The sequence below is a fragment of the Solanum dulcamara genome, chromosome 7, assembly GCF_947179165.1.
Source record: "Solanum dulcamara chromosome 7, daSolDulc1.2, whole genome shotgun sequence".
NCBI classification, from domain to species: Eukaryota; Viridiplantae; Streptophyta; class Magnoliopsida; order Solanales; family Solanaceae; genus Solanum; species Solanum dulcamara.
This window is the reverse complement of record NC_077243.1, coordinates 17,730,996-17,803,084: the sequence shown is the minus strand read 5'-3', so window position 1 is coordinate 17,803,084 and position 72,089 is coordinate 17,730,996. Positions and strand designations below refer to the sequence as shown.

The 72,089-nt window shown below is 36.4% G+C and overlaps 3 protein-coding genes across 3 annotated transcripts; all 3 read left to right on the top strand.

Moving 5' to 3' along the window:
• Positions 1 to 1,642: 1,642 nt before the first annotated feature.
• LOC129894951 (uncharacterized) lies at positions 1,643 to 12,494 on the top strand. Its single transcript, XM_055970548.1, has 9 exons — positions 1,643 to 1,857; positions 3,787 to 3,881; positions 4,372 to 4,451; positions 5,577 to 5,618; positions 5,721 to 5,848; positions 10,546 to 10,726; positions 11,127 to 11,305; positions 11,524 to 11,751; positions 11,852 to 12,494. Exons 1-9 carry the CDS (start codon positions 1,685 to 1,687, stop codon positions 12,132 to 12,134), a joined length of 1,389 nt encoding a protein of 462 aa, XP_055826523.1. The 5' UTR covers positions 1,643 to 1,684; the 3' UTR covers positions 12,135 to 12,494.
• A 15,311-nt stretch (positions 12,495 to 27,805) lies between these two features.
• LOC129894573 (probable WRKY transcription factor 27) lies at positions 27,806 to 28,873 on the top strand. The gene is made up of 3 exons (XM_055970271.1): positions 27,806 to 27,883; positions 28,174 to 28,286; positions 28,441 to 28,873. The coding sequence occupies exons 1-3, from the start codon at positions 27,806 to 27,808 to the stop codon at positions 28,871 to 28,873; spliced, it is 624 nt and encodes a 207-aa protein (XP_055826246.1).
• An 8,979-nt stretch (positions 28,874 to 37,852) lies between these two features.
• Positions 37,853 to 38,553, top strand: LOC129894572 (probable WRKY transcription factor 27). The gene is made up of 2 exons (XM_055970270.1): positions 37,853 to 37,932; positions 38,091 to 38,553. The coding sequence occupies exons 1-2, from the start codon at positions 37,853 to 37,855 to the stop codon at positions 38,551 to 38,553; spliced, it is 543 nt and encodes a 180-aa protein (XP_055826245.1).
• The last annotated feature ends 33,536 nt before the right edge of the window (positions 38,554 to 72,089 follow it).

The window sequence follows — 72,089 nt, the reverse complement described above, 5'->3', positions numbered from 1 at the left end:
TAGACATTTCAACTAGGACTATTATTTGTTGAACATTTTTAACTATTCAAAACTTGTTCCTATTAGACATTTTTTGATAATCAGCAAAAATTATAAAGTGTATGTGATACACTCGCAATAATATGGTAAAATAACTATTTAGAAGCTGACATGTGGCACTTGGCCCCAAAAATTATAGAAAATAAATTTATATTAAAAAATAAAAATTATTTCAAATACATTTTCAATCTTTCTTTTATAAAAAAAATTGAAAATAACATTCTACCTAGCCCCACCATACCCCACCTCACTTTCTTCTTCATTTTTCCCCATTTAGTAACAATAATATATTTATTCGAAAAAAGATATTTTTAACCCATTTAGTAACAAAAAAGATATTTTTGGATCAAACTATTGACGGCAAGGGCATTTTTGGACCAAACTACAAACAGAGACATTTTTGTTCATTTCACATAGTTTAAGGACATTTTTGAACCTTTTCTCTTTATTTAGTAAAACTTCAATTTCTTCGGTGCACCGTGGAATCGTAACCCTTACACCGAATCGAAGAATCAAAGTTTTTGAAAAAAAAGAACTGACACCGACATGACGGATCCAAAATTTTCACTTAGGGTATTAGGAAAAATAACTAAAACTAAATATACAATGTATTATATATTCAAGGTGTTCAAATGTTAATATCTATACATGAACATAGAAAACTTAACCTAAATATACACTGTAATTTTTTGCCCAAAATATTCGGGTGAACACCTTGGCCCCTTACTGCATCCGCTCCTGGACACCGAATCAAAATATTGAAGAATCGACACAAAATCGAAATACCAACACCAAAAAATCAAATTAATTTGAATCGATTCGATTTTTTGATTTTTTGATATTTATGTCAACCGTAATTTTACAGCATATCCTCTCATTTTTTTGGGTGTATTGTCTCTTCCTAGAGTTAAAAGTCTAATTTGTCCTCCACCCTCCAGCAATTAAATTCTTTACTAAGAGCCCGTTTGGATGGGCTTTAAGTTGGTCAAAACCAACTTAAAGCCCCTTTTTAGCTTTTGGACGTGTTTGCCTAATGCTAACTTTAAGCCATAAAGTTCTTAAAGTCAGTCAAAAATGAAAAGTTAGAATTTCTAACTATTTTTTTTCTAAGTGCTTAAAGCCATTTTGTTTGATCATGAAAATTACTTTTATATCCCTTATATTTTAACTAAATTCCCAAACTACCCTTTTTATTCTTTTAACCCTAAAATTCAAACACTTATTTTTAACATAAGCACTTTTATCCAAACACTCAACTGCTTATTTATAAAAATAACTTTCAACACTTCAAAATTCTAAAAGCATTTCATACATAAAAGTTACTTTTTTAAGCCTATCCAAACAAGCTCTAAATCTCCTCCATACATAATCCACTTGTCCATGGCTTGTACTAATGATCCTGAACCAAAAAAATAAGAGAAAACTATTAAAAATACATTAATTTTTTTTTTTTAGTTTTATATCTAAATTATTAAAAATATTTTATATTTAAACTATCATTTATTAGTTTAAAAATACACCCAATAATTTACGTATAAAGCTCAAAAAAATAAATATAGTTCTTATGTGGTTTTGACAACCCTCATCCAATTCTTTTCCTTCATATTCTCTTCTCTTCAATTGTCCTGATACACACATCGTAAACATGCGTTCGGATTCCGGGTCGGGTTTTCCATCGTCGGTGAGAGTTTCTGGGCTCAACACCACCGGAAAAGGTGGACCAGCCTTTGTTGGTCAGGTTTTTAGCATGTGTGACCTTTCCGGGACCGGTCTTATGGCTGTATCGACCCACTTTGACATACCCTTTCTATCCAAAAGGTAATCTTTATAAATAGCTGTTTTTCCTATTACCTTTGAGCTTCTCTCGTATTAGCATGTCAGATTATGTTTGTAATTGATATTGAATACGGAAAATTTGTTATCTTTTTTGCTTCTGTTGCAATGTTTTAGCACCTGTAGGAACTGAGAGAACATCAGTATTAGGCGGAGTGATTAATTGTCTATATCCACGGGAGTACAAACAGTTGGAGCATGAATATGTTTAAATATAGACAGTTTATTAGTGTACTCTAGGATGGCCACATGAGAAACAGCTTAATAGCTTTTGAGAAAAAAAATGTATAGTACAAAAATTATAAATGTGATGTCTTGAATGCTAGCAATCAGAAAGAGGGGAAAGAAAGTGAAGAACATGTTCTAATTACTCTGGATTCAATAAACTAACTTCTAAGATATGGTGCACTCAATGGTGTGGCATAGTGGTCAGTGAAGTGGGTTGAGCACCATGAGGTTTCAGGTTTAGTTCCTAGCAGAGACAAAACACTAAGTGTTTTTTTTTCATTTGTTCTAGCCTTATTGACTTATCTGGTACTTGTTAGTGGGAGGTGACTGGTATCCCATGGAATTAGTCGAGGTGTGTCCAAGTTGGCCCAAACACCATGGTTATAAAAAATAAGAATGAAAACCTTTTAAGTTAAGGTCATAAAACATTGAAATAAGAATGAAGCTTTAGGAAGCTCTAATATGAGTTTAGCACTTCAAAGTTATCCTTTGGAAGTGTCAATAATTACTTTTCCCAGAAGAATTCACAAGGGTGTTCTGACTTCTTCAGTGGCTTGGAAGATTGCATAAAATAAGTCTCGACTTTTCTGTCTTTTTATTGAGGAAATGACTGAAGAATGGGGGCATTATCTCTTACAAGTCATTAAGACATCTAAGACTCCTAAAGGTTTAAGAAAGCTAGTCATATTTTGTGCTTAGAACAAAGTTTAGTTTGCTTGCTCGGTAAACTTGCAACTTCTCCTAGCATAATCAACTGTAGAGGAATGAATGGATCATCTTTCATAGCACTTAAAAGCGACAAAATTATTCCATTTAATAGAGGTCGTGAAGAAGGTAAGAACCAATCCTTACTTGATTAAAATAAAAGTTATGAGTAAGAATCAATACTGCTGAAAAGCTATTGTTGATTATGGGTAAAAACCGATTGGCTGAAAGGCCATTGTTGTTTGTTGCTTTACGCTCGAAAAACTCTATGCCATACCCCAACTAGCTTTTCCCCAAATAGGTTCCTAGTATCTGTTTATCAAGATTCACCATCAAGAGAGGAAAAATGTTTACCATCTTAATTCAAGACCTGTTTTGTGGACAACTATAGCAATGAAATACAACTTTGGTGAAATAAAAAATTATATGTAGTAGTTTTTCTTAAATCACATGTTAAATAGCCTTGTCACAAAAAATGTGAAACAGTTGTCTCTTTCACATCTGCAAGTATCTTGCATAAGAATATGAGTCTAGTGATGGATAGGGTCTTTAGTGTTATCTACAGACATTTCGTTGATAATATTGTATGGGAATTCCATTTGATCTGCTGCTGCATATTAAAAACCATTACTATTGTTGTTCTCGAATATGCTGTTTCCATGAAGCAAGAGGTGTCTTATCTTTGTTTTGGATCTTTCATTTTTTGGGTTGACTAAACTACTTGTGCTCAATATGATGACCTGGGCATGCAGCTGGAAATCATATCTTATTTGGTATGTGCTGAAGTTTTGATGGAATTGGTTGTCATTAACCAGTAAATTTCTTAGCTGGCCAGTTTATATATAATATTTGCACAAAGTATAGTGATGTTTCATATCACTATCTTATCTTCACTGTATCTTCTCATCCTAGTCTGTAGTTTGAAAAGATTGTATGTTGAGTGTTTTGTGTCACTCACAAGATTAATTTCGTGATATCCAGGACTCCAGAATGGCTGAAGAAAATGTTTGCAGCAGTTACTAAGAGCGAAAGGAATGGTCCAGTATTCCGTTTTTTTATGGATCTCGGTGATGCAGGTCTTATTTGAACCAGTTGGATATTTATTTCTGTTTTCTATATGGTGCAGCCAGTATCCCAGAAACATATTAATCTCATGGATGGATACACATTACTGTTTTTTTTTTTTTGATAAAGTAATAATAAGCCTGTAACTATATAATCAATGAGCTCTTTAGGTCCTTAGCTTACACCCTCCGTCTCTCTTCCCCCTCCTTTTCTTTTGTGGTTGTTGGTTACACTACAGGAAAATATCACTTTAAATCTTGGGTCATGTAATTCAAACTCTTTTTATCTTTTTTTATCCAACAAATCATGTAACTCAAACTCTTTTTTTTTCTTAAAAAAAAAAAGAGAAAAGAAAAACTGAACAAGTTCGTGCAACTGGAATCCTTTCGTTTATTTTTTCCCTCGAACTGAATAATTTCCTTTATGGAGAGTCCCTCATATCTTGTTTGATAGTGATTTGTCTGTTGAGATCTCTCACATGCTGACCTTTTGTTTTTCCAGTTTCTTATGTTAAAAAGCTGAATATTCCTAGTGGAGTGGTGGGTGCATGCCGTCTTGATTTAGCATATGAACATTTTAAGGTACATTCTTGGTCAAAATTGTGAATATGATGTGCATTTTGTTTTGAAATTGGATTATTGGAGCAGTTAATTTTGCGGAGCTTAATCACCCCTGTTTGTACTAAAAGGGTACTGATTGGTTAAATGGATAGTGCTTACTTGACTATCCTATCCTAATAGGAGTACTTCAATTTTTATATTTCTGATCATATTTCCATCAATATCTGATGGTGAATAATTTACAGTAAAGTCAAGCAAATGTCAAAACAAAGAAAGCAAATAATTATCACCACACTGCATTTAAATGGAAAAGGAAAGAAAAATCAAAAGAACAAAAACAAAGAGAAAGGAGTTTTTGGTTTCGAGGGGGAGAGGGGTGCATGTAGGAATTAAGGACGATGTAGTCTTTATGACAAGTTCATAGTTAGTTAAAAGAGGTTAAGATCCAACAACAATAACTTGTAGAAGAAACAAACTAATCTTGAACAACAAGGAGTTGAAGAGAAGCACTACACAATTTGTGTGGGAGATCTGAGATTAGAATCATGTTGAATCTAGTACTGCTTTATGGTCTAGTTTGAGACTGATTTAGTTTGAGTTTATCTACTTTGCGTTTAATCAAACTAATTGAATATTGTTTTAGGACATTTTCTTTTATGACAAGGGAAACCCGCAGCCGCTACCCTTTGGGTGCGCACAGGGTAAAACCTCCGCTCCTATGCAATAGCTTGCAAACCACACAGGAGAGGCAACCCGCACTAGGCAAGGCCGGTGCGACGAGCTTGACCCAGAAGGCAAACCCCTTGCTCTCACTGGCAAGGGGTTTCGAACTTGAGACCTCCAACATTGAAGTCCCAAGCCCAAACCACTGGGCCACTCCGAAGGGTGTTTAGGACATATTCATCTCTTCGTACTAATTTTTTTCCCCTCAAGACTTGCATGACAACTAATCAAACTTGCTAGTTCTGAATGGTCAAAGACAATTTTGAGGAAAGTGATACCTGCTAGAGTCTAAGGCTTTCCTTCCACCTGAAAACTATTGGTAGTACATGTACCGGGTTCTCACATTGCCTCATTTTACTGTAAACTTCATGATGTTATTATCTTCCATAAATAATTTTACCACGTTATTATTTTTTTGTGCAGGAAAAACCACACTTGTTCCAATTTGTTCCGAATGAGAAACAGGTTTGAAGCTGTTTTGAGATCTTGATTTGATTCTGGAAATCAACTGATAAAGCTACTTATTGATCAGCTTAAAATTTCTGCAAATATTTACTGAACATTCAGGTCAAGGAAGCCAACAAACTCCTTAAGGCTATGCAGCAGTCTGATGGAAGGAAAAAGGTGGACGGTGTTCCTGTTTTCAGTGCTCAGAACTTAGATATTGCGATAGCAACTACAGATGGTATTAAATGGTATATTTATCTTCTTATGCACGGTCACTTGTGTTTCTGGTTTGTGATATCTGGAGCTTCACTTATATTATCATACTAGCCTTGTTAACCAAAGGCCACTTTGGGTTGTTGATATATAACAGTATCTCAATAAGTCTATACTAGTCTATGACTACATGGTGCAAACATCTTTAGATTCATGGTCATGGTATGATGGTAAGATAACTGATTGGTCCCGTCATCCCTACAAATTTGTTGGCCAAATGAACCCATCAATCTTTTCAAAAAATAGAAAGAAATTGTCAACCAGATGAAATTTGTTGTGATTTTGACAATTGCGATTAGCAAGGAGATGAGAGTTATTTTGCTAATTTAATTCAGAACTGTAAAAGAATCTGCAACATTCAATCAAAACTGCAAAGAGGGTGATACCTTTGATTTTCGTATCTGGTTTGTGTATTAATCAACAAATGATTTAAAAATAAATTTTGAATAGCCTCCTAACTCTGACGGATTCGGCATTGTGCAATGTAAGATCAGATAGATGTTGATCCACTGCAAGGAGTGTTATCACTTACATGAGTGAGACCGAACCATAGATCTTAGGATCTACAATGGAACTTGACACCAATGAATAGAATGAAATATAAGTCAAGCATGTGTTAAGAGTCACACATCGGTGTGTTGTTTGCCTCCTTATACGGTCTTAGGCGATCCACCTCATGAGCTAGCTTTTAGAGGTGGTTTGGTTGGGAACAAGTTATCCCGGGATAAGCGATCTCGAGATAAGTTATTCCACCATGCATATGAGATAACTTATCACATCACTATGACTAAAATGGTGGGATAAATAATCCAAGAATTAGCTAATACCTCCGACCAAACGTGAGATAAAATAATCCTACATTTTTATACTTTTTACCTCACACCAAAGGACTCCTTAGGGTTGAGTTAGGTCCAAAATCCATCTTGTACATGACCAGTTAGCTAAACATATATAACCTAGTATAGTTAAAAGTCATCACTGGCCGTCTTTGTTGAAACTGGTAACATTTCTATTGAGATTAGTACTTAGGTAATACCCAAAAAACCATATTTTTTTTGATGACCCTGGTGTCCGGGCCAGCTCTCACACCTCGACTGATTCCACGGGATACCTGCCACTTCCCACCAACAACAAGTACCAGGTAACTCTGTCCACCAAGGCTAGGACATATGGGTAGAATCACCTAGTGTTTTTTTCGTCTCCGCTGAAGGGAAAAACTATATTTACAACAGAGGAAGGTATAAAAAAAAAATTCCAAAAAACTGATCCTAACTCTAGATGGACCCTAAAACATCTAGAACTGATTCAGTCTCATTAGAATAAACATTTGTACACCAAAAGTAGAACAACAAACATTTAAGTTAATCTCCTGCGCATTGCTGCTCCTGTTTTCAAAACATCTGTCGTTCTTCTCTCCCCATACAGTCCACCAAATGCAGGCAGGAACTAATCCTCCATCTGTCTCTGTTTCGAGCTCCAAGTCTAGCTTCTTCCCAACTGAAAAGAGTATCATCAATCTTACTCGTCATTATCCATGAGATGCCTCTGAGATTGAGGAAAATCTGGCACAGTTGGTCAGTGATTTTACAGTGTAGGAAGAGATGTCTAACTGTCTCAGCATCCTTTCCACCCAAAGGACATATGTGCACAGTGGAATTCCCCTCTTTGCCACATTGTCAAAAGTCGAAACAGCCTCATTAGCTAAAAGCCAGGCGAAGCATGCCACTTTGTGTGGCACTTTGGCTTTTCAAATATGCTTCCAAGGTCACTTTATAATCTAAGCTCCAGTTTGGTTTGAGAGATTGTATCCCTCTTTCACCTTATATATGCCTTTGCTATGCCCATTCCACCATAAGAAATCCTCTCTTCTCTGTAGTCCTTGAAAGTTTTCCAAAAACTTTTACAATTCAGTCACTCTTGGAATTTCTCAATTATTTAAATGTCTTCTGAGGACCAAATCCCAGCCTTGTTGTATCCACATTTCAGCAACTGTCTTGTGTTGATGTTGAGCCAAAGCAAAAGTGTCAGGAAATAAGCCTTGTAAACTATCAGAAGCCATCCATTTTGTCTAACCAAAAAAGAGCCTTGTTGTGTCCACATTTCATCACTGACCATTCTTCAATCTCAACTTTTGAGAAGTTGGATTAATATTCATATTGGATGTTGAAATTAGTTACTTGATTGAAATAATTATTCTAGTACTAAATTCACATGTTTGACACTTCTTAATTTTCATAAATTGAATGCTTCACTTCAAAGAAGCATGTGCTTTACTTCTTGCTTTTTGCTTCAAGATCTATGGACCTTGTCACTTTTTGTGCTTTTTGCTTTTTGAAACACTGATATAACCATTAATGGGAAAGCAACTTTATCATAAGATGAATAATGTTATTATTAATGGGTAAGTCTCCCGTATACCAGCAGTACACCGTTAAGTAGAAATTCTACAACCATTCAATGGGAAACTGATTGGCAGGAAGTTTAGTAACTAGGAGGTTTTAAAGTATATTTGGGTTTTCCACGTAATCAATCTGAGATGTGTTAATTATCACCGTAAGAAACTGTTAGGTGGGCTATTTCACCTATGGCCTTTTAGATTGATGCAATAGAGAAATACTCCACAGAATCTGCAAATGCAAATGTAGAAAAAGTTTGCTGGGGCTTTAAGTGCTAACACTTCAATGAAAAAAGGCACTAATGAAGAAAAATAAAAAAATATTGTGTAGGTAAAATTACTGCAAACACAAACAATTTGGTCAAAAGAATTGAAATATTCATAATTAATTGATTATATGGAGTAAAATCATTTGATTAGCTTTACAAAACCATTTTAAATTTCTCAATTTAGATGAAAACGCGTAGTTTGAATTTTTTGAGCTAGTTTTCTTCTACAAAAATTTTAATTTTAGTCCTAATCACTACCATTATATTTTTTTTCAGCTAGTTTTCTTCTACTAAAATTGTAATCAGTCCTAATCACTACCAGTCTCTTCATGATGTTTTTTAACAACTAATGTATTTTTAAACCAATATCTAGTGTCTTCTATTGCCCTCTTAAAGACAGTTGATGGGCAATGAGGTAACATGCCTTAGTATCTTAGCGCCTTGCTGCAGATACTACAACCTGGCTTTAATTGAGCTTCAGGGCTTAATAAGAGAGCCCTCAAATGAGCCGCTTTGACAACTCTGTTTTGAGATCTGTAATGAGCGGCCAATCATGCAATTTCTGGCCTAAAAGTGGAGACTCAAAACCCCATTTTGCTTTCTGAAAACTTCCAACATGATACTCTCTTTCTGTTTTCGTGGTTGCTTAAAATAATGGAGCCTGGTGGGTTTTGAGTAATCTTGCTGGTAGTTCATAACTTCATAGATGAGCTATAACCATTTTATTCCTAGTTGTTGCTATGATGTTCTATATTCATAGCGGAGGTTCACAAAGAAGTATTGCACTATTTATTAGTGAGTTGTACTATTGGATCTTTTTGAATGTATGAATTATTTAATATTTGTGTGGAAAGATGCGGAATCATATGGTGACATTGATTTGTGAACAAAAATGAACAGAATAAAGGTATGTAACTCTTTGTTGTACAAAACTAATACTAAAGTTTTCTTTTTAGAGACGGTAGTGTTTATTTTGGGAAAATTCTAAACATGAAAGGTAATTTATTAATATGTGACAGAGAAATCTTCAGTAAAAGGAAACCTAAATATTGGTCAGCTTTACGACCAAACACGATATATGCGTATTGTTCAGTTTTAAGGATCCATTCTCATTTTCAGGAGTCCTACTTCTGCAGAATGTAGATAAAAGCGCTGTAAGTTGCTTTGATTGAATGTTCCTAGTTAAAGATCATTTAATATGATTATATTCAGCAAAAGTTTGCATTACCTCTCTGCTTCCTTAATGAAAGGAGATCGAAGAAGATTTTGCTAACTAAAAACTTAATTTCATAGTTTGTAATTTGTTCATCATAAAATTCGTGAACAAGTCACTAAATGTGTTCATTTTGTTGGTGCTTTCCTTGTTCCTTCTGTGAAGAAAGGTTGGAAGACAAATGCTGGGTACACTAAAACAGGGGATCCGAATGTATAGCCTTTCGTGATCCAGTAGGAATGAATCAATGTTGAGCAACAGAGGATCATGAGTTATAACCCATATTAACATTGAACGATTAACCCTATAATGACTATAACCTCTTGTAACCGTGTTTATCTTAGCGGTTGTATAAAAATAGTGGACAGAATATCAGTTCGAATCACTCTTAAGGATGAGGTGATTGACTTATCTTTGGGTGCAAAGGCTCTCAGATTAACCATCTCCGCTTCATCAATTATTCTGTAAGTTGTCAGACTGATTGAAATGTGGATGAAACAGTTTTAAGAATAAGCACTTTTGAAGTATACGGCATAAGTTGTGGATGAAATTTAGACTGTCCAGTCCACTTATATTATTTTATTTTATTTGTTTTTCTATTTTTATTTTAATGGCTGAGTGTCCAGTTCACCTTTTGTCCCACCTTATCAACTAACTATTCTTAGAAACTAAATTGTTAAGAAGAGTCCTAAATAGTGATTTCCAATAAACTGGTTTCTTTGGCAGCTTCAATCTTTAGTTTTCTTTCTTTTTTTTCCTTGTTATCTTATATGAATTTGTTCATCTTCTTATCAGGTATACTCCTTACTTCTTTGACAAAAACATGTTAGATAACATTCTTGAAGAATCTGTCGACCAACATTTCCATTCACTGATTCAAACAAGACACATGCAACGCCGAAGGGATGTTTTTGATGACAACTTGGCTGCTGAAGTAATTGAAGAGATGGGAGATAGTATGTGGGAACCTCCTGAGGTACTAAATTGGTCAGAGATTGAAAATATGTGTAAGGAGCAATGCATGTAGTGATGAATTTTACTTTAAAAAGGAGGATTGTGATAAATTTTCTAAGGTGGTTTTCCCTTTTGGGTTGGGTTGGGGTTGGGTTGGAGAGAGATGGACAATAGAATCAGTTGAACTATTTACATGGATTTGAAGGTCAGGGAAAGCTCGCCAACCACAAATGTGGTCATCTTATGAATGGCTATAGCCTTGATCAAAGTGTACCTATCAGCAATTAGCCTTGTTTTTTTTTCTCTTTTTTCTCTTTTTCCTTTTTTTTTTTAAAATCTTCCATGGGTTTTAACAATTTGTTTATTTGTTGTGCTGTGGAAAATACAACATATCACTAACCCATCGGTTTAATGATTGCCAGGTGCAAGATGCACTCGATGAAGTGGGTCAACCAGCGATACCTTTGAGTGTAATATCAAAGGCTGCTGAAATTCAGCTTCTACATGCTGTCGATAAAGTTCTTCTAGGGAACAGGTGGTTACGGAAAGCAACAGGAATTCAACCCAAGTTTCCTTACATGGTTGACTCATTTGAAAAGAGGTAGCTTATCCATTTTCAAGAGTTTCTTTGTAGGAAGAAGTGATCTTTTCACTAGGTTCATCCCTTAAAATCTTTTAATACTGATGGTATTTCATCATGTCACAATGTCAGTGGCTAGATTCGGGTGTCTCAGAATTCTCCAAACTCTGAGCAAAGATTTGGATGGTAAAAACATTTGATTGCTATATCTCAATCCTCAAAATTGTTTGATTTTGCAGGAGTGCCGCCTCTTTCCAGAGAGCATGTAGGATTTCAGGGTTTGTTAATAATTCTCCGCTGGAGGCTAATAATAACCAACTACAGTGCATTGGCACCTCAGCAGTAGAGGGAGCTGATAATGTATGTAATAAGAAACGATTAGGGCTGGATATCCGGCTCCCTTTTGGGGGCTGGTTGAGTCCTGCATGGAGTCAAGGACAGAAGCAGCAGATAATACAAGATAAAAGGTTGATTCAGTTTATTTTTTCATGAAAATAACGTGGGCCATTTTAAGATTTATTCTGTTTGTGGAAAAGAATCTAAGATTTTTAGACTTAATATTGTCAGGGAATACAGAGAAGTTCATCCATCGCCTCTGCTTCCAAAGATTACTATGGTTGGTATCTCAATGGGCGAGGCTGGGCAGGTGAGCAAAGCCACTTTGAAGAAGACAATGGAGGATTTGACGAAAGAACTGGAATATACAGATGAGAAAAGCTCGTCTGGGAATAATGTTGATGAAATAACATTTGAGGAGAGGGATCCTTTATTTGTAGCTAACGTTGGTGACTATCATTCTAGTGCAGCAAAGGGAGGTTCAGCTCGATGGGTTCGAGGAGGAACCTTTTAAGCAACCACGGACCAGGCTTTGTTCCTTCACAATTAGCTGCTTACAATGCAATTCTAGGAGATAATTAAATGTAAATTAGTCTGCTGTTGCCTGGCTTATATATTGTAGGTAGTGAGATGGTTAGTTTCATCAGGTTTTAGCTGACTGGATGAGGCAAAATTTGGTTAGAATAGATCAATATCATAAGCAGTGGTTTTAAGGGAGGACGAGAATTAGGTACGGGATTGAGATTTTAATCTCAGCATCTGTTGTAGCATATAGATTATTGTAACAATGTATACTTTTGTTTTTAGCAGTTGTATCTTGTAAACTTACTGAGTTTCTTAATGATCCTACAAACCTCAAATATGTAAAGAATAATAGTGATACTTTGATCTACCATACAAATATGTATCTGATAGAGACACTATTCATAAGGAATATATTTTTGCATGCATGCAGTACCATATTAGTTTTCTTTTTTTAACTTCTTTAGAATCAGATGGAACCAAGTTCTGATTTTGTGAGGACATAGTCTGGTTTCATATTCCCAGTAAAGGTTGACTGAAATTGGCTGCTTTTTGCTTTCTTATAGATAGATTATCTCTACAGATGCAGCAAATCCTTAAAACATTTTTATTATCTGTATGTTCTTTTCTATTAGTCAAATCATGTGTCATAGCTTTAGCTTATTGACAACTTGGATGATTCTAAAATAGCATGTTACTCCATCAACATAGTTGTGACTCATTTCAAACTGCTAATTGGATTTTGTAGCTGTCATTTTCAGTACTGTATATACTTGAGAAGTTGGGATATTTGACAGAGTTCAAACCCCTAAAAAGTGATTCATTTGACAAACATGCATGAATTTGCACACTTGTTTGTAACAGTAAATTCAGAATACTCAAAAGAAAGCACCAAAAAGGGGCAAATAGTGTAGGCTAGTTTTGACTTAGCCTTACCACTTGGCCATGTCGCCAAAATGCTGCAAATAGAAAATAGATGAAAACTTTTCCCAATTACTGAACTGCTTTTATTGTATTTGCACTTTGTTCTTAATTTTTCCTAAAAGTCAAAGAAATCTTAATCCTTCTTCCCTTTTGATTGGGTCCGATTCATCCTTTCAATTTCCATCGAGTCTATTTCAAAATTCAACAACTATTAGGAGTCAACAACCTCGAAAGTCAAATATTAGGAGTTGGGTCCTTAAACCCAACATTTCATAAGTTCCCTTTTTATAGTTTCAATCATATTATTATATCGTTGATGCTAACTCTGTGTGTTTTAGTGTGTATGTATGAATTACAACTAAGCTTGTTATAGTATAGTGAAGTATTTTGCCCTTTACTCTTTTGATTCGTAGCTTTCCTGCGATTTTCAAAAATTTGTTCATATAGATCATTTATTTTCTAACAATTTTTAGAATCAGTCAGGAGCTTTGTTTTTCTTTGAATTGACAAATGTTTATCAGATTATCCGAACTCTTTCCAATCAATCTTGTTTGAGGCAAATGTAAGGAACGAAAGGGATAAAAAAAGGGGAGATTTATCAAAACAACAATATTTTGGCATTAAATAGGACTTTATAGCTATAGTTTGCTTGATTATGGATAATAGCAAAATATTAGGGAAGGGAGGAGAGAGGCGAGTGAGATCTGGGAGAGTGTATTTTTCGTTGATTTTGGAGAAAAAGAATACAAAAGCAAATTGATTTGTATCAAAATGAATATATATTAAGAGGAGAGAGGCGAACGAGATCGAAAGAGGGAGGAGAGATGATTGTATTTTGTATTATATTATGTATTTATTTTGTATCAATTGTATTCAAAATACAACAAATTGTATTTTGTATTTATTTCGCATTGTATTCTGTATTTATTTTGTATCATACGAATACAACTTTATTAATCCTCTCTTTGGTTGGATACAAATACATTTAATAGAGAGGATGAATGCATATTGTATTCGTGTGAATACAAATACAATTGATACCAAAAATACAAAACATAGTTTTTGAATACAATTGAAAAAAATACAAAACTCACCTATATTTATTGAATACAATTGAACATAATAAATTTGAACGTATTTCTTCTTATTGGCAGGAAAGAGAGAAAGAGGGTGAGAGAGGAAGAGAGAGAGGGAGGAGAGGCTAGGGAGAGAGGGGACAGAGAGAGCGAGTGCGAGAGAGAGGAGAGGGCAAGAGAGAGGGAGGAGAAGTAAGGGAGAGAAGAGAAGTGTTTGTTATAATAACAACATATTGTTCTTTTTGATAATATTGTAAAACTCTAGTTATTTTTCATAAATAAGTTGTTAATTTTGACTAGTTTGATAATTTTTCCTAAAAGAAATGCTAAAATGGGCTGTTGGTCCAAATTTTGTTTAAATCTAAATAGGATAAACTATCTTATTAGACATAAATCCATAATATATATATATATATATATATATATATATATATATATTTAATTCTACCTATAATTTCAAATAATTATGTATCTCATCACTAATTAAGAGTTTGTATCATATATTGAGAAAGATACACTTAAATACGTATATTTTTGCTACCAGACACTAAAATAGAGAGAGAGGCGAGCGAGATGGGGAGGGGGGCAAGTGGAATAGTCATGTTATCATGTATCTCAGATACATGCGAATTACACTAGATATACAGGAGAGTGACGAGCGAGATGGGAGGGAGGTGAACGAAATTTGTCTATGTATCCTAGATGCATGCGAATCCACTTGGATAAAATATATATAGAACAAATTACACCTAATTTTGATCCCATTTATCGCAAGAATATATGTATCTGAATGCACCAAATCTGGTGAAATTGGTAATAATGCAAATTAAAATATATCTAAATAATTAGTTCCTAAACTAGTGAAACTTCTGTAAGTTTCCTATCTAAATAATATGAGTAGAAAATCGGTCCTAGTAGTAGACCCATTTCAGATTTTCAATGCAGGCTCAAGTATGAGGTATACATTACCATATACTTGATGAATTTTATGTATATCACTTGATATATTTTATATACCTCATATATTTTCAACTACGAATTTGTTTTAACCACATTTTTTTACTTTATTATTATTATTTTACTACCTTTTTTTTAGCAAGTAAGTGAAATAAATAACTGTCACTTGTTTATTCAAAGCCAGATTTAAGGACTATTTTAGAATAAGCTCCAACACCTTTTCTTCCAAGTAAACAACATTCTTACCTAGAATCTTATTCATTTTTAGAGAGCAAACTAGAGTTTACACTTATAAATGGTTTTCTTATCCTTTCCCCCCTAAAAATTAGGTGGCCACTCAAAATATTTATATTTTCTAAACCAAAAATAACACAATTATTAAGTTGTAAACTATTTTGATCAGTTTGAAATATGGTGCGACAAATATTATGATAAGAAATATATCTTGAACCTAATTTAACCCTAAAAACTAATTAAAAATGAGAGAATGGTCTAACACGGTATTGGAAGCAAATCACTAAACCTTATTAGCACTAAATGACACATGATGTCAGTGACCCCATAATTAAGATTGCAAAAATTATTAATTAGATAAGCACATAATTTATTTTTCAGTAATCCTCACCTCAACACTCTCTGTCATTTTCACTTCAAATTGCTCTAGTCCTTTCTCACAACATGTAATAACAAGTTGGAAAAATTACATAAGTTAGCAAACATCTACTAATTTATTATTAAAAATAGCTATAGTTTAATTTAATTATCATTCGTTACTACTATTTCATTAGGATTGCTATTTTTAATCGGGCTCCACACATTCTATTTCTATCAAATCAAAATTGTCTCTCCTCTCTCCCCACAATTTATTTCTTCCCTTTTATACATTGGGTCAAAATCATCCCCCCTCCCTCCGACGACGACGTTTGGTTTAAAAATCATACTCTCCAACTTTTAATAATAATCATTTTTCCTTCTTTATCCCATAAAATATCTATTTTGCCCTTAATTTTCTATCTTCCATCACCTATTTATACAAATAAAAACAATAGGTAATATAATAGCTTTTAATTATATTTCAAAAATAATACAAAAATATTAATAAAAATAAAGGTATATCCTATAAAAAAAATTAAAAGATTATCTATTTGTATTGTAAGTAATTTTTTATTTAAAAAATGCTTCATTATTGACAAACAAAAATCGTTTATTTATTCAAACATTTAAGAATAAGAGAGAATTGAAACATGCATTTATATACATTAACATATTAAATGCATGTAATAATAAAATAATAACCATAAATAATAACATAAATTTTAATGACAAACTGATAAAAAAATTGTTCTACTTATAATTTTAATGTGCTTAAATAAAAATCTGTAAATACTTAGATTAAGAAAGATAAATAGTATACATTAGAGTTTTGATTATTATTAAAATATTCACTTTTTACTCTACTCATTTATTTCATTATAGAACGTCAATAATTTATATATTCAATTAGGATTGTTTTAATTTAGTTTTTTCAAATAGAAAAAATAATTTTGTTTTTAATAGAAAATTTGTTACCTAGAATAAAAAATAAAAAATAAAAAATCATGATTTAAAAAAAGTAAAAATAAAAAGACAAACATTGATAATACAAAGGGTAAAATAGACATTTTGAAAAATTAATTAGGATAAAGGGAAAAAAAGGATTATTGTTGAAGTTGGGAGGGGGAGGGGGGGCGGAGTTTGGTTTTTAAACCAAACTTTGGGGGGAAAATGATTTTGACCCTTTATACATTTAATCAATTCTCTCTCATCTCTCACACCCGCTCTAATTTTTCTCCTAATTTCACTTAATCATATCCTTTTTAAAAATTTCAAAGATTCCCCCTCCAAATCGTGTTTCCCTAATTTCATATAATCTAAATTGACCAATTGAATTTTTTAGATTTTTGTTTGTATATTTTGTAATTTTTATCTTCATTGAAAAAAAATCATTTACTTTCATTCAATTTTTAATTTTTCAGTTACATCAATAGGAACATACAAATTTATTCAAGTTCATGGTGAACAAACTCCATCAAAGAGAATTAGTCGAGGTATACAAATGTATGTCCAAAAAATAGAAATGGAGAAGATGAACAAAAAATTGATGGTTCAAAAAGAGTTGATGAGTTAAAAAAAAAAATCAAAGAAATTGCATCTAGCAGCAAAGAATGAAAAAGGAAGGATGCTAATGATGTTGAATCTGTGTCCAAGGACCAAGATGATGTTGAAGAAATGGAGGTGTTTGTATAATTTCGTGAGTTATATTGATATCAATAATTTTTACATTGTAATGTATACGGTTTTAGAAATTTGTATTTATATCAATGTTATTGTAGATTTTTTGTATTTGTATTAGTCCTATATATAATTGATTGTTTGTATATATGCATTAGTTGTATATATACAATAATTGTCTAGTATTTCTTAATTCTGTATCTTATAAGATTCTATTTGTTAATGATAATTGTATACATTTTGATTTGTATATTTATGTTTTTTTAAACTCATATTTATTTGCATATTTTATATTTATAATAACTTTTTTTGACATGTTTTTTAGGGAGTTAAATTTCATGTCAAAGAAACTCCCAAAAAAGATCCATTTTAGTAAGATGTTCTAAGGAAATATACTAAGCATGACTTGTGGGATATTTTTAGTTTTAAAATTTGATTCCATATGTATATGTATTTTAGAACTCCTTCTAACAACTTATACATTTTGTTATCATTTCCAATCGGATGATCCATTAATCCAACTAGTAGAGGATTATAAATGGATAGATTTTTTTGATTTCTATTGGAGATTATATGATTCAGAGTATCCTTTCCTATTTGATCCCTTTGAATTCCATATTCGAAGTTGCGATCGGATCTATTCATTAAAAAGAATCGATTCAATACATTTCTTATGTACCCACAAGTACTATATTGGATTTGAATCAGATTTCGGATCAATCTATATTGAGTGACTGCCTATTTGAGGGGCGGTCCGTTTTTGGCTATACATACATTTTCACAAATAAACTGTCCAAGACTAATTATTTTAGATGTCTCTGCACAATAATTGTGATGGAGAAAAGACCAATTCAAATTGAATGGATTTAAAATAATGTTACGGCATGGATCAGGATTAAAATTTTTTCCATTTTCATCCATTAAATAATATTTAAATTTAATCACTTGAAAAGTCTATTTTAAATTGTCAAGTTGCAAATATTTAGTTACTAAGATCTGATTATTAGTTATTAAATGGTAAGATGAATAAAAATTCTCAATTGGAAGACATGTTCCTAAAGGGCCCAGTGAATTCCTAATTGGAATTAGGGGATCCTTTTTAATTCATTCTTTTATCACACTGTGATATTTTACATCCTTGAATGACCCCATTCGAGAACAATTGGCTGCTGACAAAATTATCAACGATTGACATTCCTTATTTCTATTCAATAACGTATGAATAGTTCCAGTAGGAATTGAACCTACGAATTCGCCAATTATGAGTTGGGCGCTTTAACCATTCAGTCATGGATGCTTAGCGGGGATCCTCGTACATGGTGAATAACCAAATTCCAATTGAAATGAAATCTTTAGAATAAATCAATGCAATTTAGGAGGAATCAATGAGAGGACATCAATTCAAATCCTGGATTTTCGAATTGAGAGAGATATTGAGAGAGATCAAGAATTCTCACCATTTCTTAGATTCATGGACCCAATTCAATTCAGTGGGATCCTTCATTCACATTTTTTTCCACCAATGATAACTACTTGAGTTCTTTCTCCTTATCCTTCTTTATTTCCTGCTAATTTATCTGCTAATGTCTACTATTTTTACTTATCCAAAACGTCCACTGCTGCATCGCGTCAATCAAGAAATTAATTGTCATGTTTTTCTAGGAAGTTAAATTTCATGTCAAAAAACTCTCAAGAAAGAATCCATTTTGGTAAAAAATTTCTAAGGAAATATACTAAGCGTAATTTGTGGGATATTTTTCATTTCAAAATTGATTTTACCATGTCAATCAATGAATTAATTGCTAGATATATTTGTATAAATAATTACAAAAAACACAAAATATACGATTACTGATCTGGATAGCTAATGAAACTATAGTACGATTTGTAATTAGAGAAACATTAACTAAAGAGCATGATTATTTCTCTAGTGTTAACTATTTATAAAATTTCCACCAACAAATTTTGGCATAATTTGTGTTTAGTTCTTAGATTCTATTCTTTAATTAACTATCTTTTTAACTGCAAATAATATTAACTATTTTTTATGAGAAAATCCTCAGAGAAACGAAAAGCAAAAAATTAGTATCCTAAGATTTTAACAAAGTAAAAAATATTCATTATAATTCTATATTTAGCGACTGAAATATTAAAGAAAAAAACAATTCAAGCACAATACTTTTCAATCTGGGAAAAAATAAAAAAGCAATTCAAGGATAATTCTTGGTTCGCTTGCCTCTGCTATTAGTATAGGACTTCGATCTGTCATCTGTAATTGGAAAAAAGATAAAAAATTGTTTTGTACAGAATACAAAGTTCTCCTAAGATGTAATTCTAGAAGATGACGTACTAATGACGTAATTAGTGACTAAGACAGAATTAACGAAATATAACTTTGTAAATTTCAGTATTCTAGTTAGAGAAAATATGTAGGGGGTGATAATACAACATTTGAGTATTTTAATAACACACATATATATGGTAACTCTGTTACCTAGTAGTATGGTAACTCTTGTTACCTAGTAGTAGGCTTAGAGCCTGTTTGAATAAGCCTTTTTTAAGCTGGAAATTTCAGTTTTTTACTTTTAGTTTTTTTTAAGCTGTTTTGCCTTAAAATGAGTGTTCAAAAGCACTTTCTTCATTTACCCAAATATCATAAAAGAATTTAAAAGTTATTTTAACTTAAAAAGTACTTAAAATAAGCCTATCCAAACATGCTCTTAGACAGACGGAAAAAATTCACCTAATATTTTTGTTTGCTGCAATTTAAACCTGGGACTAAATGATTTTCTCCCACTTCGTTAAATCACTAGTTCACAACCCACACCCTTGAATGTTTTTAATAGTATATATTAATAAAACAAAATAAAACTCAGACATTATTTTTGTTTTACAAGCATGGAGATATAATTATAACTTCATACTTTGTTATAAAATACTACAGAATATATAGTACTGTATTATGTGCTTTAATAATTCTTGTTGCCAACAAATAGTATGTATACTTAAGACAATACAGTTAGCGTTGAACGAATGCACAAGTTGAAAAAAACTTTCTTATAGATCAAAAAAGGACTTGTTCATATAAAAGAGACTAGCACTTTTAACGATATTTGAACTGTAACGATCCTTTCGGTTGTTAAGGGCGAACTATTTGGAAAAGAAACTAGGTGACAAAACTTCTGGATTGGAGAATTGAAAATTTCATGTTAGGTTAGACTGAGACAAAATCTGAGCAAGGTGAAATCTAGGCCAATTCAGAAAAAGGATTAGGTGAAATGTTTAAGTAGAGTTTGTTTTCCTTGTTGCTAAGACGTTAAGGAGTCCGTATGATTTTTCAAAAGTGAATTCGGGTGAATAGAACTTTCGATATCGAACTTGGCGTGAAGGGGTTGGTTTGGAACGTCAAGGTTTGAAAGTGTGTCGCGAAATGGACACTTTTGGGAGGATTTTCAAATTTTTGTCCCGTGCAAGATGCTATAGCGGGTGACACGCTGCCATAGAGGTGGAATTAATTTCCTCTATAGAGGGAGATCATGCTATAGCGGGATTGGGCCGTTATGGGCCACGATAGCGGGGTAAGTCACAGTAAATGCAAAAATTTCCCAAAATCGTCCATTCTTACGTAGAAATCTTTTGGGAGTGAAGGGACAACCTAGGGTGATTTTCACCTATTTTCCATCAAAATCATTCATAAAGGTAAGTAAATTACTCTCCTAGCTTAGGATTTCGATTCCTAGGCCTTAGAATTAGTGGGGGTAACTTTAGGAGAGGGTTTAGCTTTACTTAATGGTGGAAAAATCCTGATTTGGGTGGATTAATCATGAGAGTGTCCTGGAATTTGAGATTAAGTTGCAATCCAGTAATATTTAGGCTAGTTAAGACTGATTTGGTGTTGTACTACTGTTCTAGACGAGGAGCAAGCTAAAGCTCGATAAAGGGGGTGAAAAACCACTTATTTCAGGTCTACTCTGGTCAAAATTCATCCCCACGGACTTAGGAGTTCATGTTTCAAAATTTCAGCAGTCGCTTAGCTTTTAGATAGGCTAGAATTAACTGAGAAGTTAGGTTTGTCTTTAACTGCGTAATATCTTATAAGTTGTAGGGAGATTGCACGCATAGACATTCGGGCACGAAATTTGGGTGATTAAAGGCGTTGTTAATTGTTGGGATGATATTAGACTTGATTAGATAATGTTGACCTTATGATGAGTGCTGGGTATTATCCTGGGGAAGGTGATTTGTGGATAATTGGATTATGAGTGGGGAAACAGTGTAGAAGGAATCTTTTAGAATAGGTGTGGTTGTTGATTCTAATTTATGTTTTACATGTTTGCCAACTGCTTTGTTAGTATTATGTTTATAATGTAGGGCCATGGAGATGGAAGGAGTATAAACTGAAATGATTATCTTGTTATCCATCGCATGCATTGAATATGTTTACTTAGGTGTATAAGTGTGATTTTATTCATTTTGATTGTGATTGTGATGTGTGATTGCTGGTTGGCTAGGGGTACCACGCCTGGTACATACTAATGGTTTTTTGCCAACTGCTTTGTTAGGTACCACGCCTGATACATAATATCTATATGGTTGGCTCGGGTACCACGCCAAGTTTACTAATGGCTATAAGTTTACTAACGGTTGGCTTGGATACCACGCCCGATACATGTGATTTCTCTGTATGTTGGTTCTGGTTTTGTAAGCGGATCAAGTTTATTTGTTGTGTTGTATTTATCACATGTTGATCCCTAAATGGCCAGATTTGAGTATTTAACTACTGGGATGGTTCTTATGTAAATCGAAATTGTATGTTAATGTAACAACCCCTAAAATGTTGTATGTCGGTATTTCAATTCTCGACGAAAATAATACAGCCTCTGTATTTTGGGCATAACTTTTCATAGGTTGGTCCAAATTAGGTAATTCAAATTTCTGGGTAATCACAACATCCTTACCTACAACTTTCATGAAGAACATAACTTCAAATTCGGAGAATAAGTAGGTCAAATAAATTAATCTTTGCAAGATATAGTGCTGTGACGGAATTGAGTGTTGATAGAAGAAAATTCATATCTCACTATAGGTTGCTCCAAATTGGTTGATTCTTGAACGATATGAAACTAGACTTCCATATCTACAATTCTTATGAAGACACCAAATCCTAATAAGGAATTTAGCTTATTGAAACGAAGCTTCGAAAACAAGTATTCTGTTAAAAAGAACTCATCTTACCTACCATGGAAACATCTAGATGCATTTGACATCATGCATGACATAAATTGTCCTCCATTTAACATCATCCATGACATCAATATATTCCATTAAATTTTCAGATTTTTCTTTATAATTATTTTATTTATTGTTAGGTCCCTCTTTCCCACCTATAAATACCCACCTTATTTCCTCATTTTATTCATCAAGCTTTCTTAAACATTTCTTCTCTCTATATACTTCTTCTCAAATATAGTTTTAGTTTTAGTAGTATAAAAATACTACTCCGGTGATTCTTATACTCCGGGTAGTACACAAAACGCTCCGGCGAGAAGAAAAGGCTAGGGATCCAAGAGTGTTCCAATTCGGAGTAAACCTTCGGATTTAAGGTATGTAAGGCTTTCATAGCATTAGATTGAGTTCGTCCATGCATCCAATATTTAAATTCATTATAATTGAGTTATAGTTGAGTTTTATCCAAATCTTGAATTCTAAATGAAATAATTCTTCTTCTATTGAGTTTGATATATTATGCATTAATATTATTATTATTCTTATCTCTCATATTATTGGAATTATTGTTCATGGCTACTTTCCCATGAATCCTAATTGATTTGATGTTCATGAATATTTTTACACATGTTTTGAGTAAAGATGTTGGCTTTTTATTATTTTCATTGATAAAAAGAGAGTTATATGAATTAATACTATATATGTATTTTATTGAGTTTTGAAAGAGCAAACGAGTTGAATTTGAATGAATTTGAGAAAATGATATTTTGAGTAAGATGTTTTGATGAGATGTAAATGATATTTTTGGAAGTATAATGATTGATGAACATGAAATGAGATGAGTTCGATGATTTAAATTAAAGTCCAATGAGACTAGATGATGAATTTAATATGAGCACATATTTTGGGAGTAGTATTGAGCACCGAGTTGGGTAAGAGTTTAATTGACTCAAACCCCAAAACTACGTAGCCAGCGTAGGATGGAGGCTATGCCTCTTAAGTCCCAAAAAGAGGACTTTGATGAGTGGATCCAAGATGGTGATGTCCTTTACCCTGGCAAGGTATTGGATGGATGTGGCAACGACATCGCTTCGTTGTATCATCGCTAGCTCATAAGTGATGGTTGTCGGTTAGAGAAACTCCCAACTGAGTAAGCATTGCTTATTACTATTATTTTTATTATTATATTTTAAACTTGCATTACATATTCATGTTGAAATGATGTTGAGTTCTGAGCTGAGTTTTATTGAGAGGAGTATCTTGATATCTGTCCTTACCTTCCTGCCATTTTACATACTCGTACATTCCACGTACTGATGTTATTCGACCTGCATCGTTTTATGATGCAGATACAAGTGTTAGAGATCCTCAACAGGCGCATCGTTGAAGATCATTTCTTTTCAGCTATTTGGTGAGTCCTTCTTGTATTCGAAGGCACTCCTTATCCTTTTATTATTGTTGAGTGTGATGTTTCTTTTGAGGTAGCCATGGACATGTCATTGGCACCATCTAAGAGTATTAGAGGCTTCATAGACAGAGTCTGATGATGTAATCTGAGTAGTTCTCCTTAGAAACTACTTCTTCTAATAATTATCTATTTTTCCTTTGATTATGACAAGCCCACATTAGTATTCTTAAGTCTTCCGCTCATGAATAAATAAGAAATGAGACCAAGTGGTTCTCTCAGAAGTCAGAAATGGTTTCTGAGTGCCGGCCACGCCTAGGGTACCCTCTCGGGGCGTGACAGTTAAATATTGTAGATGATGTCTTAGGGATTCTTGGTTGTTCGACTTACTTGAAAAGTGTGATGAATCGGGATTCCATGCAGCTCAGCTGGAAGAGGCTCCATTGTATCGGGGCCTAGTTTTTGATACTGTCCACGGATGTATAAAAATTGTTTTATCCATTCAGGGGTACGGCGGGGGCCCTGTCCCGCCATATGTTGTCATTTATATGTTTAGAGATCTGCAGACGTGTATATGTGGGTTGTGTATGTCAGTTTGATTCAGCTGGATCTAAATAATATATGATATATGATATATGTTATTATGTTATGGCAGCCTTGTCGGCTTGCGTGCCCTGTCATGTTGTGATACAAACAAAAAGGGATACATGTTTATGAAAATGTTATTGCCCAGTGGGGCTCTGTTACATAATATTATCTTATTTACGATTCAATATGACCGCAGCTAATAGATATGTGTACGGGGGGTCAAGGTCGGACCCCAGTCACGACCTACGGGGTTGGGTCGTGACAAATCAGGTATGGATGTTAGTTCTGAATTTGACTAGGAATTTTGCTTATTCCCTAACTTGCACTGCATTCGTCAATTTGGGTGATCTAGAAACTATTTAATAGAGGAATTTGAGTTAGTGTGATTAAGTAAGAATTTTGGTGGTGGTCCACTAAATTACTAAGGGCCAAGGGCCAGGGGCTAGGATTGTTGACAGTTGGTCACAAGAGAGGGAACATAATGGTTAATAGAGTTAGTTAAGGGATTTAAATTCAGGAATAAAATGAGTAAGGAAAATTCTGGTGTTGGTAGAATGAGTGATTTTGAGAAGTTTTTATGTAATAGAAGGGTTAGGCTATGATCGGATAGGAGGGTGGAATGACTTTGATGGTGGAGTTGACAATGGAATGAGGTTGGGTGACTTGGGATAGGGTGTACGAGTTTAGAGGCGGTGGTATCTGGTAGTACGGACTGTGGTGAAAAGGTCGGAGTTGCATAACCTCAAGTTGCATGTTATACGATATTATGTGGTGGATTCGGATTGGTCGATGTTGCTTACCAGTACATGTTTACTAATACTATTCTTGCTATGCCACTTGAGATAGTCTGATTGCAGGATTCAGTGATGTTTCATGGGTGAAGACGATAGTGATCTCCTACAGCTTCTACCCCTCTCTTCCTTATGGTGGGATTTGTGATCTGTTTTCATTTTTTTCTTATTCTTAGAAGCTTTTGTTACCTGTTTAGACTAGTTCCTTGGGAGAGTTTTTAGTTATTTTGTAAAAAGATTTTTTTGTGTGGAGTTACATAGTTGTTTACGGTTTTTTAAAGCACTTCTTACGTTATCTTTGATTCCCCGGTTGGTTGTTTTTATATTGGATGGTAAAGGTTCTCCTATCTAGGTAGCTAAAGTAGGTGGCCTGGTGATTTGAATCGTGACATGAATCTTCGATTTCTTAAATGTAGAGTGAAATTGTAACTATCCACTTAAAAATTTAATCTTTAGGATAAACTCATTCTTCAAAGTGATCGCTATGGTTGTTTACCAGAAAAATGATACTATGCGTTTAACAGTTGAATTTGTAAAAATAATATTAACGACAAGCGTATTATGATCGATCAAACTCCTTTTTTGTGGCTAAATTGGTAAAGCAAAAATAAATTAGAGAGTATGAACTGTACTAAGCATAAAGATAAGAATAAGAACAACCACCCTAGCTTTACAAGGTAGGTAAGGCTAGGTACACACTATCTTTTTTAAACCTTTAAGCTGAGTATATATGTTATTCTTGTTGCTGTAAATTATACGAAGAACAAGGATAAAAATAATGATAAATAAGAATGAGAGAAAGAAATAATCAGAAGATGGTGAATCTTTAATATTATCAAAGCTTTTCAATGATGTTTTATTTACAAGTAGATGAGATACTAGTTCTCTCACACACAGGTTTCCATAAGGGGAAAACACACTGATGATGCTAGTAAGGAAGGGTTATTCTGCCATCTGAAAAAAGGCTACCCTCATACTCAAGTAGTATCACATGCTTGAAGTCTGGCATTGGGTTTGAGGTTGACTGGCGTCAGATCAGAAATCCTAGCGAGGATGCAACGACTAAGTGAAGAGTTGTGACAGAAGGTGGAGGTCCCTAAAAGCGGTTTAGTCGATAGTCCTCGCAATGCTGAGACGTCTTTGGTCCTTGATACACTGGTGGCACCCACTCTAAGATGTTGTTGGACCAGTGTCGGAGACTTCATTAAGAAGATGCTTCCACGTGTCAAATTTCAACTGATCCTCGTATCAAAATCGAATTTCACCTCATACAATGTCAATATTTTTTTAATCTGTATTCTTTTTTTATTAGCACAATCTAGTCTATCTAAGGTTGAAACAATCACTAATGTTTGTATTAGCTAGGATAGATTGTCTACATCGCACATCTTAGACTAAAATCATTTCCCTAATTATGTGAGAACACAATGTTTTATGTATTGAGTTGTTTTTTAATCTAATCAATGTATACATTTGTACATATCCCTTCTCGAATATTTGAGTGAACACAAAATATTTTATACATTGAAACTTTCTTTTAATAAAATTTGTGTAGGCTTTTGTATTCAATAAGCTTTCAAGTGTTGCGTCACGTTGGAAAGTGCATGCGTGTAGTTTCCCTTTTCAATACATTACATTTAAAGTTCTAAAGCACCTATAGCATATGTTGTTGCTTCATCAGAAATACTAACATTTTTATGTGATGCGGTCATGTTGCATCAATAGCTTTCGTAATTTTTTTTATTGATTATAACTATTGGCCACACTTTGACATTCTTACAAAGTCAAAAAACATAAAATTATTGAAATTGCAATTTTTTTTTTAGGGGACCTCTGTTTCACTATTTAAGATCTTTTAAAAAAAAGTTTAAATCTGAGATCATTTTTATTAAAAGGGTACATGAGATTACTATAGATTATCTTTTATATGATAAATCACATTCACCATGAAATGGAAAAGAACATTTAATGTGCACTAAATGTTAATTGAATGTGGATAATGCGGGAGCGGGTAGATACCTCTCTAGTTCCTCTATATAATAAGCAAATACGGTTCACTTTTCTTCATCTCAGCCTTTGATATCTAATTCCAATTCACTAATATTTTTCCTCAATTATTTCCTCTATAAGCTAGCCCCTCTTTGAATCTTTTTTCTCACTTCCTTTTTCTAAAAACACCGTTAGTTTTTTTAATAAGCACATTTTTAAATTTTTAAAGGTTTTTAGCCCCTATCTCATTTTTTTCTGCAGTTAACTAAATATAATTATATATTGATCTAAAATGGGGGATAATAATTGGGATATAAGCGTTGTGATAAGAAATTATAATATTAGTGGAACGAACAATGTTGTAGATCATAACTTTGGCTCGGAGACTTTTGAAAATGATAATTGAAATACTTTTGACAGACTTTTAACTGCTGACATGACTAATTTTGATGGCTTATCTGAAATTTTCTCTATAGATTTTTCAGTTGCTCACCAGAAAAAATCAGATGATCAGGTCATAATCATGGACCAAAATAATAATCAAGAGTTGTACTTACATCCCATTGAACCAACTCAATTTAGCCAACAAATCTTTCTTCCTCCATCACCAACAACGATAACGTGTGTGCCAACAACAACTACAACACCACAAAAATTGATTGATCTACAACAACATTATCCTAATTTCACTTTGCCCATGGAGACTCCTCTGATCGAATCTTGTAAAAGGTAACTAGTCCCTCTATTACATTTTATGTGCGTGTCTTTAGAGTTTTGATTTTAGTACTTCTAATTTGAAATCAGAAAAAAACAACCGATAAGGGTTATTTTGAAGTATTGCAAGAGGAACTCACAGATGATAAATGGAAATGGCGCAAGTACGGTGAGAAGTCAATCAAAGGTTTTTCCTTTCCGAGGTTTGCTCTCTTCATTTTTTTATCATGTCATAGAAAAGTTTCGTTCAATTCTCAATTTCCATGACAAAAAGTATTAAATATTATTAATAGTAGGTGTAGACACATGTAATATTTGACCAATACTAATTATTATTTTGTGTATGTGACATAGCAGAAACTACTATAAATGTAGTACATCAAAATTATGCGAAGCAAAGAAAATTATTGAGAAAAGTCCAAAGAATGGGAACTATTTCTTGGTGTCCTATTCTGGTGAACACAACTATGATCCACCCACAAATAGTAAATCTCTCGCTTTCTGCAACTGTAGTTCCAAACACAAACTTCCAAAAGGCATAAATATTGTTCCCAAAGCATTAAACTTGAATGCATCATCATCCTCGTCCAAGCGTGCTATGCATTCCAGAGTTGAAGCCTCTTCAATTAGCCCACCTAAATCTACACTTGATATCGACAGCAATAATAAAATGATTGTTGTGGCCGTGCAGAACAACAACAATGGTGAAGAGGAGGAAAACGTGAATAAAAATATTCTCATAAAATTTGAAGAACTCCAAGGAGTTACTGCTTCCACCTTATGGGGATGAAAAGGACAAGAGGAATTGATCTTTTTTCCCCTCTCCACCAACTCTACTATGTGCAACTTTTGTCCTCTAGTCATGTTTCTGTTTTAGTTATTATAAGTGGGGTCAGACAAGAATTTTAGATTTGTAATTTGTTGTGTTGAATCATGTACATCATAGAAAATGGTGCTTTTCTAGATTGCTAGATATAAATCTTTTTCAGCTTCATTATTTTTTGTTGTTCTTCAACGTGGGAATCTGGTCCCTCTTGTAAGTTGTTTTATTTTCTCAAATAGTTCTTTCTTTAAGAAAAATCATCGGTCTTAGTTTATACATGAAATTATACAAAGTATTAGAATATTGCAGCTTCGTTTTAGAATATATATATCATTCTTGTGTAGATGAAATCAAGAGAATATTTTTTAGGACATCATAATTTTTCTAAAAACGAACAAGAGAAGAAAAAAAGAAGAATCTGAAAATGAATCACGTCGGAAAGATGGATATATTCATATAAATATCATGATTGAAACCATTAATGCCTTCAAAAGAGAGGAATAGAGGAAAAGGTCCCACGCGGTTAAGAAGCTGAAAGAGAAGCTACTGGGCAATCTAGCCAAGGGTTATAGATGAGTTTTGTTTATGCATGCATTAACAAAGTTTTAAGGATTTTTCACACTTAAAACCAATTATATGTTCCTATGGTTTATAAATATCTCAACCACCATTTTGATTATCTTATTCCTAATTTTTCTTTCAAAAAAGTTCCCCCTCCCAATATCTGCGTCTTCTTGCAGCGGATTCGTGAAAAGAGCTAAGATTTGCTGCGATTTTCTAATTCCATGCCACGGTACAGGATATGATCATATCTATCTTTGAGCAAGAAACATGTGTCAAATATATAATTATAAGTATAGGGATTAACGGAATCCTTTTGGTCTTCAATTAATGTTGCTTAAGAGTAACATTAAATGCAATCTCTATGTATAAACTGTTACAAATTTTAATTATTGCATAATTAGTGAAGCAATACACTATTTCAATACTGAACATTGTATTACTCTATTTTACTTGTCATATTTATTTCTTTAATTAAAAGGGTAATTTGACTAAATTATCTTTATATATCTTAATTTAATACTATTTTCTTTTGCACTGTATTAATCTCTAGAGCTATTAATTATTCGAAATGTTGACTTCACTTATCAAAATTGTTTGCAGTCGAGAGGTTTCCTAATGTATGTATGTATGTAAGAAAGGAGGTTTCAGTGCTTAATTAGCTTTGCACTGCAACAAACTAGGGTTCAGTTAATTCTTCTATGTTTTTCTCATTAAATTGATCATACTTGAAAGCTCATTTATGTATTCTCCATGTGTTCTTGAAGAAGAAGAAGCAAAAAGAGTATATTTGATTCAAAACTCCAATAGAAAAGTGTTAAAAATTATTTGGGTGGTTTTGCAAAACCGGAGTTAAGAAATAATGGCGTAGATGAGCCTTTTCTCAAACGGCAATGGCATAGATGAGCCAAACTTTTAACGGATGACATAAACGAGCCTTTTCTCAAAGTTCGATGGCATATTTGCGCTTTTTCTCTTACTTTTATATTCATTCCGGGCCTCGTTTAAGAATTTTAAAGAAATTGCATTAGGTAGTAAGAACTAAAAAGGATTACCCCCAGACTTATTTTTTGTATCATTTTTCTCCTTCATTAATTATCTGATAAAGAAAAAAGTTATAACATGTCATAGGCATACACACGCCTATAGTACTAGAACAAAAAAAGGAAGAGCTTTTCATTTGATTTTTTCAGAGTACCCAAATGGACTGGAACCTCATCGTCTCTCAAGTCTCAACAACAATGCACAAAGTCAAGAATTCTAAGTCATTCAACATCTCTTTAACCTAATCAAGGTTTCCCCAAAAGGAATAAAGTCAAATTTAAGCATTATTTATAGAACATATAATTAAAACAAAAGAGAAAAATACATGCTCCTCAAGTATATAGATGCAAAAAATATTTTCATCGATCAAAAAGATTGAAAAATTCATGCTCCATTAAAGTATATACTACAAAGATAATAAAGTGAAAATTCAACCATCCTTAAGGGGGTTGAGACTATATATAGAGACGATGAGGTCCGATTGATTATTTATTGTTGGTGAAATTACAATATTACAAATTACAATTGAAAAATAAAATGAAGAAAATAAATTCACTTCTTGGCTGAGGCGCGGATATCTCGCTTTCTTTAAAGAGATTCAAGCCCACTGCAACAAATCTTTTCACTGATCCAGCAGTAGTCCTCTTGACTTGTCCCCTCTGGGATACAACAGTCTTATCACAAAATGTAACTCAACAAACTCTGGACAAGAGTTGAGTTTAAAGCTCCACAAAAAAAGAGCACCTCACTTCAACTAATAAGAACTCTCTTTTTTGACAAACTTAATGCACTCAATGTTTTCTTCCATTTCAAAACAAAGAAGACCTCTCTATTTATAGGAGAGGAAAGCATTCAAAAGATGAAAAAATAATGGAATGCCATCATTAATATTTAGTGCACAATTATCATTTAGTACACCACTTATTAGTGATAATTAGGTTAAAAGAAATTATCATTTAGTGCACCACTTACTAGTGATAATTATTTTAAAAGAAATTATCATTTAGTGCACCACTACATAATGGATTGAGTAATATATGCACTAATGCAAAATAGAATAAAGATGACATTAGATGCCATCAATGAACTATTGCTAAAATTGCAATTTAATAAAATATTAAAATGCCACACTAACATTTATTTGTAATTTATTTCTCAGTCGTTGTCCAGTACCCACATAGGACTCAACCAAATCTAAATTCGCGCATTGTAGAACCCATTTTAGGTGGCGGTGCTACCAACAAGATTAATTTCATTCCTAGGGATTCAAACCTAAAATCTCTAATTAAGGTTAGAGAAATCCCAACCATCCTACGACAACCCAGATTGGTTGGTCCGATTAATTTGGGTTTGAAAGAATCAAATGAAAAAGACATTGAGACCCCTTTTGTTTGGTTTAGGATAAGTGCATGTATAGATAATTTCATGTAATTTAGATGTGCAATTGAAAATTTCACAATAATTTAAGTGGATTTTTATGTATTATCCCAAACTAAAAACATATTGAAATTAATATGCAAATTAAGGTCGCAAAAGGTTTATGACGAGTTCGCAAGGCCTTTAATTTACAAGCTGTTATTTATCTGACATTCTTTCATACTGTAGTAACAGTTAGACAAGGAATAATATGGAGTTTGATTTATTGTCAATATCCATACAACTTACAAATTCATAATTTCTCTTTATTAATTATTCTAAACGTTGAACTTCACTAATCAAAATCATTTGTAGTCGAGAGGTTACATTTTAGGTTCTATTAACATTCTACAAGTTTAAACGAAGAAAACAAAACATTGATATGGTTGTCGGCTATAGATAGCAAGGATACTTTGCTTTACACGCATGAATCCCTGATTAAATTCGTTAGAAAGGTCATAATTGTTGGAGAATTTGCAGTTAGAAAAGTTGGGGTGAGGGGGAATACATTATATACTAAATAACTTGTTCGCGCTTCGCACAACTATGAATAACTTGTTTTAGCCTTGTGATCAATAGGAGATGTTTATACGTTGATTGAATACATTATATACTAAATACGTTGATTATTAGTGGTGTTTCCTGATAAATCTTCATAGCATCTTCTCCAAGTTAATATGATCAATTTAGTTGTCTGATGGAGTTCTCTATACCTGTATTCAAAATATGCTACCGATGAACTATGAATTCTTTATTGTAAAATGGACTTCTCCTGAATAATTTTTTTAATTATTATTATTATCATTACATTTACATGGTTGTGTTACTTGATGATAAAAAGACTTATCAATCCATCTAAAAACAACCATTAATCAGATCGAGGGCCCTTGCATTAACTAACATAGAAGTCATCTGAATTACTTTCGCCTGAAAATTGGCATCCGCTACTTATCCAGGAAGAAATACCTCTTAGCGGTTGACGGTATTTGCTGAAGAGTATGTCACATCTTAGCTTGGTCTTAATTAGTTGCATATTTTGTCAAACCAGCAACTACATTAACATATCTTAACTTGGTTGACTTTCCTAAAGCAATATTGGATATCCCACATTGAAATGGCCTAGCATCTGGGAAGTACTTTGAAAGACCGCTCTCATTTGCGAGTTAGAAGTAGGTTGGTCTCTTAGCATGTTGACAATCACCGTTGAGTCCTCCAGTATTAAGATCACATGCCCATTTTGGATGCACCACTCTACTATGAAGTTTGATGCTGTTGTCTTTAACACTTGCAGCTTTTTTCCATCTGCTTTATGGCATTGAGTCAGTTTTTCAATTCACATGGAGATACATTACGTCTACAATGAAAAAAAACAAACTCAAATGCTATGTAAAGCCTTATAACCATTTTAAATCTACAGCTCATTTTCTCCGACTTCGACACTAATAACAGCAAAACTTTGACAAATGTCCTATCTCAATATATGAAGAACAAATAAGATAAGGAAATTGAGACAATTATGTTAGAAGGTTGAACATACATTCTCCCCTCATTATTAAGAACACACATATTTGGCTAGTAAATAGAGTTGTAACAACAATATAGTCAATTTTGTATGTAAAAATCTACAAGTTTAAGGTAAGATTTTCTATTGAAATCATTTGAGCTAGCTATACAATTCAACAATAAGAGGTAGCTATTTTCTAGTAATTTTAATTGCTGAGGTAAAAGCTGATATTGAAGAAGGAAAATAAGGAATTTAAAGTAAAATCATTGAATATCAGATGATAACAATGTGTTTATATTAGTGTGCCCCATTCAAGGAAGCCAAACAAATGCTCTTTGTAAAGTCGTTTATGACCTTCTTAAACAGAGGTTAAAAGACATTGAAAACACAAGTTGAGAACTCAACTGATATCATTCAACTTCTGTTAAAGAAAAGAACTTCTGGCTATATTTCCAAAGTCCACAGGGAAAAATAGCTCAAGAAAGCAGAAATCCTTTTGAGTTCTCCCATTGAGGCTTCAACATGAATCATGACATAAAAAAATTAGTTTTTGTGAAAACAAATTGTATGCAATCTGTGATGACATTAAAAAGGAAAGATAAGAAAATAGTTTATCAGATTTAGTGATCTGATAAAGTATAAGAAAATACTTTTGTGTTCTCCTTACCATCAATAGCAGAGGAAGATTTTATATTCTAACCAAATTGGGTATTGATTAACAGGAATGACACTATGCACATTTGGTATATCTTATATCTCGTAACTTCCATTATTGTTAGTTGCATTAATGGAAAAGTATTTTTTTATTTGCGAGGGAAAAAAACTAAAGAAGAAGGTGAGGAATCAATTTTTAAAAAATAGTAGCAGTTCAAAATCTTTGAAGTGTCACTCAAGTTCACCACTTAATTATATTTGAAACATAGATATACTTGAAAAGAGAATGAAACAATCGATTTAACAAAGGCCATAATATAATTCTGGAAGAATAATGTATTACAATGAACAAATATATCCAAAAAAAGGTGGTACAGATTAACTCTGCAAGAATTATAGACTTGTATCTTTTTAGTAAAAACAACCATTTGGTTAAGTGTGCAACAAATCTAACATGTTTCAAGTATACGGTGAAGGATCCGTTTTGAACATTTCATGATCGCAAAATAATTATTTAGTAGTATTTTTATTTCAAAGTTGATTTAGCTTAATCGCCTGTAAGTCAGTTTCCCTTTGTTTTGGTGAAGTCGCGGGAAAGATTTTCGTCTGCATCACAAAGTTGATTGCAACTCTTTTTCTTTCCACCTGCACTTATTCTAATACGATGAAGATAATTCTATTAGGACATCAAAAGTGATACTTGTATATCTATATCACGAGCCAACAGATAAGTTGTGATAAGGATAGAGGAATTTACATCGAAACTCGCTCATGATTATGTCCCTAATGTTCCGATTCATATATCATGAGTACCTAAGACTATGAGATTTACGATTTCGTGTTATGACTGTTGACCAATCACTCTTATGCCTAGTATTCACGAAAGAAGTGCTCTGAGTGATCGCTTATGTCTTGTATAGAACACAGAGTGTGGCTTCCATTCCTCCTTGTCAATTTTAGCAGAGAGTTGTTTAATACCCTTGAGTTTTCATCACGTTTAACCAAGATTTTAACGATGTATTCATGAACTTTCTTTTGATGTCAAGAACTTTTGGTGGCATGGGGCACTGAAAACACTCTGATTTGAAGTTGGGTAATCATCAACCGAAAGTATCATAATTTTGTCAGTATAGACACATGAAAAAAAAATCAAAATTACTAATTTTGTAAAGTCTGCATAAAAGCAAAACACGGAAAACTCTATGTTTTACTCATAAAATCAGCAAACCAAGAAACTACTTGAACGGGATGAGTTTTTATATAATGACCTTAGGAACTAAATAAATGGGAAGGGTACTACTATAATGTTTTGAAATGAATTTGTACTACTATTTTGGTTTAGCATAAATGAGAGAAAATACACACACAGAGATTAAATTTAAGTCTTGTAGGATTAAAAGAGTGAACTTTAGCAATGATAAGGAGAAAAAGATATCAACACATGTACTTACGTTTTTTCATTTCTTTTTCTTCCGTCGTTTCTCAATTGGTGAAAAAATAGAACAAATTTATAATTTACTGCATTTCTTCAGAGTGTCATCCAAATGCAGAAAGATAGGAATAATAAAAGATATATAGAAAATAAAGAAAAGGTCTAAATCTTGTAGATGGGTTCATAAATTTATGAATATTAGGGCTCTAGCCTCATTTTATTTGGAAAGTGAAGAAAGTTCAAATGGGGAAAGATACACGTACGTTTTATTTAATTTTATTCCAGATCGACAATTTAGTATCTTACATGAGACACTTAAGAGAAAAGCACAATAAAATGTGTGAGTATCAGTGTGATATTTATATGAATCATGAATTAAAAGAGGTATCATGTAAGCATTCTTTCTCCCTTGTTTATAGAGATATAAATAGCTGAAGGTAACTTTCATCTTTCACTTGTTGGGCAATCTTTTCTTCAACTAAGTTGTAAGGTGTCAATTTTTCATCACTTTTTCCTAAATGAATTTTACTATAAAAGTTAAGTGATGAATAATACTTGCATCTTCATAATATTAATTGTAGTATTAGTTCGTTCTCTCCTCTCCTACTTATGATTTTTTTTCATTCTTTGATTTCATTTATCTAATTTCAAGCAAACCTTAAATGACTAACATAATAATAATGTTTCATACTTATGAAAGATACAAACTCTGGAAATAAACTGAAACTTTTAATTGAAGGAAGAAAAAATACTTATACTAAAGAAAAGAACAAATCTATGCTTGAAGTAATTTATTACATCAAATCAAATCAACAATTTTAAAGATTTCCTCCTATTTAGTTTTATATTTCATCCGCACTGCAACTAAAATAAACTCAAAACACCATTATAAGAATTAATAATTTAACTATATGCTTGGAATGGAGAATTTTCAATTTATACTCGATCACCTAGCGATATCCTATTAGTGATTATTTGATCTTCTAAAATATTATTTTTCCGAACTCAATTGAATGAAACTATCCAACAGAAAAACTCTCGAGCATTGTGCAAAATTACAGAGGTAGCTTATGACTGTGAATGAAATTATTCTTTGATGTATTCTTCCAAGCTCCACCCTAAGATAGAGGAGCAGTCGTGGGATTGAAAAGGTAGGAAAGCTTTATTTGAGGAAAGGCGTAATGTTTGTGTAGGAAAAACCACAATAAAGAGGCAACCGACCGTGGTCAGAGGATGCGACTGTTAGTTTATGTTTTTTCCTGCAAAACGCCTTATAAGTGGAAAATTAGAAGGAGAAATTATCAATTATCAATTTTGACCCAAGAGAGTGCCACATCACCGAATTGAGGATCTTCTTTTATATATATATATATATATATATGATATATGATATATAAGATTTTCTAATGTGAAAACATTATATATTTTCTAATGTGAAAGGTGTAAAATACATTATTCAAGAAAAATGTGAAGGCTACTTCGAACAAGGATATAGCTTGTGAAAATATTTGAAACATGAGATTATTTTTTGTCTTCTTCCCATGTACATGCCAATCCTACTCATCCTATAACAGAAAAAAAATGATGTGCATTAAATGCTAAGTTAATGTGGATGTGGGGATGGGTAGGTACCCCTTTGAGCTTCTCTATATAATAAACAAATTTTGTTTAGTTTTCTTCATCCCAGCAATTTACTACCCACTCAAACATCTTTTTTACTCAGTTAGTTCTTTTATTTTTATATAATGATAACGATTGGGATATTGGCGCGATTGTAAGAAGCTGTAACATTCATAAACCAAATAATGTTGTAGCTCCAAGTTTAGGCATGTAGTCAATGAATTTTGTAAATGATGATTGGAATTTTGACAAACTTTCAGATGTTGATATGACTAAATTTTATTGGTTTCCTGAAATTTTCCCTATGAACTTTCCAGTTGAGATCACCAACCCCACAACCTCGATTCCTATAATCATTGATCAGGTAATCATGGACCAAAACAATAACCAACAGTTATTAGAACCCTTTCAGTCAGTCCCGTTTAACCAACAAATATTTCTTCCTTCTCCTCTTCCACCTATAATTACAACGCTAGTGTATGAGCCAGCAACAATTGCGGCACCGCAAAAATGGATTGATCTGCAGCAACAATCCATGATATCGGATAACATTCATCCTACATTCACCTTACCCATGATCACTCCTCTGATCCAAACTCATACAAAATAAGTACTTCCTCCGTTTTATTTTATATGTTTGTGTTCACATTTTTAAGTTTAGTATTTTTAATTTGAAATCAGGAAAAATCAGCCAATAAAAACTACCTATGAACTGATGGGAGAGGAACTCACAAATGATTCATGGACGTGGAACAAGAATGGTGAGAAGCGAATCAAAAGTTCTCAATTTTTGAGGTTTGCTCTTTTCACTATTTTTTCATGTTATAAAAAGTTTTAAGTTATCAAATTTTGTGACAAAAAAATAAAAGTTACATTAAAAATTGTATAGAGACACATAATTTTTTTGGATCCATCCTGATTATTATTTTGTGTGTATATATGTGACATAACAGGGACTACTATAAGTGTGCTACATTAAAAGACTGCAAAGCAAAGAAACAAATTGAGAAAAGCCCAAGGGGTGAAAACCTTTTCTTAGTGACCTATTATGGTGAACACAATCATCCTCCACCCATTAACCGTAGGTCTCACGCTGGTTGGAATGGAAGTGCGAAACACAATCTTCCGAAAGGCATAAATATTGTGCCCAAAGCATTAAGTTTGAATTCATCAACGTCGTCGTCGTTCAAACGCTCTAAACGTTCCAAGGTTGTTGCTTCTCCAATCGGCCCAACTATGCCTATGATTGAAATTGAGAGCGCATCCCCAAACAAAGACAAAATGGTGGTTATGGCGACGGAGAACAAAGGTGATGACAGAGAGGAGAAAAACGTTGTTTTGATTCCTGACAAATTCGTGAGTGAAGATATTCTCGTGGGCTTTGAAGAACTCAATGGAGTTACTACTTCCACCTAATGGGAATGAAAATGACAGAGAATTTTTTCCTCTCTCCATCAACTTTATCTATATGCAGCTCTTGTCTTAAATAGTTCTCTCTTTCAGAAAAATCATTTGACTCCGTTTATACATTGGAATTCAAGATTAAATTTGGCATTTATTTTCAATTATCCTTAACATTAAAGTAGTAGTAGTTCATTTTTATACTACTCAAATTGAAAAAAAATATCCAATGAATAGGTGTAACTTTGTCATTATACCTTATATTTATTATTTGGAAACAAAAATTATATTTTCAGGTCTCTTGAATAAAAATAAAGATCTCTTACATATAAAAATCTCTAGTACAAAAACATAAAACTAAAAATATGTTTGTAAAAGACTACAAAATCAAATATCCTGTTAAAATGGAATGAAGGGAGTGTTTTTTTTTATTATATATATATAGCTTTCCGACGTTATTTTCATGCTAAATATTTTTGAATTATTATGGCAACTCTTAATGAAAATTTTGAATCCATCACTAGTATTAACTAAACAAATTCTTTAACAGTAAAGGGCTGAAGTTCATATAAATGAATTTATAGATGAGTTTTTTTATGTTATGCATGCATTCACCGTGTTAAGAGAATTTTCACACTTAAAAACCAATTATATATTCTTGTGGATTAATATTAATTTGGAAGATAGAATAAGTAATTTGTCATAGTAATCTGTTAAATTATATTTGATGGTATGGATTTTTATTCTTTATATGATCAATGGTTTATAAATATCTTAGCTATCATTTTTATTTACTTATTCCTAATTTAGAATTTTGCTAAAGGACAATTTTATAGTCAACTATCTTTGAGCGGAAAACATGTGTCAAATATATAACTCTAAATATTAGAATTAACAAAATCCTTGTGTCTAATATTGAATGCAATCTCTCTATATATATACATGTATAAACCGTTACAAATTTTGATAATTTGCATAATTAATGAAGTAATATTTTATTTTAATATTGAGCATTGTATTACTCCCTTCTGTCCATTTTACGTGTTATATTTTTTTCCATATTCTTTAAGATAACATTAATTAAAGGGTAATTTGATTAAATTATTCTTATATACTTTCTGGCCTTAATTTAATACTACTCTCTTTTGCATCATATTAGTCTTTCTTTACATTTATTGAGTAAGGTTAAAGATGAAAATAATTAATTAATTTTATATTACTTTCTACAATTACTTACAAAGATAAGAATATCTAAAGATATATGTGTTCTTAAAATAGGTAATTTCTACATCACAATTCATGTATCATTATACATTGTACATTTTAGACTAAAATCATTTCCCTAATTATGTGAGAACACAGTGTTTTATGTATTGAGTTGTTTTTTAATCTAATCTATGTATACATTTGTACACTCCCTTCTCGAATATTTGAGTGAACACATAATGTTTTATACACTGAAACTTTCTTTTAATATAATTTGTGTAGGCTTTTGTATTCAATAAGCTTTCAAGTGTTGCGTCAAGTTGGAAAGTGCATACGTGTAGTTTCCCTTTTCAATACATTACAACATTTAAAGTTCTAAAGCAGCTATAACATATGTTGTTGCTTCATCAGAAATACTAACATTTTTATGTGATGTGGTCATGTTGCATCAATAGCTTTCGTAATTTTTTTTTATTGATTATAACTATTGGCCTCACTTTGACATTCTTACAAAGTCAAGAAACATAAAATTATTGAAATTGTAAATTTTCTTTTTTTAGGGGTCCTCTGTTTCACTATTTAAGAATTTTTTTTAAAAAGTTTAAATCTTAGATAATTTTTATTAAAAGGGTACATGAGATTACTATAGATTATCTTTTATCTTCTCTTTTATATGGTAAATTACACTCACCCTGAAATGGAAAAGAACATTTAATGTGCACTAAATGTTAATTGAATGTGGATAATGCGGGGGCGGGTAGATACCTCTCTAGTTCCTCTATATAATAAGCAAATACGGTTCGCTTTTCTTCATCTCAGCCTTTGATATCTAATTCCAATTTACTAATATTTTTCCTCAATTATTTCCTCTATAAGCCAGCCCCTCTTTGAATCTTTTTTCTCACTCCCTTCTTCTAAAAACACCATTAGTTTTTTTAATAAGCACATTTTTAAATTTTTAAAGGTTTTTAGCCCCTACCTCATTTTTTTCTGCAGTTAACTAAATATAATTATATATAGATCTAAAATGGGGGATAATAATTGGGATATAAGCGGTGTGATAAGAAATTATAATATTAGTGGAACGAACAATGTTGTTGTAACACCCCTCAAAAATTTTCCCCTAAAAAAATAAATCAAACCCTTCTTGTATACAGGTAGGGTCGAACTCGAGTATTGAGGAGCGTATGCATGAGTCAAAATGAGTCTTTGAGAATTTGAGCAGCGTTAGAGGTGAGGTGGGGTCATGAAGGGCCCCTAGGATCAAATTAAATCCAAAAGATTCGTCGTGGCTAAGTTTGGGTAGGAGTTCGCATAAGGGGTCGACTTCTAACGACCCTATCTTTTGAAAGATGACAATCTGGGTGGCCCATTACCCATCAAATCAAAGGTCGTTGAGTCTTCTTTCCAACTCCACCAAGAATGAAACTTTTGGAGTTCGGAGTCGAAAGGTATGAGATCCTAAGATGAACTACCACAACAGAGATTTTCAAGCCTGGGTTGCAATTGCTGGAAAACTGGGCTTGGCGCCGCAGTGGCGCGATGCGCCGCAGTGGCGCGATGCGCCACTATCGCGCCGGAAACATGCCTCAGTAGTTTAGGCTCTGGCGCGGCGCACCACTAAAAGTTGTGCAGGGTTTTTCAGGCCAAATTCAGAACTCAGAACAATGGCCTTGGCGCTGTAAGGGCACATCGCGCCACTATCGCGCCAGAAACATGCCTCAGTAGTTTGGTCTCTGGCGCGGTGCGCTACTACGAGGTATGCAGGTTTTAGGCGTATTCAGCCTTGCGCTGCAATGGCGCGACGCGCCACTATCGCGCCAGGTGCATTTTTAGCCTATTTTCAGAACTTTTGAGGAGGGGCAATTTGGGAACTTACCCAAATTATATATGTATTGCCTTTGGTCTTTTGGGAACACATTTCTCAGCCTCACTCTCTCTCTAAAAAGCCCTAGGAGCTTCTCTCTCTCTCTCTCTCTTCTTCTTCTTCCCCATTTCCAACAAAAAAGAGTCCAAGAGCTTGAAGATTTGAGTCCTCCATTGAAGACCCAACCACAAGGTTTTCTTCAAGTCTTCACTAAGGTATGTAAGGCTATCCAAAACATGGATTGAGTCCACCCATGTGCCCTATTCTTGTTTTGAGGTTAGATGTTCATGAAAAAAGATAGAGTTTCTTGGTATGGTCTAAGTTTAAATGAGTTTTGTCCCATATTTATTTGATTCTATATGTATTGATGTTGTCGAGTTAAGAAGTTCCCTAAATGAGACTTTATGTGAGTACGAGTTGATGAAAATGAGTTGTTAAATATGTTCTATTGATCTTCTTGACTATGTAGATTTTGATAAAGGATGCTATTTTTTTAAAAATGTTACTTATTATAAAAATGTAAATTTAAAGTCTTGAAATTGTGATGAGTCTCAAAGATTTCTCATATGGATGGAGGAAATGATTGATTATATCTAGATGTTGCTATATATGTGCATTTAAATTTCTTTTGAAGATATAATTGAGATTAATCGGATAGTATGATTTGAAGAGATTTGATTGTGATAGAGTTGATGAGTTGACAAGGTTATAATGAGACTTGTCGATGCGATTTGATTGAGTTGATTGGATGGAGTTTTATGAGCATTGAGTCTTGGGAGGAGTATCGAGCACCGAATTGGGCAAGAGTATAGTCCATACTCGAACCCAATAACTGCATCGCCAAACGTAGGGGGGATGGAACCGTTAAAGTCGGATGCTTCCCCGAGAGATTTGTCCTGACATTATAGGACCTGGTTGGATTGGATCCATGATTTGTTGATTCGTTCATACCCTGGCAAAGTATGAACGAACGCGACAACAACGTCGGTTTGTTGTACTTTCACTGGCTCATAAGTGATGGTTGTCGGTTAAGAAAAACTCCCAAATAGGTCTTGATAGTACTCTGAGTCAGATTGAGTTGAATTGTATGTGATTGGTCCCGTCTAAATCATATTCTTGTTTAGACTTAGGACATTTGATTGAGTTGTTATTCCTCTTGAGTTGAGCTCCCGAGTTGATAAATTCTTCCTTGATGTTCGTTGTATTCGGCCATTTTACATACTCGTACATTCCACGTACTGATGCCATTTGGCCTGCATCATTTTATGATGCAAAGACAAGTACTAGAGATCATCAACCGGCGCTCCGTTGAAGATCCACATACACTTCCAGCTAGTTGGTGAGTCCTCCTAGTTCCCGGAGGATATTGAGCCTTCTTATACAGTTTTATTGTCATTTCTTTTATTTTGATTGTTGGTAGCCATGGACTTGTCATTGGCACCTCTTAGACTTTGATAGAGGCTTCATAGACTGGAGTGTGGGGAGGTCGAACTGTTATTTTGAGGAGTCTTATTTTATTGTCTTGTTGGGTTGTAAATGTTTGGCCTTCGGCCCCCATATATGAATAGTATTTCTTTAATTGAGTTTTCTGCTAAGAGAATGTGATTGATTGAATGTGTGACTGGACTAGGTAGTTCGCTCGGAGGTCAGAAATGGCCTTCGAGTGCCGGCCACGCCTAGGGTACCCTCCCGGGGCATGACAATTGTAGCTCCTAACTTTGGCTTGGAGACTTTTGAAAATGATAATTGGAATACTTTTGACAGACTTTTAACTGCTGACATGACTAATTTTGATGGCTTATCTAAAATTTTCTCTATAGATTTTTCAGTTGCTCACCTGAAAAAATCAGATGACCAAGTCATAATCATGGACCAAAATAATAATCAAGAGTTGTACTTACATTCCATTGAACCAACTCAATTTAGCCAACAAATCTTTCTTCCTCCATCAATTACAACAATAACGTGTGTGCCAACAACAACTACAACATCACAAGAATTGATTGATCTACAACTGTCATGCCCAGGAGGGTACCCTAGGCGTAGCCGGCACTTGAAGGCTATTTCTGACCTTCGAGCGAACCACCTGGTCTAGTCACACGTTCATTCCATCACATTCTCTTAGCGGAAAACTCAATTAAGGATATACTGTTCATAAATTAGGGCCAAAGGCCAAACAATCATCAACTCGACAAGAAATTTTAAAAAGGGCTACTCAAAAGAACAATTCAACATTTCTACACTCTGGTCTATGAAGCCTCTATCTACAACCTAGAAGGTACCCATGACAAACCCATCGCTACCAACAATCAAGACAAAGTAAATGATATCAAAACTATACAAAAAGGGCTTAATATCCTCTGGAAACTAGAAGGACTCACCGCTAGCTGGGAGTGGGTGTGGGTCTTCAACGGAGCGCCGGTTGATGATCTCTAGTACTTGTCTCTGCATCATGAAACGATGCAGGCCAAATAGCGTCAGTACGTGGAATATATTGGTATGTAAAATGGCCGAATGAAATGATATAAAAGAAACATCAGACCCACTCAGAACTCAACTCAAGAGAAATAACAACTCAATCAAGTGTCCTAGATCTAAACAAGAATACGGTTTAGACGGGACCAATCACATACCATTCAACTCAATCCGACTCAGAGTACTATCAAGACTTATGTGGGAGTTTCTCTTATCCGACAACCATCACTTATGAGCCAGTGATAGTACAATAAGCCGATGTTGTTGCCGCGTCCGTTCATGCTTTGCCAGGGCATGAACGAGTCAACCAATCATGGATCCAATCCAACCAAGTCCTATAATGTCAGGACAAACATTTTGGGGAAACATCCGACTTTCATTGTAACACCCCTCAAGATTTTTCCCTAAGATTCGGACCCTTCTTATATTTGGGTAGGGTCGAACTCGAGTATTGTGGAGCATTTGTAGGAGTTAAGGTGAGTCCTTGAGAAATTGAGAAGTGCTAGAGGTGATGTGGGGTCATGAAGGACCCCTAAGACCAAGCTAAGTCCAAATGATTCATCGTGGCTAAGTTTTAGGATGAGTTCATATGAGGGGTCGACTTCTAATGATCTTATCTTTTGAAAGACGACAATATGGGTGGCCCATGACCCATCAAATTAAAGGTCGTCGAGTCTTCTTTCCAACGCCACCAAGAATGTAATTTTTGGAGTTCAGAGTCAAAAGATATGACAATCCTAAGATGAACTAGCACAGTAGAGATTTTCAGGCCTGGGTTGCAATTGCTGGAAAACTGGGCTTAGCGCCGCAGTGGTGCGATGCGCCACTATCGCGCCAGAAACATGCCTCAGTAGTTTGGGCTCTGGCGCAGCACGCCACTAAAAGGTGTGCAGGGTTTTTCAAGCCAATTTCGATAACCTAGAAAATATTAGCCTTGGCGCTGTAAGGGCGCGACGCGCCACTATCGCGCCAGAAACATACCTCAGTAGTTTGGTCCTTGGCGCGGCGTGCCACTACGAGATATGCAAGTTTTAGGCATAATCAGCCTGGCGCTGCAAGGGCACGACGCGCCACTATCGCGCCAGGAGCATTTTTGCCTATTTTTCAGAACTTTTGAGAAGGGTTAATTTGGGAATTCCCCCAAATTATATATGTATCAGCCTTAGCTCATTTTGGGATCATTTTTCAATCCCTCACTCTCTCTCTAAAAAGCCCTAAGAGTTCCTCTCTCTCTCTCTCTTCTTCTTCTTCTCCATTTCCAACAAAAAGAGTTCCAAGAGCTTCAAGGTTTGAGTTCTCCATTGAAGACCCAACCACAAGGTTTTCTTCAAGTCTTCACTAAGGTATGTAAGGCTATCCAAAACATGGGTTGAGTCTACCCATGTGCCCTACTCTTGCTTTGAGGTTAGATGTTCATGGAAATGGAGTTTCTTGGTATGGTTTATGTTTGAATGAGTTTTGTGCCCTATTTAATTAATGCTATATGTGTTGATGTTGTTGAGCTAAGAAGTTCCTAAAACTTTCATGTTAGTAGGAGTTGATGGAGATGACTTGTTGTTATGTTTTGTTGATCTCTTTAACCATGTGATTATATTGCATAGAGTTGAATTATTGAGCTAAAGCCATAGAGTTATGATGAGTCTTGAGGAGATGTCATAAATGCTTATCTAAATGAGGCTTGATTGAGTTAATTGGAGGATAGAATTGATGAGTGGACGAGGTCCTAAATGGAACTTACCATTATGACTTAATTAAGTTGAAATGAGAATAGAGCTGATGAGTTGGCAATGTCCCACATGAAACTAGCCGTGAGGGCTTGTTGGAGATGATTGGAGGGAGTCTTATGAGCATAGAGTCATGGGAAGAGTATCGAGCACCGAGGCGGGCGAGAGTATAGTCCATACTCGAACCCCAGGAACTACGCCGCCAACGTAGGTAGGGATGGAACCGTTAAAGTCGGATGCTTTCCATGGGATCGACCCATTAAAGTCGGATGTTTCCTATTTATATGTCTTGAAATGATAGGACTTGACTAATCGATGGTATCCATGATTAGGGAGGCGTTCATACCCTGGCAAGGTATGGACAGACGTGGCAACAACATCTGATTATTGTACTATCACCGGCTCATAGGTGATGGTTGTCGGATAAGAGAAACTCCTATTTAGGTCTTGATAGTGCTCCAAGTCAGTTGAGTTGAGTGGCTTATGAGTTATTCCCATCTAAACTATTCTTGTTAGACTTAGGACACTTGAGTGAGTTGTCATGTATGTATGAGTCGAGACCCTGAGTTGATGTTGATGTTTCCTTGATATTTGTTTCATTCGACCATTTTACATACTCGTACATTCTATGTACTGACGCCATTTGGCCTGCATCATTTCATGATGCAGAGACAGGTACCAGAGATCATCAATCAGCACTTCGTTGAAGATCCACATACACTCCCGGCTAGTTGGTGAGTCCTCCTAGCTTCCGGAGGATGTTGAGCTTCCTTGTATGGTTTTGTTGTTGTTGTTTCCTTCATCTTGATTGTTGGTAGCCATAGGCTTGTCATTGGCACCTCCCAGACTTTGATAGAGGCTTCATAGACTAGAGTGTGGAGAGTTTGGACTGTTATTTTGGGGAGTTCTATTATATTTATTTTGTTGAGTTAAACATATTTGGCCTTCGGCCCCTATATTGTAAATAGCATGTTATAATTGAGCCTTCCGTTGAGCATATATGACTGAATGATGGAGTGATTGAGCTAGGTGGTTCGCTTGATGGTCAGAAATGGCTTTTAAGTGCCGGTCATGTCTAGGGTACCCTCCCGAGGCGTGACAAACATGGTATCAGAGCCTAGAGTTCAAGTGTTCTAGGGAGTCTATGAAGCCATGTCTAGTAGAGTCTTGCTTATGAGTATGTTGTGCACCACACTTATAAGTAGGAGGCTATTGGACATTAGGAATTGTTTCCCCTCTTTCATACTCTGAATTCGTGCGATGGAGTTAAACTCTATGAAACTTCCCTTCTAATTTGTGCGTTTATACATTACAGATAATGCCTCCTAAACGCACGGCTAGCCAGAGAAACATTGACAACTCCGAGATGCCTCAATCAGAGGTATGCCCAGCAAGGGCTAGAGGCCGACCTACGAGGTATGCGGAGGCAACCCAAGTGCCTGCTACTCCGCCTGCACCCACATCAGAGGTAGAATTTTGAGGGGCGATTGCAATGCTCACGCAATTAGTGGCTGCCCAAAATGGTAACCAGAGTTCGCCGACTCTTAGCTCTAGTCCCCAAGATCCATCTGCTGCCACTAGAATTAAAGACTTTCTGAGGATGAATTCGCCTGCATTCACGGGTTCTAAGGTTGATGAAGACCCCCAAAACTTTATTGATGAGATGTGGAAAATTCTGAAAGCCATGCATGCTACAGAAATTGAAGGGTTTGAGTTGGTATCTTATCAACTCAAGGATGTGGCCAACATCTGGTATAACCAATGGGAGCAAGGTAGGGGTGAGGATGCTGAACCTGCTAGGTGGGATGAATTTGAGGGAGCCTTTCTTGACCACTTCTTTCCCCGAGAACTGAGGGAAGCAAAAGTGGAGGAGTTTGTAAATCTGAAACAAGAGGGTATGATAGTTAAGGAGTATGGCCTGAAGTTTATCTAGCTGTCCAGGTATGCTCCAGAAATGATCCCAGATATGAGGTCAAAGATGAGGAAGTTCGTCTCCGGATTAGGGAGGCATGTGAAGAAGGAATGCAAAGCATCATTGTTGATCTCGGATATGGATATTTCCAGATTAATGGTGTATGCTCAATAGGTAGAGGAGGAGAAAATAAAAGACAGAGAAGAGCACCTGAGCAAGAAGTTAAAATCAGCGCGCCATGAGAGTGAACAGAGGCAGAGCAAGGGCCACAGGTCCTTCTTCCAGAAGAGGCCTTCCAACTATGCCTCATCCACTACCAGTGCACCTATGCCGTAGAACAGGTATGATCGACATGGACAGAGTCGCCAAAATCTTAGACCCCAGGGTTCACAATCCCATGCCAGTGTAAGTTAAGGCTCGAGAGGGAAGCCACCATGTGGCAAGTGTAGTAGGATCCACTTGGGAGAATGCAGAGCGGGAAGGGTTGGTTGTTATAAATGCGGCCAAATGAACCATTTTTAGAGGGAGTGTCCAACAGGGGAAATAGAGTCCAGCATTTTGCCACCGCACCGCCGGCTAGAGGTAATTATATGGGTACTACTTCAGGCACCAGCGGAGGTACAAACTGTTTATATGCCATGGGTAGTCACCAAGATCAAGAGAACTCTCCAAATGTCGTGATGGGTATGATTCGAGTCTCTTTATTGCTATGTTTTAATGGATCCGGGTGCCACACTATCTTTTATGACTCCTTACGTGGCTAGTAAATTTGATAAAATTCCCGAATGTCTTCTTAAGCCTTTCAGTGTAGCTACTCCTGTCGGTGATTCTATCTTAGCTGAAAGAGTCTATAGAGATTGCACTGTGTCAATTCATCACAAGGATACCTTGGCTGACTTGGTTGAGTTAGACATGGTGGATTTCGATGTGATCCTTGGTATGGACTGGCTTTATGTCTGTTACGCCTCTATTGATTGTAGGACTCGGATTGTCAAGTTCAAATTCCCAAATGAGGCAGTCATGGAGTGGAAAGGGAGTCCTGTCATGCCTAAGGGTAGGTTTATTTCTTACCTTAGGGCCAGGAAGATAATCTTAAAAGGGTGTATCTATCACATTGTACGAGTGAAAGATAGAAATGTTGAGTCTCCATCCCTTGAGTTGGTTCCAATTGTCAATGAGTTTCCCAATGTTTTTCCCGAGGATCTGCTTGGAGTCCCTCTTGATAGGGAGATCGACTTCGGAATTGATGTTCTTCTTGATACCCAACCTATCTCAATCCCTCCATATAGAATAGCTCCGGTCGAGTTGAAGGAGTTGAAAGAACAGTTAAAGGACTTATTAGATAAGGGATTCATTAGGCCGAGTGTCTCACCATGGGGTGCTCCGGTCCTATTTGTGCAAAAGAAAGATGGGTCCCTTAGAATGTGTATTAACTACAGGCAGCTGAATAAGGTCACCGTTAAGAACAAATACCCTCTCCCCAGAATAGATGATTTATTTGATCAACTTCAGGGTGCCACTTGTTTTTCAAAGATAGACTTAAGATCCGGCTACCATCAGTTGAAGGTGAGGGAATGTGATATTCCGAAAACTGCTTTTCGGACTCGTTATGGCCACTTTGAATTTTTGGTCATGTCCTTTGGGTTGACTAACACCCCCGCAACTTTTATGGATCTCATGAACCGGGTGTTTAAACCATATCTTGATATGTTTGTGATTGTATTCATAGATGATATTCTGGTCTACTCCAAGAATGAAGAGGAGCACGCTTATCATCTTAGAGTCGTTTTACAAAGTTTGAGAGACCAAGTATTATATGCAAAGTTCTGTAAATGTGAATTTTGGCTTGCATCAGTGGCCTTCTTAGGCCACATTGTGTCTGGAGATGGTATTCAGGTTGACGCTCAGAAGATTGAGGGGGTGAAGAATTGTCCCAGACCCACATCCCCGATAAAGATAATGAGCTGCTTGGGTTTAGCTGGCTATTATCGAAGGTTTGTAGAAGAATTCTCATCCATATCATCACCATTGACTAAGCTGACCCAAAAGAAGGCTAAGTTCTAATGGTCCGATGCTTGCGAGGGGAGTTTCCAGAAACTGAAGGCCAAGCTAACCACTGCTCCTGTCCTGACCTTGCCCGATGGAACAGAGGGCTTTGTGGTCTACTGTGATGCATCCAGAATTGATTTGGGTTACGTGTTAATGCAGAGGGGGAAGGTGATAGCCTATGCTTTAAGGCAACTTAAGGTTTATAAGCGAAACTACCCAACTCATGACCTCGAACTGGAAGCCGTGGTGTTTGCACTTAAAATTTGGTGCCACTACTTATACGGAGTGCATGTTGATGTGTTCACCGATCACAAAAGCTTACAATACGTCTTTAGCTAGAAGGAACTCAACCTGAGACAAAGGAGATGGCTCGAGCTACTCAAGGACTATGATATGAGCATCCTCTACCATCCAGGTAAAGCTAATGTTGTTGCTGATACTCTTACTAGGTTGTCTATGGGTAGCACTACCCATGTAGAAGAGGGAAGGAGGGAATTGGCAAAGGAGGTACACAGATTAGCCCGATTAGGAGTCCGTCTGGAAGAGAACAATGAAGACGGAGTTACCGTTCAGGATGGGTCTACATCCTTACTTATAGCAGAGGTAAAGGAGAAACAAGATCAGGATCCCATCCTCCTCCGGTTGAAGGAAGTTGTTCACAAACAAGGGGTGATGGTTTTCACCAAAGGGGGAGATGGTGTGCTGAGGTACCAAAGTAGATTGTGTGTACCTGATGTCGGTGATGTTCGAGAAAGGATTATGGCCGAAACGCATAGTTCCAGATACTCTATTCATCCAGGCTCCACAAAAATGTACCATGACTTGAGGGAAATCTATTGGTGGAGTGGGATGAAGAGGGATATTGTAGAATTTGTTTCCAAATGCCCGAATTGCCAACAGGTGAAGGTGGAACATCAAAGGCCATGTGGTTTAGCCCAAAACATAGAAATTCCAAAATGGAAGTGGGAGATGATCAACATAGACTTTATTATAGGCTTGCCGAAGTCCCGAAAGCAACTTGATTCCATTTAGGTGATTGTGGATAGAATGACGAAATCAGCTCACTTCTTGGCGGTTAAGACTACTAACACCGCAGAAAATTATGCAAAGTTGTATATACAGGAGATCGTCAGATTGCATGGGGTCCCTTTGTCTATCATATCAGACAGAGGAGCCCAATTCACTTCCCAATTTTGGAAATCCTTTTAGAAGGGATTAGGTTCGAAGGTGAACTTGAGTACAACCTTCCACCCCTAGATGGATGGCCAAGCAGAGCGCACCATCCAGAGAAGATATGTTGAGGGCATGTGTGCTTGACTTCAAGGGAAATTAGGATAACCACTTACCTCTCATAGAGTTTGCGTACAATAATAGCTATCATGCAAGCATTCAAATGGCTCCTTATGAAGCTTTGTATGGGAGGAGGTGTAGATCTCCCATTGGGTGGTTTGAAGTTGGTGAAGCCGAGTTGATTGGACCCGATTTTATTCATCAAGCCATGGAGAAGGTGTGAGTTATTTGAGAGAGGCTAAAGACAGCCCAAAGCCGCCAAAAATATTACACCGACGTGAGGAGGAGAGACTTAGAGTTTGAGGTGGGTGATTGGGTGTACTTAAGTGTGTCACCCATGAAAGGTGTCATGAGGTTTGGAAAGAAGGGGAAGCTTAGTCCTCGATATATTGGTCCTTACCAGATCCTGAGGCGGATTGGGAGTGTTGCCTATGAGTTGGAGTTACCCTCAGAGCTAGCCTCTATTCATTCGGTATTCCACGTTTCAATGTTAAAAAAGTGCTTTTGCGATCCCTCGTTGGTCGTCCCCACTGATAGCATTGGAGTTAAGGATAACTTATCCTATAAAGAGGTTCTGGTCCAAATTCTTGATCGCCAAATCTATAAATTGAGGAACAAAGAGGTCGCCTCAGTCAAGGTCCTTTGGAGAAACCAATTTGTTGAGGAAGCTATATGGAAAGCGGAGGAAGCCATGAAATCTAAATATCCACATCTATTCGTGCCTACCGATGAGAATGTTGAAGGTAATGCCCATTTCCTTGACTTGAATTCATTTGTGCCTTTTGAGTCTTGATTGATAATTGTTTAAGAATTTGATTGTTTAAATGACTAAATTCTTGATTGTGATTTGCGCCCCGAGTCCGTTATTGGTTACTCGTCATTTGAGGACGAATGATCCCAAGGGGGAGATAATGTAACACCCCTCAAGATTTTTTCCTAAGATTCTGACCCTTCTTGTATTCAGGTAGGGTCGAACTCGAGTATTATGGAGCATTTGCAGGAGTTAAGGTGAGTCCTTGAGAAATTGAGAAGTGCTAGAGGTGATGTGGGGTCACGAAGGACCCCTAGGACCAAGCTAAGTCCAAAAGATTCGTCGTGGCTAAGTTTTAGGATGAGTTCATATGAGGGGTCGACTTCTAATGATCCTATCCTTTGAAAGACAATAATCTGGGTGGCCCACAACCCATCAAATTAAAGGTCATCGAGTCTTCTTTCCAATTCCACTAAGGATGTAATTTTTAGAGTTCGGAGTCAAAAGATATGACGATCCTAAGATGAACTAGCACAGTAGAGATTTTTAGGCCTGAGTTGCAATTGCTGGAAAACTGGGCTTGGCGCCATAGTGGCGCGACGCGCCACTATCACGCCAGAAATATGCCTTAGTAGTTTGGGCTCTGGCGCGGCGCACCACTAAAAGGTGTGCAGGGTTTTTCAAGCCAATTTCCATAACCTAAAAAATATTGGCCTTGGCTCTGTAAGGGCGCGACGCACCACTATCGCGCCAGAAACATGCCTCAGTAGTTTGGTCCTTGGCGTGGTGTGCCACTATGAGATGTGCAAGTTTTAGGCGTAATCATCCTGGCACTACAAAGGCGCGATGCGCTACTATCGCGCCAGGAGCATTTTTGCCTATTTGTTTCAGAACTTTTGAGAAGGGGTAATTTAGGAATTCCCCCAAATTATATATGTATCAGCCTTAGCTCATTTTGGGATCATTTTTCAATCCCTCACTCTCTCTCTAAAAAGCCCTAGGAGTTTCACTCTCTCTCTCTCTTATTCTTCTTCTCCATTTCCAACAAGAAGAGTTCCAAGAGCTTCAAGGTTTGAGTTCTCCATTGAAGACCCAACCACAAGGTTTTCTTCAAGTCTTCACTAAGGTATGTAAGGCTATCCAAAACATGGGTTGAGTCTACCCATGTGCCCTACTCTTGCTTTGAGGTTAGATATCCATGGAAATGGAGTTTCTTGGTGTGGTTTATGTTTGAATGAGTTTTGTGCCCTATTTAATTAATGCTATATGTGTTGATGTTGTTGAGCTAAGAAGTTCCTAAAACTTTCATGTTAGTAGGAGTTGATGGAGATGACTTGTTGTTATGTTTTGTTGATCTCTTTAACCATGTGATTATGTTGCATAGAGTTGAATTATTGAGCTAAAGCCATAGAGTTGTGATGAGTCTTGAGGAGATGTCATAAATGCTTATCTAAATGAGGCTTGATTGAGTTAATTGGAGGATAGAATTGACGAGTGGACGAGGTCCTAAATGGAACTTGCCATTATGACTTAATTGAGTTGAAATGAGAATAGAGTTGATGAGTTGGCAATGTCCTACATGAAACTAGCCATGAGGGCTTGTTTTAGAAGATTGGAGGGAGTCTTATGAGCATAGATTCATGGGAGGAGTATCGAGCACCGAGGCGGGTGAGAGTATAGTCCATACTCGAACCCCAAGAACTACGCTGCCAACGTAGGTAGGGATGGAACCGTTAAAGTTGGATGCTTCCCATGGGATCGAACCGTTAAAGTCGGATGTTTCCTATTTATTTATCCTAAAATGATAGGACTTGACTAATCGATGGTATCCATGATTAGGGAGGCGTTCATGCCCTGGCAAGGTATGGACGGACGTGGCAACAACGTCTGATTATTGTACTATCACCGGCTCATAGGTGATGATTGTCGGATAAGAGAAACTCCTATTTAGGTCTTGATAGTGCTCCGAGTAAGTTGAGTTGAGTGGCTTATGAGTTAGTCTTGTCTAAACTATTCTTGTTAGACTTAGGACACTTGAGTGAGTTGTCATGTATGTATGAGTTGAGACCCTGAGTTGATGTTGATGTTTCCTTGATGTTTATTTCATCCAGCCATTTTACATACTCGTACATTTCATGTATGTAACACCCCAAAAATGTCTACGCCAAGACCCGTAGTTTTTTTTTTCATGTACGTATAGGATCGTACTCGATGACTTTAAAGTGCATTCATGAGTTAGGATATTCCTAAGTAATTCAAGGGTATTATATGTGATTTAGGGTCATAAGGGATCCCTAAAACCAAGTCGAGTCCAAAGAATTAGTCTTGGCTAAGTTTCTGAATGAGTTCGTATAAGGGTCAACTTCCAACGACCATATCTCTTTGCATATAATGAACTGGGTGTCTCACGACTTACCAAATTAAAGGTCTTTGAGTCTTCTTTCCAATGCCACCAAGTTTTCCTCATTCCGAGTTCAGAATCAAAAGTTATGACCCTTTTTCCACAGACTATCGCTACAGTGGGGCTTGGCGCGATGCGCCACTATAGTGCCCGAAACTAGCCTCAGTAGTTTGGGTGCTGGCGCGGCGCGCCAGTAGGGTTTTTGGCCCATTTTCCAGATTTTCTTTGAGGAAGGGCAAGTTGGACAATTCCCTAAACAATATATACGGACTTGGAACATTTTTGGGGTCACTTTTTGCACATTTTCACCTCCAAAGAACCCTAACTTTCACCCTCTTCTCTCTCAATTCATCTTCCACAAGATTTGCCCTCAAAAATCAAGGATTCAAGCCTCCATTTCTTTTCAAGTTTTTCATTCAAGAGTTGACTCCTCAAGGTATGTGGGTTTTCATCCCTGGGTTATTCCACCCATGGAGCCCAAAAGTTTTCTCAATCTAGTATTTCCATTTTAAATGATGAAATCTTATGTTATTTTACATAATGGTTCCAAATGCATAGATTATGGTATATTTAAGTTTATTTACTCCTATTGGTATATATATGTGTATTGACTCTTAATTTCAAGTGATGAGAAATTTTAGGAATTTTCATACTATAATTCCAAATGTATGGATTCATGAATATTTGAAGTTTATTTCCTATATTGACTTATGTTGATTTTTATTTACATGAATTAGATGATTTATCAAGGTACTTATATAAAGGCTTGAAAATAGTTTTAAAGTGCATATAGTGGGTTATTTTTAAGATGTTTGATTTGATGCATTCATAGCACTCTCATGCATACATGTATTCTTTTAAATGTATTTGAAAGTTATATGAAATGAACCCACCTAGTCTTCTTATGTTGAAATGAAGTTGGATTGAAAGTTTGACTCTAAATGAAAGTTTATGAAGCAAATGCCTATATTTAAGGGAGTCTTGTGAAATGATTGAATGATTGATTGATAAAAGGGCTTCTTAGCCAAATTAAGGTTTCAATGTGAAAGGACAATTCTCACATTGAATCAAATGAAATGTCTTTATGAAATGTTTGATTGATAAAAGGGCTTCTTTGCCAAATTAAGGTTTCAATGTGAAAGGACAATTCTCACATTGAATCAAATGAAATGTTTAAGGTTATGATATGGCATGTTTGACCTCCCTATAAGCCGTCAATGCTTTTGAACATTTTCCCAAAATGGAAGGTCCGATTATCATGGTATCCGGAATGCCATCACTGATTGTAGACCTAATTTTCTTATAAAACAAGGTTCATTAGTAGAACGGTAAATAGGACATGGTAGTCATGATGATATTATAAACCAAAGGTTTTAATGAGCTATTCCATCGATGATGATTTGATGTCTAAAGTCATACAATGCTTATGTTATTATGATATATAAATGTTATTCCGTGGGATTTGACCTAGCACCGAATGTAGCATGTAGATGGGGACTCGACCTAAGGGGTCCTTAAGTAAAGTCTCATGTTGCATTAACTATGTGCCATCATAGGAGCCCTTGTCGGCTAGGCCTTTGTAGCCACCAAATGTTAAATAATTAAATGTAATCTGAATGGAGTTCTACCTGGCAAGTAGTCTCCCCGTGCCAACGTAGGGGCTTATGTTGGATTCCATGTAATAGCTCGCATGGTCTTAAATGTCGATTATGGTCATTTTCTCACAAAAATAAATATTTTTAAGGTTTCCTATGATGATGTCTAACGCATTCATTCACTTATGCATATTGATTTCTCATGTCCCTCTTATGTTCTTCATTTCATAGCATACTCACATACTTAGTACATTCAAAGTACTAACGCATACTTTTGCCTACATGATATCACCATGTAGGAACCGACGTCGCTCCTCGATCTCCTCCACGTGGCTAACTCGTATTAGTTTGAAGATTTGCTTGTGGTGAGTTCCCATGTTTCGGGAACAACATCCTTTTTATTCTAAGCTTTTGTTATGTAGAATAGTAAGACTTTTATTAAAGCTTTTCATGGCACTTATATTGAGGGTTAGCTAGGGACATGTCATAGCCCCCACCAAGTTTATTAGTAGAGGTATGTTTGGACATAAATGGATGAAATGTTTTTATTTCCGCTTATTATTATTTATCATTACCAATGAAATGCTTAATGAATGCTGAGAGGCTTGGGTGAGATACCTCCGGGTGTCTCATTCGCCGTGTCACGTCTAGGCCCTAGGCTTGGGTTGTGACAATGTACTGACGCCATTTGGCCTGTATCATTTCATGATACAGAGACAGGTACCAGAGATCATCAATCGGTGCTTCGTTGAAGATCCACATACACTCCCGGCTAGTTGGTGAGTCCTCCTAGCTTCCGGAGGATGTTGAGCTTCCTTGTATGGTTTTGTTGTTGTTGTTTCCTTCATCTTGATTATTGGTAGCCATGGGCTTGTCATTGGCACCTCCCAGACTTTGATAGAGGCTTCATAGACTAGAGTGTGGGGAGTTTGGACTGTTATTTTGGGGAGTTCTATTATGTTTATTTTGTTGAGTTAAACTTATTTGGCCTTCGGCCCCCATATTGTAAATAACATGTTATAATTGAGCCTTCCATTGAGCATATATGACTGAATGATGGAGTGATTGAGCTAGGTGGTTCGCTTGAAGGTCAGAAATGGCTTTCAAGTGCTGGTCATGTCTAGGGTACCCTCTCGGGGCGTGACATTAACAGTTCAATCCCCTCCTACGTTTGGCGACGTTGTTATTGGGTTCGAGTATGGACTTTACTCTTACCCAATTCGGTGCTCGATACTCCTCCCAAGACTCAATGCTCATAAAACTCCTTCTAATCGACTCAATCAAATCATATCGACAAGTCTCATGTAGACCTTGTCAACTCATCCACTCTAGCTCAATCAATCATCTCTAAATCATATCTTTCAATAGAAATTTAAAGGCAAATTTATAGCAACTTGTAAATATAACCAATCATTTCCTCTATCCATTTAATCAATCTTTGAATCTTCTCACAACTCCAAGGCTTTAAATCAACAATTCAAGATAAGCATCATTTTTAAGAAAATAGCATCCTTTATCATAATCCACATAGCTAAGAAAATCAATAAAACATATTTAATAACTCATCTTCATCAACTCATACTCACACAAAGACTCTTTTTGGAAGTTCTTGACTAAACCTCATCAACATAGCAAGAATTACTCTAATAGACAACAAAACTCAATTGAACACAACCCTAGCAAGAAACTCCATTTCTATGGGCATTTATCCTCAAAGAAGGTATAGGGCACATGGGTGGACTCAACCCATGTTTTAAATAGCCTTACATACCTTAGTAAAGACTTGAAGAAAACTTTGTGGTTGGGTCTTCAATGGAGAACTCAAATCTTGAAGCTCTTGGAACACTTCTTATTTGAAATGGGGAAGAAGAAGAAGAGAGAGAGCGAGAGAGACTCCTAGGGCTTTTAGAGAGAGAAAGAGAGCTGGGAATTATGATCCCAAAATGACCAAGGGTGATACATATATAATTTGGGTAAATTCCCAAATTGCCCCTCCTTAAAAGTTCTAAAAATAGGCTAAAAATGCTCCTGGCGCGATAGTGGCGCATCGTGCCAGTGCATCTCCAGGCCGATTACGCCTAAAAACCTGCACACCCGATAGTAGCGCACCGTTCCAGGGACCAAACTACTAAGGCGTGTTCCTAGTGCGATAGTGGCGCGTCGCGCCACTGCGGCGCCAAACCCATATTTTCTGGGTTCTGGAAATTTAGCCTGAAAAACCCTACACACCTCGTAGTGGCGCGCCGTGCCAGGGGACAAACTAATGGGCGTGTTCCTGGCACGATAGTGGCACGTCGCGCCACTGCGGCACCAAGCCCAGATTTCCAGTAGTTGAACCCAGGCCTAAAAATCCCTGCTGTGCTAGTTCATCTTAGGATCATCATATCTTTCGACTCCAAACTCCAAAAATTACATTCTTGGTGGTGTTGGAAAGAAGACTCAACGTCCTTTAATTTGATGGGTCGTGAGCCACCCAGATTGTCGTCTTTCAAAAGATAGGGTTGTTAGAAGTCAACCCCTTATGCAAACTCCTCCTCAAACTTAGCCACGATGAATATTTTGGATTTGATTTGGTCCTAGGGGTCCTTCATGACCCCACATCACCTCTAACGCTGCTCAATTTCTCAAAGACTCATCTTGCTCATGCAAATGCTCCACAATACTCGAGTTCGACCCTACCCAAATATAAGAAAGGTCCGAATCTTATGGAAAATTTTTGAGGGGTGTTACATTATCTCCCCCTTGGGATCATTCGTCCTCGAATGACGAGTGACCAAGAATGGAATTGGGGTACAAATCACAATCCGAAATCAGTCAATCAACCAATCAATTGTCTCAAACAATTACCAATCAAACTCATAATGCGCAAACAAATTCAAATCAAGGAAATAGACATTACCTTTAAGATTCTCATCGGTAGGCACGAATAGATGTGGATATTTAGATTTCATAGATTCCTCCGCTTCCCATGTGGCTTCCTCTACAAATTAGTTTCTCTAAAGGACCTTGACTGAGGCGACCTCTTTGTTCCTCAATTTGCGAATTTGGCGATTACCAATCAAACTCATAATGCGCAAACAAATTCAAATCAAGGAAATGGACATTACCTTTAAGATTCTCATCGGTAGGCACGAATAGATGTGGATATTTAGATTTCATAGATTCCTCCGCTTCCCATGTGGCTTCCTCTACAAATTAGTTTCTCTAAAGGACCTTGACTGAGGCGACCTCTTTGTTCCTCAATTTGCGAATTTGGCGATCAAGAATTTGGACCGAGACCTCTTCATAAGACAAACTATCCTTAATTCTAATACTATCAATGGGGACTACCAACGAGGGATCACCCAGGCACTATTTCAACATTGAAACGTAGAATACCGGATGAATAGAGGATAGCTCTGAGGGTAACTCCAACTCATAGGCAATATTCCCAATACACCTCGAAATTTGGTAAGGACCGATATATCGGGGACTTAGCTTCCCCTTCCTCCCGAATCTCATGACGCCCTTCATGGGTGACACTTTCAAATACACCTAATCACCCACCTCAAAATCTAAGTCTCTCCTCCTCACGTCGGTGTAAGATTTTTGGCAGCTTTGGGCTGTCTTTAGCCTATCTTGAATAACTCTCACCTTCTCCATGGCTTGGTGAACAAAATCGGGTCCAATCAACTCAACTTCACCAACCTCAAACCATCCAATTGGCGATCTACACCTCCTCCCATACAAAGCTTCATAAGGAGCCATTTAAATGCTTGCATGATAGCTATTATTATATGCAAACTCTATGAGAGGTAAGTGATCATCCCAATTTCCTTTGAAGTCAAGCACACAAGCTCTCAACATATCCTCCAACGTCTGGATAGTGCGCTCCGCTTGGCCATCCGTCTAGGGATGAAAGATCGTACTCAAGTTCACCTTCGAACCCAATCCCTTCTGAAAGGATTTCAAAAATTAGGAAGTGAATTGAGCTCCTCTGTCTGAGATGATAGACAAGGGAACCCCATGCAATCTGATGATCTCCTGAATGTATAATTTTGCATAATCTTCTGCGGTGTCAGTAGTTTTAACTGCCAAGAAGTGAGCTAATTTCGTCATTCTATCCATAATCACCCAAATCGAATCATGTTACTTCCGGGACTTCGGCAACCCTGTAACAAAGTCTATGTTGATCATCTCCCACTTCCATTCCGGAATTTCTATGTTTTGGGATAGACCACATGGACTTTGATGCTCAACCTTCACCTGTTGGCAATTTGAGCACTTGGAAACAAATTCCGCAATGTTTCTCTTCATCCCACTCTATCAATAGATTTTCCTTAAGTCATGGTACATTTTTGTAGAGCCCGGATGAATAGAATATCTAGAACTATGCGCTTCAGCCATAATCCTGTCTCGAACATCATTGACATCAGGCACACAAAATCTATTTTGGTACCTCAACACACCATCTCCCCCTTTGGTGAAAACCATCACCCCTTGTTTGTGAACAACTTCCTTCAATCGAAGGAGGATGGGATCTTGGTCTTGTTTCTCCTTTACCTCTGCCACAAGTGAGGATGTAGACCCATCTTGAACGGTAACTCCGCCTTCATTGTTCTCTTCCAGACAAACTCCCAATCGGGCTAATCTATGTACCTCCTTCGCCAATTCCCTCCTTCCCTCCTCTACATGGGTAGTGCTACCCATAGACAACCTGTTAAGAGCATCAGCAACAATATTAGCTTTACCTGGATGGTAGAAGATGCTCATGTCGTAGTCCTTAAGTAGCTCAAGCCATCTCCTTTGCCTCAGGTTGAGTTCCTTCTGGCTGAAAACATATTGTAAGCTCTTGTGATCGGTGAATATATCAACATGCACTCCATATAAGTAGTGGCGCCAAATTTTAAGCGCAAATACCACAGCTGCCAGCTCAAGGTCATGAGTTGGGTAATTCTTCTCATGAACCTTAAGCTGTCTCGAAGCATAGGCTATCACCTTCCCCCTTTGCATCAACACACAACCCAAACCAATTCTGGATACAACATAGTAGACCCCAAATCCCTCTGTTCCATCGGGCAAGGTCAGGACAGGAGCAGTGGTTAGCTTGGCCTTTAGTTTTTGGAAACTCTCCTCACAAATATCAAACCATTGGAACTTAGCCTTTGTTTGGGTTAGCTTAGTCAATGGTGATGATATGGATGAGAATCCCTCTACAAACCTTTGATAATAACCGGCCAAACCCAAGAAGCTCCTTATCTCTATCAGGGATGTGGGTCTGGGACAATTCTTCACGGCTTCAATCTTCTGAGCGTCAACCTGAATACCATCTCTAGATATGATGTGGCCTAAGAAAGCCATTGATGCAAGCCAAAATTCACATTTAGAGAACTTTGCATATAATACCTGGTCTCTCAAAGTTTGTAAAACGACTCTAAGATGATAGGCGTGCTCTTCTTCATTCTTGGAGTAGACCAGAATATCATCTATGAATACAATCACAAACATATCAAGATATGGTTTAAACACCTGATTTATCAGATCTATGAAAGCTGCAGGGGAATTTGTCAATCCAAAGGACATGACCAAAAATTCAAAGTGGCCATAACGAGTTCGAAAAGCAGTCTTCGAAATATCACATTCTCTCACCTTCAACTGATGGTAGCCGGATCTCAAGTCTATCTTTGAGAAATATGTGGCACACTGAAGTTGATCAAATAAATCATCTATTCTGGGGAGAGGGTATTTGTTCTTTACGGTGACCTTGTTTAGCTGTCTGTAATCGATGTACATTCTAAGAGACCCATCCTTCTTTCGCACAAATAGGACAGGAGCACCCCATGGTGAAATGTTCGACCTAATGAATCCCTTATCTAGCAAGTCCTTCAACTCCTTCAACTCGGCTGGAGCCATTCTATATGGAGGGATTGAGATAGGCTGGGTATCAGGAAGAACATCAATCCCGAAGTCGATCTCCCTATCAGGAGAGACTCCAGGCAGATCCTCGGGAAAGACATCAGGAAACTCATTGACAATCGGGACCGACTTGAGAGATGGAGACTCAATATTGCCATCTTTCACTCAGACAATGTGATAGATACACCCTCTTGAGATTAGCTTCCTGGCCCTAAGGTAAGAAATAAACTTACCCTTAGGCATAACAGGACTACCCCTCCACTCTATGACAGCTTCGTTCGAGAATTTGAACTTGACAACCTGAGTTCTATAATCAATAGAGGCATAACAGACATAAAGCCAGTCCATGCCAAGGATCACATCAAAATCAACCATGTCCAACTCAACTAGGTCGGCCAAGGTATCCCTGTGATGAATTGACATAGTGCAATCTCTATAGACTCTCTCAGCTAAGACAGAATCACCGACCAGAGTAGCTACACTAAAAGGATCAAGAAGGCATTCAGGAATTTTATTGAATTTACTAGCCACGTAAGGAGTCACAAAAGATAGGGTGGCACCCGGATCCATCAATATATAACAATCAAGAGAAGAGACTCGAATCATACCCGTCACGATGTTTAGAGAGTTCTTTTGATCTTGGCGACTACCCATGGCATATAAACGGTTTGTACCTCCCCTCGTGCCTGAAGTGGTGCCCCTCTGATCACCCCTAGTCGGTGGTGCGGTAGTAGAGAACTGGGCCCTATCTCCCCATACTGGACACTCTCTCTGAAAATGGTTCATTTGGCCACATTTATAACAACCGACCCTCCCCTCTCTGTACTCTCCCAAGTGGAGCTTACCACACTTGACGCATGGTGGCTTCCCTTGCGAACCTTGACCCACGCTAGCTTAGGATTGAGAACCCTGGGGTCTAAAATTCTGGCGACTCTGTCCTTGCCGGTCATACCTATTCAGCGGCATAGGTGCACTTGCGGTAGATGAGGCATGATTGGGAGGCCTCTTCTGGAAGAAGGACCTGTTGCCCTTGTTTTGCCTCTGCTCATTCTCATGCCTATCTGATCTTGCCTTCTTGCTCAGATGCACCTCTCTGTCTTTTCTCTTCTTATCTTCCACCTGTTGAGCATACACCATTAGTCTGGAAATATCCATATCCGAGATCAACAATGCTGCTTTGCATTCCTTCTTCACATGCCTCTCTAACCTGGAGACGAACTTCCTCATCTTTGACCTCATATTTGGGATCATTTCTGGTGCATACCTGGACAACTGGATGAACTTCAGGCCATACTCCTTAACAGTCATGCCTTTTTGTTTCAGATTTATAAACTTCTCCACCTTTTCTTCCCTCAATTCTCAGGGAAAGAAGTGGTCAAGAAAGGCTCCCTCAAATTCATCCTACATAGCAGGTTCGACATACTCAGCCCTACCTTGTTCCCATTAGTTATACGAAATGTTTGCCACATCCTTGAGTTGATAAGACACCAACTCAACCCCCTTAATTTCTGTAGCATGCATAGCTTTCAAAATTTTCCACATCTCATCAATAAAGTTTTGGGGGTCTTTGTTGACCTTAGAACTCGTGAATGCTGGCGGATTCATTCTTAGAAAGTCTTGAATTCTAGCGGCAGCAGACGGCTCTTGGAAACTAGAGCTAAGAGTCGGCGAACTCTAGTTACCATTTCGGGCAGCCATTAATTGCGTGAGCATTGCAATTGCCCCTCAAAATTCTGCCTCTGATGTAGGTGCAGGTGGGGTAGCAGGCACTTGAGGTGCCTCCGCATATCTCGCAGGTCGGCCTCTAGCCCTTGCTGGGCGTACCTCTGATTGGGGCATCTCGGCGTTATCAACATTTCTTTGGCTAGCCGCATGTTTAGGAGGCATTATCTATAACGTATAAATGCACAAATTAGAAAGGAGTTTTATAGAGTTTAACTCTATCGCACGAATTTAGAGTATGAAAGAAATGAAACAATTCCTAATGTCTTATAGCCTCCTACTTATAAGTGTAGTGCACAACACACCCATAGGCAAGACTCTACTAGACACGGCTTCATAGACTCCCTAGGACTATTGAACTCTGGGCTCAGATACCATGTTTGTCACGCCCTGGGAGGGTACCCTTGGCGTGACTGGCACTCAAAGGCCATTTTTGACCTCCGAGCGAACCACCTGGTCCAGTCACACGTTCATTTCATCATATTCTCTTAGCGGAAAACTCAATTAAGGATATACTGTTCATAAATTAGGGCCAAAGGCCAAACAATCATCAACTCGACAAGAAATTTTAAAAAGGGCTACTCAAAAGAACAATTCAACATTTCTACACTCTGGTCTATGAAGCCTCTATCTACAACCTAGAAGGTACCCATGACAAACCCATCGCTACCAACAATCAAGACAAAGTAAATGATATCAAAACTATACAAAAAGGGCTTAATATCCTCCGGAAACTAGGAGGACTCACCACTAGCTGGGAGTGGGTGTGGGTATTCAACGGAGTGCTGGTTGATGATCTTTAGTACTTGTCTCTGCATCATGAAACGATGCAGGCCAAATAGCGTCAGTACGTGGAATGTACTGGTATGTAAAATGGCCGAATGAAATGATATAAAAGAAATATCAGACCCACTCGGAACTCAACTCAAGAGAAATAACAACTCAATCAAGTGTCCTAGATCTAAACAAGAATACGGTTTAGACGGGACCAATCACATACTATTCAACTCAATCAGACTCAGAGTACTATCAAGACTTATGTGGGAGTTTCTCTTATCCGATAACCATCACTTATGAGCCAGTGACAGTACAACAAGCCGACATTGTTGCCGCGTCCGTTTATGCTTTGCAAGGGCATGAACGAGTCAACCAATCATGGATCCAATCCATCCAAGTCCTATAATGTCAGGACAAACATTTTAGGTAAACATCCGACTTTAACAGTTTAATCCCCTCCTACGTTTGGCGACGTAGTTATTAGGTTCGAGTATGGACTTTACTCTTACCCAATTTGGTGCCCGATACTCCTCCCAAGACTCAATGCTCATAAAACTCCATCCAGTCGACTCAATTAAATCATATTGACAAGTCTTATTTAAACCTTGTCAACTCATCCACTCTAACTCAATCAATCATCTCTAAATCATATCTTTCAATAGAAATTTAAAGGCACATTTATAACAACATGTAAACATAACCAATCATTTTCTCTATCCATTTAATCAATCCTTGAATCTCATCACAACTCCAAGGCTTTAAATCAACAATTCAAGATAAACATCATTTTAAAGAAAATAACATCCTTTATCATAATCCACATAGCTAAGAAAATCAATAAAACATATTTAACAACTCATCTTCATCAACTCATACTTACATAAAGACTCTTTTTGGAAGTTCTTGACTAAACCTCATCAACATAGCAAGAATTACTCTAATAGACAACAAAACTCATTTGAACACAACCCTAGCAAGAAACTCTATTTCTATGGGCATTTATCCTCAAAGAAGGTATAGGGCACATGGGTGGACTCAACCCATGTTTTAAATAGCCTTACATACCTTAGTGAAGACTTGAAGAAAACTTTATGGTTGGGTCTTCAATGGTGAACTCAAATCTTGAAGCTCTTGGAACACTTGTTGGAAATGGGGAAGAAAAAGAAGAGAGAAAGAGAGAGAGAGACTCCTAGGGCTTTTAGAGAGAGAAAGAGAGCTGGGAATTATGATCCCAAAATGACCAAGGGTGATACATATATAATTTGGGTAAATTCCCAAATTGCCCCTCCTCAAAAGTTCTGAAAATAGGCTAAAAATGCTCCTGGCGCGATAGTGGCGCCTCCCGCCAGTGTAGCGCTAGGCCGATTACACCTAAAAACCTGCACACCCGATAGTGGCGCGCCGCGCCAGGGACCAAACTACTGAGGTGTGTTCCTGGCGCGATAGTGGTGCGTCGCGCCACTGCGGCGCCAAGCCCAGATTTCCAGTAGTTGAACCCCAGGCCTAAAAATCTCTGCTGTGCTAGTTCATCTTAGGATCGTCATATCATTCGACTCCGAACTCCAAAAATTACATTCTTGGTGGCGTTGGAAAAAAGACTCGACGACCTTTAATTTGATGGGTCGTGGGCCACCCATATTGTCTCCTTTCAAAAGATAGGGTTGTTAGAAGTCAACCCCTTATGCGAACTCCTCCTCAAACTTAGCCACGACGAATCTTTTGGATTTGATTTGGTCCTAGGGGTTCTTCATGACCCCACATCACCTCCAACGCTGCTAAATTTCTCAAAGACTCATCTTGCTTATGCAAATGCTCCATAATACTCGAGTTAGACCCTACCCAAATACAAGAAAGGTCCGAATCTTAGGGAAATTTTTTGAGGGGTGTTACAACAACAACTTGTGATGTAGGATAAAGGTTATCCTAATTTCACTTTGCCCATGGAGACTCCTCTGATCGAATCTTGTAAAAGGTAACTAGTCCCTCTATTACATTTTATGTGCGTGTCTTTAGAGTTTTGATTTTAGTACTTCTAATTTGAAATCAGAAAAAATCAACCGATAAGGGTTATTTATGAAGTATTGCAAGAGGAACTCACAGATGATAAATGAAAATGGCACAAGTACAGTGAGAAGTCAATCAAAGGTTTTTCCTTTCCGAGGTTTGCTATCTTCATTTTTTTTCATGTCATAGAAAAGTTTCGTTCAATTCTCAATTTCTGTGACAAAAAGTATTAAATATTATTAATAGTAGGTGTAGACACATGTAATATTTGACCAATACTAATTATTATTTTGTGTATGTGATATAACAGAAACTACTATAAATGTAGTACATCAAAATTATGCGAAGCAAAGAAAATTATTGAGAAAAGTCCAAAGAATGAGAACTATTTCTTGGTGTCCTATTCTGGTGAACAAAACCATGATCCACCCATAAATCGTAAATCTCTCGCCTTTTATAACTGTAGTTCCAAACACAAACTTCCAAAAGGCATAAGTATTGTTCCTAAAGCATTAAACTTGAGTGCATCATCATTCTCATCCAAGCGTGCTAAGCTCAAGTATAAGCAAACCACTTTGAGTCGAAAGTAGGAACATTACCTTCAACATCCTCATCATTAGGCACGAATAGAACATCAAAACTCTATAAATCAAATCATTCAAACATCTAGATCATCAACCATCGAACTCCAATTCACGAGTGACATTCCCAATCTTCTTCACAATTTCGTAAGGTCAATATAGCGGTGCCCAAGCTTCCCCTCCTTTTCAAGCCTTATAACACCCTTCATGTACCTCCAATCTTTCCCCCAAATGCAATCATTATCCTACTACCATCACTCTCACAGTGACAACCATACACTCAAGCTTATCACTCTAACCACCTCAACCTCATCTAAGAATTCTCGAGCCTACTTTAACACTTCTACTTTCATTAGTGCATGAGCTCTCCCCTAGAGACATACTAACATACCCTTACCTATCTATCGCTCATCACAAGGTCTTATCTCGCTCCTCCTCCACGCATCTATCCTTAACTAGACAAGTACAACATAACCATCACAATCAAGCAACACTCACTCTTCCCCATCTACTCTCACTCAACTCCACCTACTATCATCTTGGTCAACCCATCACTATCGAAAGCTCAAGACTCACATTGGTTCATTATCCTATCATCTCCCCCTTAGCTCAAAGGCATCAACTAAATAATACTAACTAGTCACCTAAAGCAACTCATAAATTTAGAACCTCCTATAACTCTATACTATCTCATATACACCTCTTAAGCCTCTTCTTACCATATGACTTAGACTTAATTCACTACTTACATCTGAGGGTTGCATACCCCACTATTTATTTCTCCCCCCCCATTTCTTGCAAGTTAACATCTTATTCTCTCACATATGTTATGTCAAGCCTATTAAATCAAATCTTAAAATTAGAACTATCACAATCATTCATTACACCTCATTACTCACCTTCATAGATACTCTACTCCAGTTATAGGCCTCAATCAACCATCATTCTCACCATTTGAGTTCTACTCCTCTAACTCCTTCTTTCTAACTCTGTAATTATCCTATCAACCATAGCTCTCCATACATCGGATCACATTCCATCGGATGGTGACGCTTATCACTCAGATATATAGCTTTCCCCTCAAAGGTAACACTCGAATCAAGATGTAGAGATAGGATTCTCGGATACATCTTGCTCTGACTCAATGCACGATCCATATAAATGAGAGTACATCTTTCCAAATCAATGGAGTTAAACACATAAATCGGCTCCTCTCAAGCCTTGTGCAATCTCTTCACTTTCCCAAGACTCATCTTAACTCATTAACAAGAATCTCATATCTACTGTTTCAACTACCTTGAGTATGGGGGGTAGTCGAATAGATATGAGCAACGTACAAATTAGAAGGGAACATTCATAGAGTTAAACTCTATCGCACGAATTTAGAGTATGAAAGAAGGGAAACAATTCTTAATGGCCAATAGCTTCCTGATTATAAGTGTGGTGCACAACACACCCATAAGCAAGACTCTACTAGACACGACTTCATAGACTCCCTAGGACTCTTGAACTCTGTGCTCTGATACCATGTTTTTCACGCCCCGAAAGGGTACCCTAGACGTAACCGGCACTTAGAAACCATTTCTGGCTCCCAAGCAAACCACATAGCCTGATCAGACATCCGTTCATCCATTCAATCAGCAGAAGACTTAAAATAAAGATAGTATTTGGCAGGAAACTCAAATCGTCAATCTAACTCAAAGAATAAAGGCCATGGGCCACCAAATCAACTCCGATATTTGTCATTTAAAAATAGTTTGACAAGAATAATTCAAGGAACAAAATACTCAATCGACCCATCACTATCTAGTCTATGAAGCCTCTATCACTACTATCTAAATTGTGCCAATAACATGTTCATGGCTACCTCAAATCAAAATGAAAGGGCTAAATCGACGCAAGAATAACATAAGTGGTGTCCTCCGAATGTAGGGGAGGACTCACCAATACGCTGAGTGTAAATATATCCTCAATGGTGCTCCTATTGACGATCTCTTAAACTTTTCTCTGCATCATGAAATGTTGCAGGTCCAAATAGACGTCAGTACATGAAATGTACGAGTATGTAATATGATAGAACGAAACATACCTCAAGGAAGAATAACATTGGTTCAAATATCTCAAAATCAGAAAGATAAGAGAGACTCAATCAAAGTATCATAAGTCTAAAGTAAGAACACAGTTAGGCAGAGACCAATCATAAACCATCCAATCCAGTCTAATCATGTACGATACAATTCAATTAAATCATTCAATCTAATTCAATCATATATCATCCGATCCACTCCAATCATATACCGTTAACTCGAAGTCAATCACATATCCTCTAATCCAATCCTATCACATATCCAACCAAATCATGTACAATCCAAACACAATTCGTCTAACCCAATCCAATTATATACCATCAACTCAACAATCAACTCAAAGGACTCAACTCAATAAATATGAAAATTAAACTATGCAATGTTTTACAATTCAACTCAATTATCTACAATCACAATCAAGCCAATCATATCAAGCACAATCCATTCAATTGGAAGTTTCTCTAACCGTCAACTATCGCCATATGAGCGAGTGATATTATAATAATCCGACGTTATTGCCACGTTTGTCCATACCTTGCCAGGGTATGAACGATCAACCAATCATGGATATAATCCAACCAAGTCCTATAATGTCAGGATAATAAAATGGAAAATATCCGACTTTAACGGTTCGATCCCATGGGAAGCATCCGACTTTAATAGTTCCATCCCCTCCTACGTTTGGCAACGTAGTTTATTGGTTCGAGTATGGACTATACTCTTACCCAATTCGGTGATCGATACTCCTCCCAAGACTCAATATGCTCATATCTATCAAGTGAGTAAGATACTCAAAATACTCATTTAGTCTCATTGGACGTTTTTCAAAACTCAAATCAAATCTGGCCTTATTGGACCTTCTTTCAATCGACTCATCTCAAATTATCAAACCCTTCTCTTTAAAATTTATACAATCTCAACTCAATCTCAAAAATCGACATTTTTAAAGTAGAAATGCTCAACTCATTTATACTCAAAATACTCGTGTTCAAAAATAATTAAAAGACTTCTCAAACTCAACTCATGCTTAAACTCTTTTTAAATCATAGGTGAAAATAATCATTCTTTAGACTCAAAATAGTGTATAAATAGTTTATGCAAAAAGGTTTATCACATTCTTTATTTAAAGCTCCTTCTCAAAAGATTATTTATTTTCAAAATATTCATAAGACTCCACTCAACTCAAATTATGCAAATCACATACCACATATTCACATTAGACTCTAATCCACTTCATCACACAACATCCTCACCAACATAACCTCTTCATTTACATCATCATCAAATATCATTATTCACATCATCATCGTCATCATCATCATCAAATATTATCATCACATCATCATCATCATCATCAAACATTATCATCACATCATTGTCAAATATCATCATCACATCAATCGTTAAACATATACTCCAAAAATCCTTATTTTAGTCCTATGTTTAATTTATAGAAGCAAAAGGACATTCTTAACTATCCAATTCATTCTTTTCATTCCAATAAATATACATATACACAAAACCATCCCTCTCAACCTCAAGATGAGACCAATGACATACAATTCAACCCAGTCCGACTCAGAGTACTATCAATACCTATATGGGAGTTTCTCTTATCCGTCAACCATCACTTATGAGCCAGTGATAGTACAACAAACTGATGTTGTTTCCGTGTACGTTCATACTTTTCAGGGTATGAACGAATCAACCAATTATGTATCCAATCCAACCAAGTCCTATAATGTCAGGACAATAATTTTGAGGAAGCATCCGACTTTAATGGTTCCATCCCCTCCTACGTTTGACGACATAGTTATTGGATTTGAGTTATTACTTACTCTTATCCAATTCGGTGCTTAATACTCCTCTGAAGACTCAATGCTCATAAAACTCCATCCAATCAACTCAGTCAAATCATATTGACAAGTCTCATTTAGAACCTTGTCAACTCATCAGCTCTATCACAATCAAACCTCTCCCAATCATACTATCCGATCAATCCCAATCATATCTTTCAAGAGTGGATTAAATATGCATTTATAACAACATACAAACCTATCCAATCGTGCCTCTATTCATTTAACAAATCTTTTGGGACTCATCACAACTCCAAGGTTTTAAATCAACAATGCAAGATAAGCAACATATTTAAGAAAATTAACATTCTTTATCATAATCAACATAGTTAAGAAAATTAACAATATATGTTCTACCTCTCATCTCAATCAACTCATACCAACATGTAGCACATCACTTTCTTGACTCCACAACATCAACATAATAAAAATTAGGTTAATAGATGAAAATGACCTATTTGGACCTAACTCTATCAATAAACTTCATTTTTATGGACAATCAATCTCAAAAAAGATGTAGGGCACACGGGTGGACTCAACCTATGCTTTGAGTAGCCTTACATACCTTGGTGAAGACTTTGAAGAAATCTTAATGTTGGGTCTTTAATGGGAAGCTTGAATTCTTGAATTTCTTGAAGGCAATCCTTGTTGGAAAAGGATTTGAAGGAGAAGAGAGGGGATTTCTAGGGCTTTTAGAGAAAGGAAATGGATGAAATAATGGTCCAAAACGTGACCAAATCAGTGTATATATAATTTGGGAAAATGTCCAATTTGCCCTTCCTCAAAAATCTGAAAAACGGGCTAAAATCCTCCTGGCGCTATAGTGGCGCATCACGCCACTACGGTGCCAAGTCGATTATAGGCTTAAAACCTGCACATCTGATAGTGGTGTATCGCGTCAAGGACTAAACTACTGAGGCTGTTTTATGGCGCTATAGTGGTGCATCACGCCCTTACAGCGCCAAGCCTATATTTTCTCGGTTCTGGAAAATAGGCTTAAAAACCCTGCATATCTCGTAGTGGCGCACCGCTCTAGGGAACAAACTACTGAGGCTTGTTCCTGGTGTGATAGTGGAGCGTCGCGCCACTGCGGCGCCAAGCCCAAGTTTCCAGCAATTACCACCTAGGCCTGAAATTCCTATAGTACTAGTCCATCTTAGGATAGTTATAACTTTTGACTCCGAACTCCAAAAATTTCAATCTTGACGGCAATGGAAAGAAGACTCGAAGACCTTTAATTTAATAGGTCATGGGCCACCCAGATCATTATATTTCAAGAGGTATGGTCGTTAGAAGTCGACCCCTTATATGGACTTATTCTAGAACTTAGCCAAGATGAAGTCTTTAGACTTAGCTTGG

Coding starts and splice junctions, on each gene's coding strand:
- LOC129894951 (XM_055970548.1), top strand. CDS start 1,685: ATGCGTTCGGATTCCGGGTCGGGTTTTCCATCGTCGGTGAGAGTTTCT. Junction 4,452..5,576: donor TAGCATATGAACATTTTAAG/GTACATTCTTGG, acceptor TTTTTTGTGCAG/GAAAAACCACACTTGTTCCA. Junction 5,849..10,545: donor ACTACAGATGGTATTAAATG/GTATATTTATCT, acceptor TCTTCTTATCAG/GTATACTCCTTACTTCTTTG.
- LOC129894573 (XM_055970271.1), top strand. CDS start 27,806: ATGACTAATTTTGATGGCTTATCTGAAATTTTCTCTATAGATTTTTCA. Junction 27,884..28,173: donor AGAAAAAATCAGATGATCAG/GTCATAATCATG, acceptor ATTTGAAATCAG/AAAAAAACAACCGATAAGGG. Junction 28,287..28,440: donor AAAGGTTTTTCCTTTCCGAG/GTTTGCTCTCTT, acceptor GTGACATAGCAG/AAACTACTATAAATGTAGTA.
- LOC129894572 (XM_055970270.1), top strand. CDS start 37,853: ATGGGAGAGGAACTCACAAATGATTCATGGACGTGGAACAAGAATGGT. Junction 37,933..38,090: donor AAAAGTTCTCAATTTTTGAG/GTTTGCTCTTTT, acceptor GTGACATAACAG/GGACTACTATAAGTGTGCTA.